General features: G+C 48.1%; 1 long non-coding RNA gene and 1 pseudogene across 2 annotated transcripts; both read right to left on the reverse strand.

Moving 5' to 3' along the window:
* Positions 1 to 4,009: 4,009 nt before the first annotated feature.
* LOC109688995 (large ribosomal subunit protein uL24-like) lies at positions 4,010 to 4,474 on the reverse strand (annotated as a pseudogene).
* An 18,544-nt stretch (positions 4,475 to 23,018) lies between these two features.
* On the reverse strand, positions 23,019 to 52,398 carry LOC141420649 (uncharacterized). Of its 2 annotated transcripts, none has more exons than XR_012445150.1 (3): positions 52,022 to 52,398; positions 41,998 to 42,122; positions 23,019 to 25,146 (listed from the first exon to the last, which is right to left on the reverse strand). It is a non-coding gene; the product is annotated as an uncharacterized lncRNA (long non-coding RNA). The 2 variants fall into 2 exon arrangements; XR_012445149.1 differs by lacking the exon at positions 23,019 to 25,146 and adding an exon at positions 25,405 to 25,529.
* Positions 52,399 to 72,089: the final 19,691 nt, after the last annotated feature.

Below are 72,089 nucleotides of genomic sequence, written 5' to 3' on the forward strand. Positions count from 1 at the left end.
TATTTCCAAGCTGAGTGAGGTCTGAGTCATTACCAAAGCTCTCTCCTTTGCACACTGTGCCAGGAAGAGGGGAAGGAACAGAAGGGACTGGGCTTACTGGGGACAACTCCTGTCCAGAAAGGGGTCTGGATGGATGCAGATCTCAGGTTTATAGCCCGGTGACCCTGAGAGCCATCAGCTCGATGACCTCAATAACCAAGCTGTTTGCTCTGCTATGAGTTCATACTCTCTAAACTGAAAAGTCTCTGTAGAAAGGTCATTTGTTTTACCTAAATGATGACTGATGCTCTGCACTAAAAAGTGGTCAGAGGGGATGAAATGCCCTCTGTGTGTCAGAGGGTATATACACAGCCTGCTAGTCTTTGGCTGTGATTTTGAGTGACAAGAACTGTGGTGTGCCAGGTGAATCTTCTTCCCCTCATTCTGTGAACCCACAAAGTGCTCCACTCCCCACAAATGCCGTTCTCCAGCCAGCCTGGAGCTTACAAGCCAAGCATGGAGACTGAGATGAGGGTTTTCTCAAGGACAGCCCTGGGCAACCTGCTGTCACCACATCAGGCCAGCTCCGGGAGGGGCAGAGGAAGGCAAGTCACAGCGGATGGTAGCGCAAAGGAAAACACATGGGAGATGTGATGCCAACTCCCCGATGGTGAACAACTGGCAGCTTGAGCAATCATGGTCTTTGATTTGACACATCAGAAAATCAGCACAGTGATGAATGAAGAAGTACAAATGGCTGCAGAATATGTCATGATTGCCTTTGCCTGGTTCCATAATATCTGACAGTTTTAGAGTGGCTTTGGAGTATAACCAAATTTTAGGCGATTCATGGTATTTATCTCCCAAACCCTAGAAATACCCTCTAAATAACTGTCTTGGTCAATTTTGTGCTGCTGTAACAGAAGAGCAGAATACCATTAATGGAATACTTGTAGAAAATGAACAGAAATGTATTGGCTCACAGTTCTGGGAAGCTGGAAGTCCACTACTGGGGGTGAGGGGCACCTGGAGAGGGGCTTGTGTGGCTTTTCCCTTGGCAGAAGGCATCACATAGCAGAAGAGGAAAGAGATGGCAAGGGAGCGAGCAACAGGGCCTGAACTCATCCTCTTATAAGAAACCCACTCCAGTGATGATGGGATTAATCCATTCATAAGGGCAGAGACCTCAAGCCTGCTCACCTCTTAGATTAGGTCATATCTCCCAACACTGTTACACTGGGAATTAAGTTTCCAACACACTATAAAGCAAAGGAGAGAGGGAGAAGAGGGTGTGGGTGACAGAAAGGAAGGGAAGGGAGAACTCTACAATCTCACCATGCAGAGAACGCAATGGTTAACAATTTGTGGACGTCACAAAAGCTCCAAGATTGACGCATGAATGTAAATACAAGTAAGTGATGGGATAATGAAAGGCTGTGAAAATAAGTCCTTCACTTAATGAATAAATCAAGACCTTCTTCCCAGATTTTGATCTGATGACTTCAACACACCCAGAAATATAGCTGTCATAGTTGCTAAGGTGATGAGAGCAGAGGTTCCAGAAAGGTCAGGTATTTTTTGATACTTCCCCAAATACACAGCCATCCTAGGAACTCATGTTCAAAAGTATTTATTGTCAGCAATTAAAGTCCTTTATGGTGATTTAAAACAATTGAGTATCCAGGGAAACCTAAGATAAGTAGAACTTTGCAACACACCTTGCTAAGGCAGGCACAGCCCAGCAGCCTCCCCTCTGGGATGTCCTTGAAGTTGTTCTGATTAGGAATTCCAGAGTGGATCCTGTGTCCTGGCAGGAGCTGGCCTGACTAAAGAGATCAGGGCAGGCTGCCCTATGGATTTTGGCAAGGGTGAAGGCCTGGCCCCTTCTCCTTGCTGTGGCTCTGTACCTACAGGGTTAGGGAGAAGAAAGGGGAGATCCATAGGTCTCTGTAATGCAGCGATTTTCATGCTACAGCTGAGACACCATTATTTTGAACTCATCATTTTCACTGCATAGTGTGTCACTGATTCTTTCACTGCCTCTTTCCTTCCTAAATTTGAAAAGCTCCGAGTATATTCTCGTGTCCTGGCCATGAACATCACCGGTGTTTGTGCCCAGCCCGATGTGTGTTTCTGTGTGATGGGTCTGTGTGCTTGTCCCACTCAACAGTCAAAGGGAACCTGGGGAGTCCCAGGGCTTCTCGTCTGTCACCTGTGCACTGGTTGTTTACTAGTCTGCTCACAAAGAGAAGATAACGTCCACAAAGGCTTCAAGAGCAGCCGGCTCCAATCCCAGCTATGGTCTTCCCCACCCCCCCACCCCCCCAGCCCCCCACCCCCCCACCCCCCGCCTCCTAAGCTGTGAGTCCCATTGTTCCCAATACATGCCATACCAGCACGGTGGGCCAGCCCAGTCCTGGTTCCTGTGATGCCAGGTGGACTCTGCTGCCCACAGCTTTTTGAAACAGTGTTCTTTCCCTTGACTGCCTTCTTAGCTCTCATCACCATTATAAGTCCAGCTACTCTGCCATTATCAATCCATTCCAGCTCCCTTTGAAATGGGACACCGGCCCCATTTCCCAAAGGCCCAGTGGATCATGATGCAGCCAGCCCCAGCACTCGGGTCCTGAGCTTGCCAAGAAACTTCTCGCTACAGCCACTTACCCTTCCCAGCCCCCAGCCTCCACCTGCCCCATGGAGCCAAGCCTCACCGTCCTCTGAGAGCCTCCAAGATGTGGATAAAAATAATCACAGCACTCTGAAAGGAGGCAAGGTGTTATGTTACAGCCCAGCAAATCCCATTAAGCAAACGAAATGGTGAGGTTCAGGCTTCTGAGCTAGCAACTGGCAAGAGACAGAGCCCCAGCTTCCTGGCCTTGTGGCCTTTTCTTCTAGATACGGGTTTAAGACTGACCATGCTGATAAAAGTTACTCTTATTTCCATGATTTTCCATGATTCCCATCTCCTTAATAAATAAAGGAGTAGAAAATTGACATGGTTTGGAATACAGAACTGGGACTTGGCCTTTCAGACTCAGGCCACTTTCTATAACTAATGATTCTTCTAGGGACTATTTCAAATCCAATAGGATATTTGGACTTAGACAACATTCTTTCAGGCCAATGAGCTATAAAACCATAACATATATTAACAGGCCTTTCCCCATGGAATACTTTACTCTAGATACCTTTCCAGAAAAATACTTTTTTAGGACCATTTATGTCTGCACACACTCAGGGCTCCGGGTGCAATTCAGGCACTTCCACCTGCAGGGAAGAGTGAACCTCACATGCCCATCCGTGTGCAGTGCTTTCTCGAGTGCTCCTTACGGTGGAAGTGCAGACGTGGCGTGAAAAATGTGACATTTGTACATGAGAATTATCATTAACACAAAAACAACACCATGAATGAAAAGTCCACCAGAACTGCAGAGATGTCCACGTGTGCAGTCAGTGCTCTGTCACTCTTGGAGCCTCAGTCTTCTCCTCTATGAAGTGGGGACCAGCCTCTGCCCCTCAATCACTGGGGGGCAGAGTAGAGAATCGCTTGAAGCTCTCATTCAGGGAAGACAGTCAGGGTTGGTCCCGCTATATTTGGGATGCGTCTTTGCTTTTGTGACTTGTGAACGATAACTGAAACAGGGATCACTGGACTGCTGGCTTGCTGTGTGTTTGCCATTAAGCAATCACATTGCAGAACGAATCAAGGTGAAGGAAAAAGTGTGTGCTGTGCCCTTCTGCTGATTGGGCACTCCCTCAAGGCTCTTGCTTCCAAATCCAAAATAAACCTACCTCTTGCCCCACCCTTCCCTGGCTGTAGGGAAACCCTCAGTGGCTGGTCCAGGCGACAGACGGCACTCATCCATCAAGTGATTAGATTCCATTTCAATAACTCAATTTACCGACTTCTCAAGCACACAGAATGCTTCAGGTAGAACAATTCGGAGCAGATTAGATTCAGTCCACGAGTGGAATAATAAAAACTTTACTCCCAACTGTGCATTTGCACTCAAGCAGTTTTTAGATTACTTCACTCCTGCGTCTCCTCCACTGCTTCGTTCCTATATTTTCCCTTTTCCTTTCCGGCTTGGTGAGACTTGGCTTTCTGTACCAGGATCTCTTTACGGTCTTTGTCCGGTTTTAGCCTGGTGATGATCGCCCCGCTGGGGTGAATGCCCACACACACAGTTTGCCAGCAGCCTTTCCTGCTGTACCATTCAAGGTTGATGGCGTATTTCTTCCCGTAAACTTGGGCTGCTTTGCTAGTCTGTGGACTTTTGTAGTGCCCTCACACAACCTGAACCCTACCACCCTTTCTGATGGGCATGGGTTGGACATTGTACCTCTGTCTCAGCTCTTCGGAAAGAGGGGAGGACAATGCTCTTCCTCCAATGTGAGATGGTGCCTCGAAACGTCTTTTATAGTCCTTGCTTCTTTCAGAAGTCACAAAGGGATTAAACTTTATTTTGGTCACTGCCACTCCAGAGATAGCCATTAAAGGGCCCAACTGTGCATTTTTAAGAAATGTCATATACTTGCCACTCTGGGTTTTATTTCTTAAGATTGAAAATTGCTGAAAATTGACTTGAACATCCCAAAGAAAGCTGCTCTGTCAAGAAATTTCTGACGCAGGCCAGTCCGACAGCGGCTGCCTCTGGGTTTGAGCTTTCATGTGTGAACTGGGTTCGTGTTTTTCTTTTTCTGAACTGTGTGCTTTTGCACAAAGCCTGGAGGCTGAGCTCTGCAGAGCTCTGTCCCGCCCTGCACTGGAGCCAGCATTGTCAGAGGGAGCAGCGTGTCTGGACTCACAGACATGCTTTTGTTTGCAAGCTTGACTGGGTTATTCGAGTCCTGTAAGCCATCCTCATCATGAGCTCTTACTTCCACCTCACTGGCAGGACACACAGGCCCAGTGGAACGTCCTGACTGCAGAGCCCAAAGCACCCATGAAACTAAGCTGGGTCCAGGAGACAGGACAAGGGCAAGAATGGGGAGCGCTGCACCTTTCGATCCAGAGGGGAGGGGAAAGAGATGGAAGTGACACCACTGAGCACCACCCAGTGTTGGCTGGACACAGTGGATGAGTGCAGGCTGCACCCTTGCAATGAGGTAGGGGCCCTGGCAGTGCAAGCCCTGGAAGTCACAGGAGGCATCTCCGTGGGTCTGACACCTGCTGGAACTTGGAACAGAAGGCTGGCGAGAGAACTGGATTGAAGGACAGTTGCTCAGAGTCTGCCTTACCTGCTGTACATTTACCCATGGTTCCTTTCACTTTGTCAGTACCAAAGGGACAGCCTCTGCCTCTATGAACCAGTAAGAAAATCTATGGAGCAATTTCTTACATGGCTAAAATGATAGGAGACTTAATTCTATACATAAAAGTAAAACGACCGCTTTTAAGCTGGTTGGGATTTGCCTTATGCAAATGTAAGCAATATCTACAAAATAAAGACTTCCTGCACAATTATTTCCCTTAGAGGTCCAATTTCCTCCACACAACCACTCTTGCAGTTCAAGAAAGCTTTCCAGACCTCAAGATGTGCCAAGTGTTGACGTCCTCTGAACACAAAGAAAGCCGAGACAAGACAGGGCTCCCCAATCCTGCCAGCAGCCCGGATTCAGTTCTCTGCATATAAGCACCACATGTTCAGCTAAAGAGTGTCCACAGATGAGAAAACCTTATCTTAGCATATTTCTTCCGGAAGAGACATCTTTTCCTTCTGAGTATCAAAATCACCAAGTCAAAACTGTATTTAATAAAGGTGAGGTCAGCACACTGGTCCTCTTTTCTTGAGGCGATTATCACTGGGTAAGGACTTACTCTTGCCATTTTGTATTTGTTCTCCTCTGCTTTGTAAATCTGTGTTTTTCGTTCTCTCTCTCTTGTTTTCCTTTGTGGTTTGGTGACTTTCATTAGTGATAAGCTTTGATTTCTTTCTCCTTCTCATTTGTGTGGCTTTAATTTTTTTTTTTTTTTTTTTTTTTTTTTTGCTTTGTGGTTTCTCTGGGACTAGTTATAAAAACTAATTTAAGCTGCTGACAACTAAATTTTGGTCATACACAAAAAGTGTAAACTTCTAATCCTCCTAATTTATATCTTTTTTATCCTTTTTATATTGTATATTCCTTAACAAATGATTAGAACCATGGTTATTGTTGACTTTTTTTTTTTTTACTGTTACCTTCCTCAGAGAGATTAGAGACTGTTCTGTACTATAACTGTAATAAATAGAATATTCTGGATTTGTTTAAGAATTTACCACTCCTGGTGAGGTTTTTTAATTGCATATGTTTGCACCTGTTCACTTTTGGTTTTAATTCTCTCCTAATCATTTCTCGTATGATCAGTCTACTGGTGATGAGTTCAATCAGCTTTTGCTTATGTGGGAAAGACTGACAGCTTTGAGAGAGTTGTATTCTTGCTTGGAAGGTTTTTTCTTTGAACAGTATGAATTTATTGTCCCATCCCATTTTCTACTGGCCTGCAAAGTTTCTGTTGGGAAGTTGGCTGTTAGTCTCCAGGGATTCTCTTATGTGATCCTCAATGGTTATCTTTGTTGTTTTAAAGTTTCTCTTTGTCTTTGATTTTCTGCAATGTGGTTGAAATGTACCTTAGAGAAGACCTCATTGGTTGATTCTGACTTGGATTCTTTGTACTTCATGGACCTGGATATCCATCTCTCTCCCAAGACTTGGGAAGTTTTCAACTACTATTTTGTTAAATAGGCTTTCTTTGTCTTTCTTCATCTTTTCTCCCTAAGGGACTTCTACAGTGCAAATATTTCTTTGCTTAATGGTGTCTCATAAGCTCCATAGACTTTCTTTACTCCTTTTCATTCTTTTTTTTTTTTCCTTTTTCCTCCGACTGAGTCAATCCCAAAGACCTACATTCAAGTTCGTGAGTTCTTTCTCCTTGATCTAGTCTGTTGTTGAAGCTCTCAGTTGCATATATGTTTTTTCAGGGTTGCCTTTCTGTATTAATTTTATCTTGCTCAGTTTCCTTAGGATTGTTCTTTTGAACTTCTTTTCAGGTAATTCACACACCTCCCTTTCTCTGGGGTCGTAGGTTGTTGTGGTTCTTTGGTGGTGTGATGTTGCCTTGCTCGTTCATGCCTCTCATGTCTCTGCACTGATATCTGCATCAGTGGAGCTTCACCACTTCCAATTTTACATAGTGGTCGTTGTAGGAAGGACTTGTTTTACCTATGGATGTCTGTTGGTTCTGGTTCTGGACGGGAGTGATAGCACAGCCTCTGCAGGTTCCTCAGTGGTAGCCAAGGCCAGCAATGCCTGTGAGTGCCTTAGCCACCCAGGCTGCAGAAGTGTGTGGCTGCATCACTGCATTGAGTATAACCTTCCCATAAGGATGGGGTCCCCACCGGCTCCCCAGGATGAGGGGCTGCTTAGTCCCCACTGCAGCATTCTCCACACTGTGGAAAGAAGATGCCCAAGGCTCCCAGGTGCTCAGGAGCTGCCTAGTCTTCCTCTGATAGCCTGCAACCCCCTCCATCTGGAGCAAGTTGTCATGAAGGCAAGCTGGCCTCTGGGTTGCACTCCTCTTCTTCTCTGCTGGGAACTACATGTTTCTTGGAGACAGGATACTGACAGGGCTCTGGGGAGGCTAAAGTGAGAGTCCCGCAGCCACCCATGTGAGCACAGTTCAGTGATCGTGGACGCTCAGGGGTGGGTGATGTAGTCACTACTGTCCCCAGAGCCAGATGCACTTTGGCAATGGCTCCGGTCTAAAGATGACTATGTTCAGTAGCAGTGTGGGTTGCAGAGGGGCAGAGGCACATTGTGGGTGCTTTCTGGGGAGTGCAGCCATGTGCACTTCAGGAAGCTGTCTAGACTGGGCTCAGGGGCAGTGAGGGCTGTGCAATTGGAATTCTTCAGCAACAGAGATGGTAAGTGTGTGTGGCTTCAATGGAGACTGGGAGAAGGGCTTCTTGTTTCCCAGCTGGTCCTAACTGGAGAGACCTAGCAGCAGTTAGGTCTCTGTTTTCTTCACTATGAGACCATCCCAAATCTGTGTGCCCCAAAGGTAACTGCCTCTTCCAGAACCTTCCTTCAGACATTCTAGTTTTGTTGGAGGGGGTGGCGTTGAGCTCCTCTGGGCAGCCATCTTGCTCTGCCTTAGTAAGCATGAAATAATGTTCTTAGTGCATACATACTGGCTCTGGTTCTTTGATGAACGCCGACTGATACGTTCTTACCTTTAGCTGCACTAGATCCAAATTTTGTAAATTTTTATTTGAGAAAGACAAGGTTTTGGAGGGCCCAGGGATGTCAACTTTAAAATGATAGAATGCCAAGGCTTAGTCATTTAGTCACATTTTAGTGAGCTAGTGCTCTGAGCATTCAGTCAGTGAAAGGGAACACATGGCTGGACAGCTCATCCCAGTTTCAGTGTAAACTTTGAGTTGGAAGAGACGTTAATAACAAGCTAACCTCATTTACAAATACCCCAGGCTTAGAGCACAGAAATGCCACTGGCCAGATCAGAGGAAGATAAACCCTAGTGCTGAAAAGATGCAATGCTTTGTTTAATGTTGCTGTCTTCCTCTGAATTTAACACACTTGGAAACAAGTGATGATAATGTTACCTGGTGATAATGGTCTGGCTTACATGTGTAATATCACTCAGCCCAATCACAAAAGGGAGTGACGAACAGAAAGAGCCTTAAAACTGTCAAAAGACAGCATTTCTGCAGAGAAGCTAAAGAAGAAATTTGAAGAGAAGTTGGGAGTTCATTGAGGGAGCTGTTGAAACAGTTCAAGCTAATGTACCTGTGCCTTATAAACTGTGGAAAAGTCTTCACCCATGGGGTGCCTGCAGGGTGCCCCACACAGAGCTTCCTTGCGGGTCTCACCTCCCGCCCACTTCCTCCTGGGAGGTGCCATGAAGCGAAAAGCTGATGGCCACCTGAACCAACAAACGTGCTCCTGAGATGGACATGAGCTCATTCCTGAACACTCGTGCAGCGTGACATCCAGGTAGTCCATCTTTAATATCTTATTACTCAAATTCCAAAAAGAAATGACATATTTTATACACACATCAGGGACATTGTGAAGAGCTTTGACAATTGCTTTTTTAAAAAAATTTGGTCTAAGCCCAAAACTATAAATTTTTGTCAGTGGCACTATGAGTTTGTTTTGCTTTTCATTGGTGGTGATGGATTAACAGATATTGCTACATGAAAATGGCACTCGTGTCTGAGACATCTGGACAGAGCTCCCAGGGAAGCACACCCTGGGAAGAGGCTCCAGACACAGCTGCTCAGCCACAGTCAGACATCTCCCATTAGCATCCCAACGGCTTCTGAATTCAGAACTCAGGACTTCAGGCAACAGCTCTCTGCTAACTCCAGTTCATGCCTCCCTTCCTCTATGGCAAGGACTTTTCTCTGCCAAATTCTACTTCCAGCTATTTCTTCTCCCTTTTGTGCCTGGGGAGTTCTTAAAAGTAACACTCAAATGTAATAAGCACAGGAAGACCTCATAACACCAAGTGGAGAAGAAATACAAAATAGGACAAATACCAAACAAAAAGGTCTGTTGTCATCTGCTATGGGCTCTCAAGTCCTATTGCGCAAGTGCCTGGTAAAGGTTATTACAGTCACAGTCAGGGTGACTTCAGGGTCTTCGGAAGGGACTCCTGCCCTGACTTACCTCCCTCTTCTTTCAATGTGGCCCCCCAAAGTTCTTTATATGGAACAATTTTACTCAAAGATAAAACTCAAGAACCTCTGGGAAGCACAACACTTAATTTCAAGCACAAACACTTGTTGCAATTGCAGGTTGCTGAGGTGACTCTCTAAGAAAAGCTCAGACTCAGCACTTCCAGGTTTCTGGGAAACCACTGGGTTTCTGGGAATGTGGACCACATGTAACAGTAAGGAAAGGATCGTGGAAAGATGGCAGGTGTGTGGAAGAAAGAGAAGAGGGAAGGGCTGGGGAAATCAGAGCCTAGAGAGACCAGACACAACCTAAGGTGTCTGAGGCCCAGTCTGCTGTGGGCGCTGGGGCCAGAACTTCCATAAGGAAGGGCAGATCTGGGAGTTTCGTCTCAGTGTAGTCTGGGAGTGGTGCCAACTATAAACCTAACTTTCTCAAATTTCCTCAGGAAATGTCTCCACATCTACATTCCAAAGGAGCCAGGAGCAGAACTGGGGAAGGTGGGACTGAGCACTTTCATGTGCTCCATCCTGGCCCCAGAGGAATTTTCCTTCCCTCTGCTGACACTGCTGAGGTCAGTGAGAAGTGGAGGTAAGGCGGGAGCCTGGCGCCTCCTGTGCATGTCTGCAGGTGGCAGAATGAAAACAGTCTGACCTGAGGGCAGAGAGGAGCCACAGGAAGTGCGAGATAGGCAGACATTGCCTTCCACACCCTCAGCCAAACCCTCGGACAGGCACTGCCTCCCACACAGTCTGAGGTCTGGTGGAGTCACTTCTTGCGCGCGCCCCCGCCCCCCCCACCATGGCATCTTTTCCTGTATTTAACCAAGGAGAACAGCATGTCTTCAGACAGTGCTTCAGCATTGTTCCTCATAAAAGGAGTTTCCATAGAAAAGGCATTTGAAGTTATAATCTGTGGTCTCCAAATCCCATGATAACAGGAACAAGTCAGGTAAGAGCCCACTGTTCCCTCCTAGGCAATCTTAACCCTCTGGACCGCACATCCAGGTCCTCAGCACTCTGGGGATGTCTACAATCCCCATTTTTCCTAAAGGAAGGATTACATCTTAGACTGCATGAAGCAGCCTCCATCGTTCCCTAAAAGACAGAGCCCCAGCAGACTAACTAGCAAGCAATCAAGGTCACTCAGACATTCGGAAGAACACGAGGAAGAAGCTCGGCTTCCTTGGCCTGGTGTCATTCTGGTGTGATGGATGGACAGTGTTGGGTTAACTTATCCTATTAACTTAAAAAGTCAAAATTGCTGAAGGTTTTCTGTCTTACTTTTTCCTATTCTTTTGTGTTTTGAATATGTGAGAAATAGATCCAACTAGTGTGTGTGTGTGTATTTAAGATCCATGATGAATTTTAAGCATTAATGGATGAGATTTGAAACTTAGGTTGCAATTTAGTGGCTTGTAAAGCTAACGAAGTGCACCCTTGTGTACAGGCTGTTCTTACTTATCCAACAACGAATAGTGCCACAGATAAGCAGGCAAACCAATAGAATTCAGCTTTGTTATTAGTTTTAAATTGGAAAGACGTAATTTCCCTTAAATACCACTTGTGTGCTGGCAGTGATTAATAAGTACATCTTTATGTTAAGATTTTAAAGTCTAATTCAACCTGAGGGCTTCATGAAAACAGCATTGTTTATAGGAATCACTCCTCACAAATGCAGAGTTCCATGTCAGTGAGGATGTCCCACAGAAATTCCCACCCAGTGTGTGTCAAGTTATTGGGTATTGATGGAAGAGTCTGGCAGGTCAGCTGTTCATATGGCACAGGATCTAAGTTTTGGGTTTGTTCTAGTGTTACACTCAGCAGTTCAAGATTCTGCTTTGCTGGGTTTTTTTCAAGTTAACATGGCCATGAAGTTGATTGTTTTGCTGGGATGATTATGTGGACACAACCCCAGGTCAAGAGACAGAAACTCAGAGAAAATGGGACCTAAATCCTCCCTGTACTGCTAACCCTTTTCATAAGCTCACTTGGGCTCTCGGTGATTCTGAGAGATGAAACAAAAAAAAAAAGTAACAATTTGAGGGAAAGATAGGAATTTGGAAGGAGTCAGCTATTCTCCCAGATGCTATTTGTAGAATCTTCAATTCTTGAATCTTTTGTACCTTCTCTCCCTTAGTTATCATCAGAAGGTAATGACAGGCACCCAAGACCCTCACTCACATGGGAGCCTGTCTTAATGGCTCCCAGCAGGAGCTCAATTCTTCTTCAGAGCACAGTGGGAGACAAGCAGTGATATGGGACCTGGGCCCCATGCTGTTCATCCCACCAGGGGAACCCACCTGGGCTCTAGATCTGTTCCCTTCCAAAAAGCACTTCCTCCAGGGTCCCGGCCTCAGGAAGGTGTCAGCTGGCTTAGACAGATCCCTTTAGTTGGAATTAAGGAGTGAATTGATTTCTTACGCTGAGCAGATGTAGATGCTGTCATTCGTCTGTCCGTGCAGTAACAAGTGTTGTTTTGTGAAGGGGCTGTGAGCTTGGCACAGCAGCGGGAGCCTGTTCATCAAAATGCAGCTCCCTGTCACCCACCACATCTCGGAAAGCAGTTGCTAACCAGCTTCCAGCAGTCTGTGCTTCGTGGAGAGCCTTGAAAAATGAGTTTGCACAGAGATGTAGTAGGACAACTGGATTTATTTCAGATGTTAGACCACGAGGTCTTTCATAGGAGTCACTGAGACTGCATCCACATATGAAGGCAGTGACACCCTTCTGAAATGGGCAGTGACCATCTAAAAGTCAAAGCAAAGGTGGCCGCATGACAGCTGTTCTGACAGCATGGCCAGGATCTGGGTGAGATGCCAACTCTATGTGAAATAATGTCCACTCTGAAATTTCTGCACATGTGTGGATCACTGGTTTTTGGTCATTTTGTCCAGTCTTCTGTGCCCCATCTTTGAGAAATCTTTTAAGTCAAACCAGTAAATGTAGCTTGAGGTGGAAAAGAGACTATGATTTGCCTTCTGCAGGCCTGGAGGTCAGGTTTGATGGGCTGATCTGGACTGAGGAGCTGGCACCAGGAGTCAACTCAGAGCCAGAGCCAACTCTGCCCTGAGGACACAATCTCACAGAGTGACACTCCTGCTTGGGGCTCTCTCTGGCTTGTTTTCCCTGCAGGACTTTGGAGCTCAGTGCAAAACCCTAACACAAGCAGCAACATGGCATCTACCCAGTCGATGGTTTTATCAGACTGCCAGGTGAGCTGAGTCTTTACCATTCTCCCAATGAAATAGGAACTGCACACAGCGCCTCAGCTGCCCGTCCTGTCAGTGAGACCATTTGAATCATTTGATCATTTCCAGAGATGCACACGGGTTGTCACGTAAGTTACGAACTCAGCTAGCTACATCATTTTTGCTTGCTGCAAACAGAACACAGTTCTTACCTGGAAGAACAACCAACAGAAACTGTGATCCTCACACTCGAGTAGTGGTCAGCCTTCTACTCCAAAGGAAAGAATTGGTAGTGTTTGTTGCTAGTGAAAAAATTTCAGTTTTTAAGTAAAAATTAGAATTTGTGGGCCCTTTGATCCACCACTCCAAAGTTGACACTTTTACAATATTTGAAGACTTTCTTTTTTTGGTGGCACTGGGGCTTGAACTCAGGGTCTACACCTTGAGCCACTCCACCAGCCATTTTTGCAAGATAGGATGTCTTGAACTATTTGCCTGGGTTGGCTTCAAACCACGATCCTCCTGATCTCTCCTGAGTAGCTGGAATTGCAGGCATGAGTCACTGGCTCCCAGCTTGGAGACTTGTTGGTGAATAGCATGGCAATATTAGCAGATATGATGTGTGATTGCATACCAAGTGTGGGAACAAACAAGGACCAAATAAATGAGGATGAGCAGAGTTGTTTGTCAGAGGCCCCTGAGGACAGGGGTCAGTGGCCCGTGCCTTGCCTGGCAGATACTGCAGGCAGAGAAGCAGGAAGCTTAGTGAGGAGGAAAAGGGGCTCCAGGATGGCTTGATGGAGGTCCTCAGCTGGGGCTGTTGGAGGAAGGACCTTGGATCAGAAGAACCTCCTGTGGGATGGATGGGGAACGTATTTGTCTTTCTCTGGTTGGCCCTAAATTGCAAGCAGGGATAAAGATTGGAAGCTGTCCATCATTAATACAGACCTGGCCATTTGGGTCAATTGTTACGGGGCTTATCTTTTGACTTCCTGGACCAGTCACTGCACACAACAGCCTACAGTCAGAATTTCAACAACTGGACTGGTAGACGGGTTGGCTTCCTGGACTGTGTCTGTGGATGATGACTTGGTTTCCTAGGCTGGCTGCCAAAGTGTGGGTCAGAGCTTTGTTTCCACATGTGGCCCAGCCATGGTCCATCCTCTCAAGAGTGCCAATGTTTGGGAGATCTGTAGATCTCAGCAAAGCAGCAGTGCATGAGGTTACAAAACCAGGTGTGGGTGAAAAAGCTATCCAATGCACAAGATAGGTATTAACTTCAGTGGGAGAGAGAATATGCAGGTGTGGATGTGTTTTCAGATTCCACATTGCCATTAATCCTAACTGATTGGATCTTAACTGCCAAGAGAACAATATTAATAATAATCAGAAGAGGTTCTTACAATAGTCCAATACACAGTGCCATACACTCGCCATATTCATATATAGTATATATGCATATGTGTGTGTGTGTGTGTGTGATTGAACAGTGTGGTGTTAAGACTTTTCTACCTCCATGGGAATTCCTGTTGCCCATCACTTCTGTAATGACACACAAATTGGAGTTTAGTGAATGGTTGCAAATATAAATATGACTGGGTTTTCCTCCTATACTCTAAAAAGAATAGCCCAACAGATTGATAACAGGAGCAGGTATAAGGATCCAGCTGTCTGCTGCTAAGTCAGACATTAAGGAGGTTTATACAAGTGTAGATTAATGCCAGTCTTCTCACCAATTTCTTTTCTTGGAAAATATACTTAGTTTTAATAAAAATATATTACTGGTTAACGCAGATGGATTAAAAAACATTGCTATTTATAAATTCACTTAAACATTTTAAATTTTTCTTTGTTCCAATTTCTAATATGGTAAATACTGAGAGACCTAATTTAGAAGCAAGAAATCTTTAGGGTCCTTGGTGATTTCTAAGACTATCAAGGGCACTGACACAAAGTTTGAGGCCACTGCTGAACACTGCTCTGGTCAGTGTGAGTTTTATCCTGGGTCAGTGCCAGATGCCATCTCCACACTTGAGACAGACGAGGTGAGCCTGCCTGGTAGGACTGTGGCATGTGGCAGATGAAGAGCTGCGTGGGGGGAGAGATGCTGCCCTGGAGGGACAGGGGACATCTGCAGAGATAGTGGCCAGTGCAGCTCTCTCAGGGAGCAATATGTACTACACCATAGAGCACCTGGTGGAAACAATGGAGCTGGGTAATTGGTCTCCATGTCCTTTCTTGATTTGGTCTCCACTGTCTCCTGCCCTCCATCATATCTGATAATCCGTGACCCTTGGCATCTGGGCACACAGGTGACAGTGTGATGCCCAGAGCACACTGCACACTTCTAGTCTCCTTGCTCAGATGTGTCAAATTGCATACCTCCTGAGCCTTTACCTGGAGTCTTTTTTTTTTCAGTATAGTTTTGAACTCAGGGTCTTCACCTTGAGCAATTCCACCAGTTGTTTTTGTGAAGGGTTTTTTTGAGATAGGGTCTCACCAACTATTTGCCCAGGCTGGCTTTGAACCACAATCCTCTTGATCTCTGTCTCCTGAGTAGCTACCCTAGGATTACAAGTGTGAACCACCAGTGCCCGGTTTACCTGGAGTCTTAACTTATGCATGCTTTACATTGTCCAACAAGCTAATCGGAAACTAAGTGCAGAAGAGTTGGGGACACAGAAATTAGTCTTCCTAGCCATGTCATCACAGAAGGACTTTATGAATCAAGGGTTATAAAGAACTCCTTAGAAATAAAATGTTTGCAATCGCCTATGGCCTCGGACAAAAGCCCAGCAGGGGAGACATTGCTTACCCCAGATTCCTGCAGAGAACCCCCTGGCCTAGTTACTGGAGCACTGTGATTTAAATGAAGATATAATTAGTGCTTCATTGCATTAGAAGCATAGCATTCCACCAGGGCATTAGAGGATTGCAGTAAGAGGTCTTACTGCTCTGCTCAGCTCACTTCAGGGCTTTTAGGATGCAGCCATGGGCTCTGCTCAATACACCAATCCCAAGCATCAGTACGTTAGTTGTTTTTTTTTTTTTTTTAATCATCAAACTAAAAGCTGCCTACTGATGTCTTTGATGAATGCATATAAAAAATGTTTCCTGATCAGCAAGGTCATTGTTAAGTATTTGAGTTAGACTCTGATTGAGGCTGGAGCAGACCTGACCAGGTCACTGAACAGCCTGTGTTCTCCTCTGGCTCTGTGATAAAATTCACGATCAGAGACTGAATTTGATGTTGTTGCTGTTGTCACCACAATTCACGTGCAGCATCTGCACCAACTGTGCTTAGTGCATAATGTCTACCAGAGCCACACTGTGCCCCTCCATCAGCCCTGCCCCCACTAACAGGACCAGGAACATTGTGGTGGAGACAGGGTGCTCCTGACTTGTCTGCCATCTCTGTAAATGTTTGCTTGAAAACTCTTCTGCCGCCCATTGTATTGTCCAACATAGGACACAGGCTGCTGCTTCAATTCATCTTTAAAGTAAGTATGATTAATGAAATAAAAAGTTCATTTCCTAGGTCTTACTACTTCCATGTCCAGTGCTCCTTACTCACAGGCAAATCGTGACTTTGGCATCAAACAGTGTGGTGATTGGACATTTCCACCACCATGGGGATCCTGGTGACCATCACTTCCATAGTGACACACAAATTTCAGTTTAATGAATGGCTGTGAAAATGACAGTATACACTTATGAAAGTAGAGTACTGGGCCAGCTGGTCCTCTTCAAAAGTAGAAAATAATAATAATGAAAGGTCATCTGTAATCCAGCCCCCACATACCTAGTGATTACTTCTTTTAATATGTGTTCATTTCTTCCTGGTCTTTTCCTTTATATTCACTTTCTTTTTTATAAAATGAGATCTCTCTCTGTGGAGAGTGGATTATGAGAAGCCTATGAGAACTGGACCTAAGCACAGCTGTGCCCAATGTTCTGAAGGCTGAGTTCATCACAACCCTAGCCACAGAATAAGGCTAGAGTAAGATGCAGAGCAGTTGCTTTTCCTAAGATGTTTATCTGTAGGCCAAGATTTGGCACAGCCCCAGCCACAGAAGAGAGCTAGAAGGCAAGATGCAGCTCAGCTGCTTTTCCTAAATTGTTTAAGGCAGATTTCTCCTGTTACAATGTCACACCCCTCCCCAAGAACTGCTGCTCCACCTCCTTGTTTACCACTGGCTATAAAAGACTTGCCGAAGGAGGATGAGAGGCTTTTGGATGAAGGGAGCCTTTTGGATGTGGGAGGCTTTGGAAGAGAAAAGGATTGCTGAAGGGAAAAGAATTGCTGAAGGAGAATGCTAAAGGGGAATTGCTAAAGAAGGGTGGATAGAATTGGTTGGCAGCTTGCGAGGACAGTGCAAGTCTGCACCAAGAACTTTATGCATAGGCTTAAGAAAAGCTAAGCTAAATAAAAGCTAAAGAGAACATGGGACAGTGCAAGTCTAAGGAAAGAGACTTTAAAGAGCAGAAAAGAAGACTTTAAAAGCAAGGTTTTAAGGAAAGACTTTAGAAGCAAGGTTTTAAAGAACTGTAAAGGAGTAAGGCCTTACAGAATAAAGATAGAGAAAAGAAGCAGAGTAAATGAAGAGAGTAATAGAGAAAAGAAGCAATGAGACTATTGTGTCTCCACCCAAGTACCCAACACACCTGGCCCCAAATGTCTATCTGTCTGTCTATCCTGTGTCCTTTCTGCTTCTCCTGTCACTGCCCAGTTAGGCCCAACTAGGTTCAGTAATAACAAGGGAGTGAGAAAAAAACTTGCTCCATCTCTCACACAAAATACTGCCTTTTTCAACTTCACACTATTGGACAATATCTGAATTTAGTTCTGGCTCCAAGAGTCAGGACTTTGTTCTAAAGTCCAGCAGGGATGGTAGTGGGCCCTGGGAATGGCACACAGACTTGGAGCCACATGGTGCTGGCTTCAGACCCCTGTCCTGCTGTCTATGGTGTGGCTCCTGGCCAAGTTACTTTGTGTCTCCATGTCTCCTTTATAAATGCAACAATAAGGATTTAAATGCTACAGTGTAGCCAAAGTGGTTGGCATGTTGAAACTCAACAGCTAACATTGTTGGGCTGAGATGAAAAGGAAAATGAGTGTCTTTGATTTGGAGGAGGATTCAATGTCAGGCTGGGTGGAGAGGCTAAAATCTCTTCCCAAACAATGGATGCTTTGATGGGTTCCTGTGGCTCGTGTTCCTTTAGTTGTGCAAGTTGAACCCTGAGTTGTCAATTGAGTTAACACCTGTTTACAATAGCTCATCTGCAAAGTCTACTAAATTATTGTCTGAGTCCAGGAAAAAGGACTGTGTGACGAGCAGAGGGCCTTGCAGGTGGAGGCACAGAACACAAATGTATAAAGACAAGCAAAGAGGGTTTGTCACTGAGTAGCTCTTAAGCTCCTTGGAGCAGGTAGTTGGGGCCTCCCTGAGATGTCAGAATAACTCATGTTCCAGACAGGGAATGAGTTGTCCAAAGGTCTAAGAGCTGTCTTTGTTCAGCTTAACTGATAGAGAAACTCCATGCCTCCCTGGGGTTCTTCCTCCCTCCCCACCAGTACAGTACTTAACTCTCCAGACAGGATTATGGGGGACTCAGCAAAACCAAGCAAGATGCTGAGTTTGGAGCTGTCCCAGCAGCCGTACTTCACCAGGGACCAGGTGAGACACACAGAGCAGGGGTGGCTTCCTCCCTCCCTCATCTTCCCCGAGGCTGAGTTGTGCTCTGTCACCCACAGTGTCCCCTATATATTCTGGGAACCCCACACTTCTTATACTCCTATACCTAAAAGTGGATTGCTGTAATGGGGATGTGGAGGGAAGAAGAAAGGGTTTGACGACGTCACTGTCCTCCAAGATCTGAGCCTGGAAATTTCCTATCTCACCAGAGCAAGAGCTGGTGGATTGAAATCATTTGCCACTTTGCTGGTTCTCCTGCTCCAGCCGGAGTAACTCAGGTGATCTGAAGCCTCGGGGAGTGTGTGTGTGTGTGTGTGTGTGTGTGTGCACACACACAATTTCCTGCATGATCAACCTGATACTAACAGGAGGAAATAGTATTTTATTTATTTCATATGTAAGGCATTGAAAATGCCAAAACATGATGGAAAGAACACACTGGCCTTAAAAACTATTTTTGAAAAGGAGGAGGAGGAAGAGGAGAGAGAGGGAACAGGAGGAGCAGCAGATCAGATGGTTGCAGGGTCTGGTGCCGTGGGCAGTTGGAGGACAGTGTGACTTCAGTGCTGTGGCATTGGCTTGTCAGCACATTCTGCAGGGCAGACACTGACACAGCCCTGGACACAGCAACCTGCACACAGGGAATGCCGTGCTGGGGACAGATAGCCTGGTCCCCTTCTCTGCAGTGAGTTATGTCCCCGTGCCTTCGGCCACAGAAGCAGGGCTAGGGCTGCCACAGGCTGGCCCTCCGGCTGGGTGGAGACCTTTGCTGCTGCTGTAAGCTGCTATCGTAATGAGGTGGGTTGCAGAAAAACTTCTCTTTTATATACTGTGAAGAGCGGTGATTCTTCAGTTAAGATGCACACCCTCTGTGCATCACGATGGTCATGGTGACACTCATGACACTCATGAACTGATGAGTCTTTTCTCACTTTATGGGTAAATATTCCCCAAGTGAGGTTTGTAAATCTCACTCTGCCACTAAGGGCCATTGATATGCTGGTGACTCTTGAGTACTATATTAAATATTAATATAATTGGTAGAAGGAATGGTTTTCTAAAATAAAATTGTGGACATCTTTTTCATTTTATAAAGCACATAGGGAGTATCTTTCTCTGTTCTACACTTTGCTCTCCAGTTCCTTGTCGTCCCTGATCTCAGGCACACACAGGCACCTTTGCACCTGTGAAACACATGTACATGCACAGACATGCACACCCTGCTCTCTCCTGGGCTGTGAGGTGAGGGAGGGTGAGCAAAGGGGCCTTTATGCCATCTGCTGTGCCCACTCGAAGGCTCAGACAGAGGAAGTGGCATTGTGGCTTTCAGTTAACATGACAGCCTGATTTTCCCCAGTGCCCCTTTAGTGCAATCACAGTGGTCCTTATTCAGCTTTGGACAGGTTTGGCCACAAGCTCCTCATCCTCTGTAATTTGTATTCTTGATGCAAGTGTCTGAAGAGATGGGTCTCAGTGAATCAACTGAAAGAGGGAGATAAACCAAGAAATAAGAACACAGCTCTGGAAAGGTCATTCAAATGCTCCAATGCTGAGAGCTGGGGACACCAGGTCATGTGTTGGCCTCGAGGTGCCCGAGGATTGGTTGGGGAAGGTGGACGGGAACTCTTATGGGACTGGAAATGGCAGAATGATTGAAAACCAAGGTCTGCCCTGTGTGGGTGACCTCACCATTTCTGGGTCATCCTGTACTTCTCACTCCAAATAACTTGAAGTAAACCACAGGGCAACTTTTGGACACTGACCAGGTGACCCTTCCCAGACCTCTGGGAAATCTTGCCGTAATTTCCCAGTGAAGTCTCCATTTGAACAGCTGCTGTCCTCACACTCCTCTGTTTTTGTTCTCATATCGTTCTACTGACCCCACTCTCTCCCCTTGCTACACCATGTACTCCTCCTGACATGTCTGTCCTCCTGAAAAATGCAACTGTCCATCCCCTGCAATCCTGGGGGTGTTGAGGCTCACCCCACTCCCCCACTGGGCGCATTACCAGAAGAGATTGGCCACTCGGAACACAAGGCCCTGAGTGCATATCCAAAGCCACGTGGCTTCATTTGTTGGGAAGACATTAACACTAGAATGAACCCAGCCCCCTACCTCTGAGATCATGAGTTATGCATGTCACATGACTCTGGAGCTGGGGTGGGACACACAAAGAGACTCCAGAGGATGAGGTCAATGCAGAGAGCACACTAAGAGATGAAGGCAGACATACAGCCCAGTTGCCCACCTGGATCAGGCCATGCCTACAATCAGTCCCTTTTCTTAGAATTCTCAGTCATATAAATTCATTTTTTGCTTGAGCTAATCTAAATTTTGTTTCCATCATGTGCACAGGAAGAGTTTGAGTCTTTCCTTAATGTTCTCAGACATCACTTGCAGAAGGAATTATTCATAGCAGAGTTTTGCTCAAGGTCTAAGGGCTCATCACATCACATCAGAGCAAAGAGCTAAATTTTATTAGGAGGATTACCTAGCAAGACTTTTGGCTATTTCTGATCCTCTAACCACTTCCTGCCCATCTCCTTCTCATCTTCCCACAAGGGCCACAATTAGACATTCCCACTGTTAGTGTGACTTACACTTTAGTAGAGACAAAGTTAAAAACTGCATTTTCCATCTGTCTCTGCAGCCAGAACTACAAGTAGGATGAAGGTTCTCTGCAAGGCTGGCTGGGTGGGGGCCAGCAGCAGCTGCCACGGGACCCCCCCTCAAAATCAGGATGGCATGTTGGCTGCAGGAGGCGGAGGGGCACAGGTGTAAAGAACCTCCTTTGTTGGTGCAAACTGATGGAGCCAAGTGATTCTGAAGTCAAAAATCCTGGTCACAGCTTCACCCTAGGATCCCGATGGAAAGAGGTGGCTGTCTCCTGGGAAGACCCAGTTCTGGGTGTAGCTTTGGGAACTTTTCTGAAGGCTCCATGTCAGCTGCTTCAGTGCACTTGCCAGCCACTGAGCACCTGGCCATCATCCTTTCTGATTAGAAGCAAAGATTCTATCCTTGGGACCTGAACTTGAGCCTCAACCTGCAAATTTCCACAGCTCATGTGGCTAGCTATGCCTCTTCTCTCCCTTCCTTAGTACCCCCAAATCCTCCACAGCCCCTCACCAAGTTTCTGCTTATTTCTGTGCAGCACGGTTTAACTTCTATTACACTCCAACATGGTCATGGAGTGTGAGAGGCTCTGAGAAAGAACGCCACCGTTAACAGCACGCGCGATGAGATGATGAAAGCATTAGGCTTGCTGATCTTTTCTGACATGAATCATGCCAAACAGAGCTGAGCAGCTGAACTGTGTTGCACATGGCAGGCACATCTGTGTGCGGAGGTTGGTGGTCCCCAGTCCAGGATGTAGGATTTTATCTCAGGACTGGGTTGCACCTGGTCTTGTGAATCCTGAGCACATGGTGATCACACACCCTCCAGTCAGGTCCTACACACAGAGACCTCATGTGTGAGAGAGAGAGAGAGAGAGAGAGAGAGAGAGAGAAGGGGGGGGCTGTTGCAGAAGAAAATGGACCTGTGGGTTATTTGGCAATCTAACTGAGGAAGAACTAATCATGTGTACACATTGGACAGAGTGGCAAATTTCTTACTGATTTGACAGAAAATATTGACATCAAGTTCAATCCATTATGAAAATGTAGACATTAAATGCCAGTTGGGGCCAGGCACCTTTGGCTCTCTTCTCTAATCCTAACTGCTCAGGAAGCAGAGATCAGGAGGATAACAGTTCGAAGCCAGCCCAGACAAATAGTTCATGAGACCCTACCTCAAAAAAACTCAACACCAAAAAGGGCTGGTAGAGTGGCTCAAGGTGTAGGCTCTGAGTTCAAACCCCAATACTATAGAAGAGAGAGGAAGAAGGAGGAGGAGGGGGAGAGGAAAAGAAGAGAGGAGAGAAGAGAAGAAATGAAAAGAGCCAGTTGGGGAAGCAGCTCAGGAAGGGAGTGCAACCAAGTCAAAAGGGCTTAAAAATGAGGACAACTTCCAATGTCTTGAAGTTGTGTAGTTACATATGCAAGCAGCTTGACAGGGATTTTCCCAAACTGAAGGACAATCATAAAAATATGCATGTCATCACAAGTAGGATCTGTGTACAAAACTTTTCTAGACTGGATAATTAAAACTGATTCTGATCACACATGATAGAGGGAAACCCAATTGACCATTTCATTCTCCCTCTAGAAGTGTTTGTCATATGGAGAGTCACTCAAGAATGTGCAGATGAGAATTATAGGGGAAAGTCCCTTGGAGGCAGGTCATGGTTAATTGATGAAAATAGGTCATTTTTCTAGAAGAAGCAATGTGGGAAATACATATTTGTTATAATTGATTGACTTATTCTAAATTAACATCCACATTTGTACTTAAATTTGCATTTGTGATTTTGTGCTAAAATTATTATACAAGCTTTATGCCTCACAAAAAAACAAAAACAAAAACAAAACCAGGGACTGTCTGTGCCCTGTTCCACCAAATGTGTGTGACATGCTAGCAAAGATGGCCAGGTGCATCAAGAGAGCTCCTGGTGTCCAGACAAAGCATCACAAGCTGGGTTCATTTCACCTTGACGTCCTGACAGCTGATGTATGGCCGCTGGAGACAGGGCCTTGGGGAAGTGACACAGGCCATGCAGTGGGCCCCACCATGGGATTATGTCCTTATCAGAAGAGAATCCCAACCATTCTCTGTCTGCTGTGAGAGCACCCAGTAAGCAAGTGACTATCTGTGGCCTAGCAGAGAGCCCTGAACAGGCACGGGAACTCAGAGAACCTGAGTTCCTTGTCCAAGAGCGATGGCACTTTTTTATGGAAGCTTGCTTCCTGAGACACTGGGTAATGACACCGGTCAGGATGGGACTGAAGGTCAAATAAGAAATGTTGCCACCTTTGCTTCTACCACAGGGCCACAGCAATGAAGGACAATCACCTCTTCATTGACTTGTCTGGAACTCACCTCCTCCAGATGGGTTGGGTATGACCTTACCATCAGCTGGGGATGTGGTCTCAATGCCTGGGGAGCCGGGAGATTTCACCTTGTCCACCATCTAGTCCTGGACCACCTGCTTTGCCTGTGGAGAGCACATGACCATAGGAAATAAGACGTGAGGAAATAATGCCACCAGTCCTTGCTGTGGCCCTAGTCTGTACAGCAGCCACCAGGAGCCATCAGAGCTTTGAGTCTCCGTGAGTGGTGGTTGGAGGAGGGGAGCAGTGATTTGAGAAGTGGTAGACCACCATAAGCCGAGTTTTACCACATGGAGGTCTCAAATGAGGTGAAAGACAGAAACCACCAGAACGTGGACTTTCTTCTGGTTGAGGTTCTGTTTTTAGAATTTGGATCATTCTCTTGTCATCACAAAATGGAACTCTTCTGTTATGGTGCTGCTGGTTTTCTAGAAGTACTAGCTGGTAAGTGATTAGTGTGAGTCCTGTAGAGTGCTCTTGATCAACTGGGATCGTGACTGTGGATTAGAATCCTTCAGTCATCCACACCGTGACCAGGAGGAGCAGAGAGGACATTTACTAACTTCCAAAGGCCCCATGGGGGCCCCTTCCATGTCCTCTATCCTGGCAGTCTCCGTCCCTGTCCACGTGGCTGGGTCCCATGGTTCACACTGTGGTAAGATCACCAAAGCAAATGCCAGTCAACAGGTCTGTCTTCCCACACGAGCAAAGTGAGATGCAGCAGCCTAAGTGGCTTTCATCTCTGCCCACTGGAAATGAGAGTGACTTGTGGATTCCTTGCACATGGTGCCTTCTTCTTGCCAGGCATCCAGCTCAGGTCCACTTCAGGCAGCAGATGAGGTGGGTGGCAGGCAGGTCAGGGAAGGTGAAGCATTTGGGGTCCTAAGGCAAGGCTTGAGGTCAGGGTGGGGGCAGCAGTGGTAGGCTGGGGTTGGAGCATCTGAGGGTCCTTCCCTTGATTCCACCTTTCTTGGGCAGCACAAGCCCCAGACTGCCCAGCGGTGAGGCCTCCTCTAGGCAGGAAACTCCCAGTCCCTTGGTTATATTCTGTGAATTTCCTGAAACCTCAGGGCGTTGTGTTAAGCAATGCTGCTGTTCGATTATTTTTTAAGTATCATGACAGAAGACTTTTTTACAAGATGAGTATGCTGAAATTGCTTCCAGGTTTTTCTTTCTCTCTACGAACCACACCTCATCCCCAGAGGAAGTGAGGGTGTTTTCTCAAAGTGAAGACCAAGTATGTCCGTGCTGGCTCAAATACGAGCCAGTTGAGGCTGGTTCGAGGCTTGCCATTTTAGTGTCACCCTGCACTGGCAGTCCAAGTTGAGCTTGTGTTGAGTAAATCTTTGCCTAAGCAAGACATTTAGGAAACTTTGTACTCAACAGTACTTTCCTGAGAACATGGCCCACTGGTCTTTTCTGTGACAGAAACAGTGTCTGAGGGCGGCATGCTCACTTCGCCATGTATCAGTTAGACTCCGGCTAATCAAGCTAGGACAGGCCATTGTTGCACTAATCGCATGGTGTTTGGCCAGCACCCCAAATGTAAACACAGGAATTTCCAGCTTCTGAGACAAAGTCATCTGGCAGTGACTTCCAGGCTCTTGCTTTTCTCTGCAGAGAAAGAAAGAAAGACAAAGCTTTCTTTCTTTTTCATTTCACCAGTGACTAGCAGTGCATGGATTTGGGTTGGAGTCCACATAAACAGGAGAAGATCTGCAATGCGCAATGTCAGGCCGGTTCCTGGAAAAGAGAATTTCCCCTACATATGCCTTACTATTATTATAATTACAATATTATTATTATACATGTGTGTTGTTCCCTTTTGTCACTGTGACAAAAATACACAGAACAAACAACTCAAGAGGAGGAAAGATTTATTTGGGCTCAGGGTTTCAGAAGTTAGTCCTTGGTCAGCTGGATTAGTTGCTGCTGGGCCCATGCAAGGCAGAAGCATCATGGTGGGAAGGACAGGACAGAGCAGAGCTGCTCTCTGTCTAGGAAGCAGAGAGAAACCAAGAGAAGAGGTCAAGACAAGCTATCCCCTTCAAAGACCCACTCCAGTGCAATCAGTCCCCACCTTTCACAGTTCACATTACCTCCCAATGCTTCAGTTAAGTATGAATTGACCAATAGATTAATCCATTGATTAGGCTAGTGCCCTATGACCCAATTATTTCCCCAAAGCTCCACCTGTGAACATTGCATTGTTCAAGTCTTCAATACCTGAGCCTTTTGTGGCAAACAGAACAAACCAAACCATAACAGTGTAGAAAAAGAAAACTGGGTGGTTTGAAACCATTCTCTATCCAGGCAGACATTTCTGTGATCTCCTGTGTCAGTTCTTATCCAGAATTGTTCATGGTATCTAAACCAGAGAGGAGGCCCTGGAACGCGCGCACACACACACACACACACACACACACTGGTTGTAGGATAAAACCCCACTTCCCCTCAGATTTTCATTTAGAATTGTGACAGCAGAGGAGTGTCACCTGGGTCTCCATGCATCTATGGAAAACTTTCCAAACTTTTTAAGGAGCTTTTCAGAATTAGAAAGGAAAAAAGAACTGTGTTGGCCACCCACAGGAGGGCAGCAGTGTTTTAAGTGCTCATTAATTGAAACAGCAAAACAATAAAAACATAACAAAGAATACTCTGAAAACTGTACTTTATCCAACTCCTGCAAATGTGCCTACCTTGAAAGAAAAGTTACACATGGCAGTTGGACATTGCTTGTTTCCTCAGCAAGCTGCAATGTGCACTTGGCCCAGAACCTCCCAGCACCTGAGTCCCAGGACCCTCAGCTCAGGGGAGACCTGTCATGCCCTGGCTGCACGGCTGGTGGAGCGATGGCTGGTTTTTGCCAACACCTGGCATCTCTTCTGTACAACTTAGCTGTGGATTTCATGATCCTTGTCTAAGCTCAGAATATTTATAGACACAGTCTTCATCCTAAGACTCACTTTAGAGAAATAAAAGTTGAAAAAGTGGATAGGAAGAAACTGGAAATGATAGGCGATGGGATAAAAGGTAGTTTGCTTAAAGTCCAGGACCCCTCAGGTCCCTCTGGACGTGGCTCCTTCGCAGAACTTCAGTTCACTGCAAAGCACTTTGATAATCTGACAATTCACCTATCGATAGACCTGAAGTAAAATTACTTAGGCTTGCTGATAATTCCCCAGCCTCACTCTCAGAGATGAACTCTGTGAAGATCTGGACCAAATTGAAGAATGACAAGAACCACCGTGAAGCATGACACGCTTTGGCTCCTCACTTTGTGCCAAGCTGCATCTGCCGATTACCCAAGCCGGGCTTCCTCAGAGACCAACTGCTGACCTCGGATGATTCCAATCAGACAACATCAGGCCAGGCTGCCTCAGCGCCTGACATGTCATTCTTTGTGATGTAAATAAAAACTTTGAACTTTTGACCTCAAAATTGGTATCTTAGCTTCAATTTTCTTTTCTGACTTCAAAAATCCAATGATGTCTGAATATTCCAGCAGTGTAAGCAATGGTCACGGGGTCCACTCCCACACGGCCTCTGGAGCCGATCAGAGACCCGGGGAGAGGAGGGCACTGCCGGGGACCGGGCAAGGGCAGGGAGAGAGTCTCGATGCGGTTTCAGGAGGAGCTGACAAAGCTCCGGAGGTCGACAGTGGTGTCCGTTGCACAGTGATGTAGATGTACGTGAAGCCACGGACCTGTGCGCCTAAAATGGTTGACATGGTGAATTTCATCATGTATCTTGTGACATACTTGTCACAGGGACTTTAGTGCTCCCCTCGGCACCTGCTCCTGTCTCACACGGACAGGCGGCTGTGGGGTCAGCTGGCAGCTGTCCCACTCTGGACAGCAACAGATTCTGTCTTCCCTTTCCTGTTCCCCATGGTCACACCCTCGGGTCAGCTGTTCACAGGGGCTGAGCCAGAACAAGCTGATGTCCAGGGATGTTCGGGGCATCTGACCCAACACAAGGCTCGACCACTGGGTCCACAATCGTGGGGCGCCTGTGTGCACCACGAGGCTTGATGCACACACAGCACACGGACACTGTGCATGTGCACACGCACACACGCACACACACACATGAGCACGCACATGCCTGTGCACCTATACACACACAGGAGACTTTCACGCTCTCCCTCTGGCCCTACACTTGAATCCTGCACCTTGATTCCATTTACTAAAATGAACAGGAACTGGATTTCTTCTTGCTTCGCGTTTTAGATTTAGGTATTAGTTTTAGATCGGTATTGCAGATGAGGGTGACCTGTGGGGCTGCCAGGTGGCCTCTGGCTCCTCTCAGGATGTGATGCAGGTATAAGCAGGTCATCTCCTGAGGGAGGAAGAGAAGGCTCAGACCCCTCCTTGTGACCTGCTGCCGTCTCTCATCCAGGATGCTGAGACCCCCTTAGGCAGCAGGAGTTAGGTGGGACTTCATCTCACTATCATGATTATCATAAGTCATAGATGCCGACTGAGTAAGGAAAACATGAGCGCCTGCTCATTTGAGCACCAGCAGCCATATTGGATGTGGCCAGGTGCAATGGTGGGCTTTATTGTCCATTCCACCAATGAACGCCCAGACGCTCCTATCATACTCGTCCTACAGAGGAGCAGATGATAACCCTTTCATTGGTGTTGGGGACAAGTAACTTTGGGGCAGTTTACTTAGAGAACTGGCTCATGTTATATAACAAAACGAGCGTCTCGTGGATTTACAGATACAGATGTGAGGAAACCTCTTGGTCAACTCTGTTACCAACACAAGGCAAGTCTCAAACCACCACAGAAGTGCCAGAAAGATGTCAGACGACAGCACATTCTTAACATCCCGTCATCCCTGGTGGCTACATCCACCCAAACCAGGGTGGAGTTGACCTGGAACCATGAAGGATGGGGCTCCCTGTGGGGCCCTTGAAGCAGGGCAGAACCCGTTGTCTCTGTAGCCTGTTGTTCAGCTCAGCAACTGACTCCTGGCACGCTGAGAAAAACCACTGCTGTAACCTCTGAATGTAGACACCCCACACTGTCCTCCAAAGCACCTGCCATGCTGGAAAAGCTGGCTTGTCACTTTGAAGATTTTATTCCCCCCATGTCTTGAAGATAAGAGCTCTATATTCATCTAAAGAAAAGGTTCATCTGGAATTTCTTCTATTTTATTACTGGGCTCCCAGAATATTTAAAACAAGACATAAAATATGGACAATACAGATATTATGCCTGTACAATTTTCTTGCAGAAACACACACTTTTTTCTGTGTGTGTAGTACTGGGGCTTGAACTCAGGGTGTATACCTTAAGCCACTCCACCAGCCTTTTGTGTGTGTGTGTGTGTGTGTGTGAGAGAGAGAGATGGATCTTTTTGAGATAGGGTCTCATAAACTATTTGCCTGGGCTGGCTTAGAACCGTGATCCTCCTGCTCTCTGCCTCTTGAGTAGCTGGTATTACAAGTGTGAGCCACTGACGCTCAGCAACACACATGTTTTTTAGATGGAGACACTGGTCCTGTGAGTCGGGGGTCCCTATGAGAAGTATAAAGCCTTCGGTTGAGTTACTAGATGACTTTCCAACATCTCAGTGCCTTTCTCCCCTGGTAGACTCTGGGGAACCTGGATGGTGGGTGGATTTTGTTCTGGGACAAGGAGGATGCAGTTGGAACAGAGTGTGCGGTCAAAGCCCAAGCTCAGGAGGCCCTGCTAAGGAGTGGGACAGGGGCCAAGGCCTGCTGAGGAAGCAGAGGTCACAGATCCTGGCTGCCAGACATGCAGGGTGTGGGCTGGGACTGTCAGCCTGATTAGAGGACAAGGCAGAGTCTCAGGAATGTTGACCCCATGGCAGCCAGACAGGAGAAAAGGGAACAGAGTAGACAGATGGACACAGCTGAGGACAGAAGAGCTAAGCTTCTTCCTCCTCCCTTGGGTTCCAGGTTCACATGAGCACATGCTGGTCTTCAGTCTGACACTTTCAAGGGGACTTCAGCCAATGGCAGAACCCCTTTCACTTGGGTGCTCTCACGGGTCTCTGTCTGTCACATCCAGAAGGTCCCTGACTAAAGAGTCCTGTGAAGGAGGCCTCCTCACATGGCTTTCCTGAGGAGTGCTCAGCCATGCCTGCAGTTCCTCCGGTGGGGCAGTGTGTGTGTAGCCATAGCTGCCAGGATTTGGCCTTTCAGACACAGAAGGGAGGCTGGGTGAGGAAGACGCCTCTGCCCAAGCAAAGGGTCTACAGCTGAAGCCTGTTTTGTAGCTCTCGGCTACCTTCCCCTACTTCCAAATAAAGGGGCTCTCTCTGTTCCCACATATTCTGCAAGGGGCTCCTGAGCATATAGGCTTTGCTCTCCTCTCTCAGAGCAGTGGGCCCTCGAAACCTCTCCCACCATAGCACCCAGATACAAGTGAGACAGCCTCAATGCTGAGGGAAGACAGGCTCACGATTCACCAGCCGTCCATGCTGGGGACAGCCAAGAAACAAGGAGACCAAGGCCAAAGCTGCTCTTCCCTCCATTCCCAGAGACCGGGAGAGTCTCACTTGTCACAGCTGCGCTGAGGGCCCACGCAGAGACTTGGCAATGGCACTTTCCTTTCCTAGCATGAGTGCCATGGCAGCCCTGTCTTTGCCTTGCTTGCACTCTGCAGTTGCTGGTTTCTGACTTGCACACTGAGGAGGAACAGGCATTTTTGTATGAAGTAGAATGTTCTCTGAATCACAGTTACAGAGTGCAGCGAAGTGAGAAGACGGGTGAGTGCCACCAACCCAGTGCCAAACCCAGCCTGCCCTTATGAGAGGCTCCACCTCAGAAAGGAATTGATGCAGATACCAAGAGAGTGGGTTAGATGTGGTGAGAGGAGGTTGTTATAAAGAGAACTGGCTCCCCCTCACACACACACACACACACACGCCTCCTTCCCTTCTGTTTCTCCATCTTGCAGGAAGAAGCATGAGGCTCTTGTCAGCCAGGCAGTGCTGGCTCCATGTTCTCATGCTCCCCAGGCTCCAGAGCCACGAGGAGGTCCCATCAGAGCTGAGTGTCAGTCAGTTAGACCTATGGTAACAAACGCCCTGGCCCAGCAGCTTAGTAACTGCTCTGGAGGCTGGAAATGTGCCATCACCAGGGCAGGGCTGGCTCCTGGTGCCACCTTTCATCCTGGCTCCCAGAAGCCCACTTCCTCGCTGTGTGCTCACATGGTGTCTCTCCTTGTACAGACCCCACTTTTACGACCCCATATAATCTGTGTGCTTCCTCAGAGCCCCATCTCCAAACATAGCCACACAGGGTTTAGGGGGCACAAACATTCAGTCCACAGCAGGTTACAAAGTGCCGCTGGTTACACAGACTCCAGGGCAGCAGCAAGCACAGCCTGACAGTGGGTCTGCTGTGTCCCCAGGGCCAGGAGAGCACAGCAGGCTGGTGCCCTGTGAGGAGGAGACCTCAGCAGGGAGGGACAGAAGGCTCTGACTAGGGACAGCCTCAGTGGTCACAGGGTTTGAGGTGCCATTCTGCCAGCCCAGGCACCTAGAGAAGCCAGAACCAGTGTGAGGAAGGGAGGTCCCAGGGACTCAGCCAGGGCCATGAGAGGAGGTTCTGGAGGAAAATCACACACGTGTGTAGGATGGGGCCACTGTGGACACAGCCAGGGGCTCAGCCAGTGTGGGGCCACAGTGGGGTTAGCTCAGGGAGGACAAGTTTGAAGGCATTTCCTGGAGAAGGGGCCCCACTGAGGGACAAAGCAAGACCCTCCCCCACAATACATGACACCACACCACACCATACAAAATGTACCCCTAGCACACACCGTACCACACCACGCCACACCACACATACACTCGTGTACACACACCACATCACATATACACTTGTGTACAGACACACACACGGGTACATTTACACACATACACAATGCAACACTTAACACACAAATACATACATGTATGTATACAGCATCATGAACCCATGAATACACATGTATACACACGGAAACACATATACAAATGCACATAGATACTCACACAATACGCAAGCACACATATGTGCACAAATGCATGCACATAAACCACAGTATACATGCAGAGAGACAGAAGAACAGAAGAGAGGCAGAGAACCTTTACTGGTCACTTGGTCAGGTGGCCCTGGGCCCTCAGCTGACTGCAGGGTGTGAGGTCCAGCAGAATAACCTGGCACCCACCATCTCCCAGCCGGTGTCTCAGAAGGTGTGGGTCACTGTCTGCATTCTCACTCTTATCCTTCCTGGTGTGACAGTGGCTTGGCCTTCTCTGAACCCCATTTTGTCTGGCTCCCCCTGGTCACTTCTCTTTCTCCTCTGTGGCCATATCTTCTGCCACCAATCTCAGCTACAAGAGCCTTTCTTTCCCTTGTCTTCACTCTCCCTACTATGGTCCTTTGTTGGGTCCCAGAGTTCTCCCGTGCCCTTAGTGACACATAATTCGGGTGGATGAATCTGGGCAGGCAGACGGAGCAGAAGCCATCATCCTAGCGCACATCTCTTCACCCAGGGGGTGCGGGGCAAGCTTTCCACCTGAGCTGTTTTCCATCCAAATTTTCCTTGAACTTGAGGATTACATAAGTGTTTTACCTACAGAGTCAAATGGCTCACTCTCCTTTTCCTGTAACACAGCCCAAGGAAGCAAGAGCCTGGGCCTTCCGACACTGCTCCCCTAACGATCGACTGCCCAGGACACACAGGTGTACACACGCACGAGTGCTCACATGCAGTCGTGCCTCACTCTCAGTAATCCCCAACCTGCTCTCTCATACAGGCAGCCCTCTGTGCTGCCTGCTTCCAGCCTGAAGTCAGAGCCCTGGCCTTAAGGTTTGGCCCCATATGGAGAAGGAGACAGGGGGCACTCACTGACCAGCTCCATGTTCTGTGCTTGTACGTAAGCACCCTGCACTTGGTTCTCCCTCGTCATTCTTAGATTTTGGTCAAAATATTCAGTGCACATACTCTGCCTTCCCAGAAAATGACCCCATCCTAGGAAACAACTTGCTTATAACCAGTTGTTAGAACCAGAAGCCAAAAGCTGCTCTGGCTCCTCTCCCACTCCTGCATGTCCTCTGCCCCAGGACATGCTCTGTTGTGCCTACCACTCGCCCAGGCCTACTGGTATGGGTCACCTGGATGACACCTATGATTCCAACTCATTTGTCCTCACCAGCCCACTCTTTGTAGATGGCAGGGGTCCTGCCACAAACATCTGAACAGAGTGCCCCACTTCCCTGCCTAGCTCATCCAGCATCCTCAGTGATTCTTTTGGTCCCACAAGGAGATATCACTTCTGCCTAAGCACAGGCCTGACCTTGCCTGCACCTCCAGCTGCCCAGCAGCTTCAGCTCACAGTCTGCTGACCATCAGCAGCCCATCTTCTCTGCCCCAATCCCAAACCCCAGTTTTCCAGCTAGCGCCTCTCCCCCAAATCTGCGTTCTTCTTGACTATGAGCTTGGCCAAGCCCCTGGCTGGGTCCCCTCAACAGCTACAGGTGCAGTTTTAAGTAGAGTGTGTCCTTTGTGGTTTTCCTCCTGTTGTCTGGCACTCAAAGGAAAGTGTGGCAGGGAGGATGGAGGACCGAGTGTCCACCTCATTCTACCCATAAAGTCACTGGTAAAGTAGTGTTCCCTGACAGCTCAGTGTCCACCCCATTCCACCCCTAAAACCACTGTGTGTCAAGCTTTTTTCTGAAGATCAGTCAGGGAATGACCACTTCCAAGGCCAGCAGGGAAGAGGTGCTGAATGACCCAGGAAGGGAGTGGAGACCTCAAGATACTCTGGTCTAGGAAGGAAGACTTCAGGATGCTCACAAAGGACAAGGAGCAAAGAGCAAAACGTAGAGAGGGCATTTGGAAAGGATGCCCACACACTGAAGGAGCCTTCAGATGCACACGGCACAAACCAAACATGTTTTCTGTTCTCAGGGGTACGTACACACAGGAGTGGAGCTGCTGCTGAGTCTGTGGTGACTCCAGGTTCTCCCTGTGTTGTGTCTACTTCTGTACATGCTTAAAACCTTGAGAAAATTACTACTCAGAGACCCGGTTGTTCGGTCACCCTGCCAGAAAGCGATGTACTTGCCTTTGAAATAAGACTTACAAACGTTAAAGCAAATTAAAGTGAAGACCAGACATGAAGAATCCTGAGCAAACAAAGCTAGGCAGGCCTCCCAGTGCCCTCGACCTTGCTTGATGTGCAAACATGACTGAAACTTGAGCTATTTCTTGTACACATCCAACAGTCAGAAGCAGCCGACAAGCTTACAGTTATGTAACTAGGGACTTCCCAACGTGGTCCCCCTCGTAAGGCAGCGTGTAACTAACCAGCCAAATGCTGTCTTCGATTTAATTCAGTGCCCATTTTATAAACGCCTTCCTCTTGTGCTCGTGGAGCTCCTGAACCATTCTGGAAGGGAGCTGCCTGATTCCTCATTCTTTGTAACACAAATAAACATTGTGCCTCGCTTTACCTTCTAAACACATAGCACCAAAGCATTATGCCTTCCTTCTTCACGGTCTATAAACTTCAGTAGAGAGAGGTTCAGCAGAGGTCGACCAAGTTCCCAAAAGGAAATAATAGCTAAACACAGTGACATCACTTTTAAGCTAATGGGTCCCCCATGGAGGACTGGAAGTTCCTGTGTGCTTGGCGGCAGGAGAGGCACGGGCATATCCATCCCCAGCCAGGGCTCGGGCTGATGCCCAGCTGTGGGAAAGAAAGAGTGCTGTCCCAGGCTCAAGCCGATGTGGGTTGTAGGTTCCTAGTGGAAACACTGTGACTGGACCAACTCAGGAAATGGGCGAGGAATTTGAAGAGGTGCTGCACAAAGGCACCCAGATAGCCAGAAGCATCTGAAAATCCAAAGCAAAACCACATGACAGCACTACAACCATGTCAGAAGAGCTAAAGTGGAAAAGACGGATGATAGCTTTCATTGTCCCACTGAAACACCTGAGGCAGCTGACCAATGAGGACAAAGGTTGACTCAGCTTGCAACCTTGGAGGTCCAAAGACTGAGACTGGGCAGCTGCGCTGGAGGACCGAGATGCCAGTTAGAGTAAGTGGTCAGTCCTTGAACAAGAGAAGAAAGGGCGTGGCTGGGTCCCATAATCTTTGAGGACATGCCCCTCGGTGACCTTAGGATCTCCACTAGCCCCACAGCATCTCCTAACTGCACCGCATTGGTGAGAAGGCCTCTCACCTAGGAACATCCAAACCATGGGACCATGATTTGGTGTTGTGTTGTGAGATGAAGAGGAAGTGGGGAAGTGCAAATTAAAACCACGGAGAGATGCGACTACACAACTAAAAGCTAAACTAAAGACAGACTGTGCCAAGCACTGATAAGCATGTGCAGGAGCCAGACGCTGAGTGCTAATGGCTGGCGAATGGGTCCAGCCACTCTGAAAACCTACAGCATAACACGCACTGCAGCTAAACTTTCACTCACCCAACCGTCAGTTTCACCGCTAGACACAAACTTTACAGAAATGCACACATGTTCACAAAAGGTGTGCACTAAAAGCTCACAGTGCCGTATTAATAAGTTTTCCAAACTGGACAACACCCAGTGTCCACCAATAGAACAATCCAGAAATAAACAATGACATAGTCACATCCTTAAACCCAACACACCACGAAACAAAGTAACAACTACTCACAGCCAAGTGCATCACACAAAGGGTTGAAGAAGAGACAACCGTCTGACTTGGAGCAATGCCTTGCATATATGGCTTACAGGAGGATGCCCTCCAAAGGCGGACCTAACTAGACGTGTCCTAACTAGGAGCGATGAGGTGGAAGAGGACAATACGGAAGAGCTTTTGGCTTGGGATGGGATTTGAATTTAATGGATTCAGAGAAGTAGGAGATTTTGAAAATGGGGCCTGACCTGAAACCAGGGCCACTTGAAGAAAAGCTCTTCTTCCACCTGAACAAGTCCTGACCTGCTGTCAGTCTGACCACAGGCTGAGCGGTGAGGCAGGAACAGAGGGGGATGGAGTGGAAGTCTTATGGCAACACGGTCTCTGGCAAGTGCGTGATTTTATTCACTTTTCTCTAATTCCTCTGATTTACACCCAGAGGGAGAGGGAGAGGCTTGTTCTGGCTGCAGTCCCACAGCGTGAGACGCAGTGAGCACTGCCTGAGGATCCCTCCCTGGGTGATCACAGGCTGGGCGTCTGCTCAGTTGACAAGGTTGTGTCTGTGCAGGTTTTCCTCACTGTCTGAGAAAATCCAGACACAATGTGATACTTGTGAAGTCCTGTCCTCAAGTGGCACAAGCATGCTTCCTTGGACTGCCTTGTTTTATGGCAGGGACACCCCATGACACAAGTGCGGTGCCTTCTGTCCAAAGACCTCACATCTCCCCCGTAGGGCACAGAGTCCCAGAAAAGACACACACCATTTCTCGGAGGCAGTCAACTCCACCTGGCAGTGTAAGAGCCTGACTTGTTTTCACAGTGCTGAAGGTGTGGATGAAATGACAAGTGACCATCAGGGGCTCCCGCCTCTAACCACCCTGTGGGAAATCCTCATTTCCTATGCCTGTGCCTTTCCCAACAACCCACGGAGTTGTCAGATCCCTAAACCACACCCATGAACTTTGTGGAACTTGTCAAAATTGTGTGCCCTTTCAGTTCTGTCTGGCTGAGGTGCATCTGCCCGTCCTCCAGGAAACTCTGAGTGCTGGGAGGCCAGCCCAGGGAGGCCCTGGGTTCTGGATGCATCTCCCGGTCTCTCCGTGATAGTGGCACTTGGGGCTGATTATATACATGTTCGGTGCTGTACCATAACTGTAGTCGTAGCCTCATTTCATCTTCGGAGGAATAAGCATCACATTATCCCTACTGTACAGGTGAGAAAACCAAGGCACAGGGTGAGGGGGAGCTAAGAGGCTGCCCAGACTGCATTTTTGTACATGGCGGAGCCTCTGCTCAAACAAGGCAGCCTGACATGAGTCTGCACTCCCTGTCGTGTGGCATGAGTGTCCTTCACAAATGATAATGACCCCTGCCACGGAGGGGTGCTCAGACACCCCACTCAGCCTGTACTGCCAGCACCTCACCCACCAGAGGTCTGTACAAAACCTTGTACAGATCTTGGCCTGGCAGCTCCAGGCCACCTGGGCAGTTTAGGAGCACAGTGAGTGACATCATCCCTCTGTCGATGGCCCAAGACAAAGCAAGAGGATTTAGCAAACCAGAAACTACCAGGTAATTCAGAGTGCTGTGTGTAATTGCCAAATGTTTAAGGACATAACCAGATTACAACAAATGCGATATCTGAACGTCACCTAGTACCACACTAATATGCTCCATTTTATGTTTTATGTATCAAAGTAAATTTAACTTTAAAATACTTTAACATAATATAAACTATAAAGCTTATGCAAGTATGGTTATAGCTTTTCTAAAGATTATTCCTCAGTTTTTCTATCCCGGGATGTTACTTTCTAAGAACTTTGAAAAAAGGCAGGAAGGGGCGTCCCCAGCATCAGTGTCCTGTTAGCATTCACCCCTACGGTGTGTCTTCATTTCCTGCCTGGTTCTAGGTCCCGTGCTCGGTTAAGCGGTGGTTGTTTCTCTCTTTTGAAGAAACCTTATTGATAGACTTTGTGAACAGCAGTCACATTTGGGATACTTCTCCTTCAGGCAGCATGGGACAAGGCACCTCAGACCCTCCCCAAACCAGAACTGACAAGGAGCTTGCAAGAGAGCAAGCAGTCAGGTTTGCAAGCAGGAGCAGTTCTAGAGCCGTGCCCACCCGTGTTGCTCTTGCTCAGAAAACCCTGCTTCTGAGCACCCCAACACCACCCTTCTCCCCTGTGCCACTGTCCTCAGGGACCCTGAAGATTGGCCACAGGAGTGATGACCTGAACCACAGGCTCTAGGACAACAGCAGTCAGTTCTAGACACATCTTGGGAGCACAGATGGTCCCATTGTATCGTCAGGAAGGAGAAGGAAGAGGGGAGTGGAGGGAGTAAAGGGGAGAGCAGTGCACATGGTCCAGATTTGTGGAGGGCAAGGAGACAAGCATAACACAACCCAGGCATAGTGGTGCATTCTGGAAGCTGAGGCAGGAGGATCTCGAGTTTCAGGCCAGCCTGGGCTACACAGGAAACCTTGTCTGAAAAACAAAACAAAACCAGAATACTGCAGGTGGCATATTGGGAAGTTAAGCACCCCATTATCTGTTGTGAAGTCTGCCAGCTCTGGAGGCTCAGGGAGGAGGAGAGGAAGGTGCTTGGACCAGCTGGAGCCCTACGTCAAGCAAGGTGAAGGGCAAGGGGACTGGGAGAGGTCTTGATTTGTCTAAACTGGCATTTCAGAGTGTAGAAAATGCAGCCAGGTGTGCCCACAGGCTACAGAGTTTGGGTTGGAAGACGACGAGAATTTATAGGTTGGGTGGGCCCAATGTTGGCACCTGGCTGAGTTCCCTGGGTTGGAGCCATGTGAGGGTGTGTGCTGGCTCTGTGGTCAGGTGAGAGGACTCTACCTGTCTTCCACACCCTCTTCCACCCCACTCGGTCCCGTCTCCTCGAGAGTGGGCTATGCTGATGTCATCGCCATGCCTCCTAGGGGACAGACCTCTGCATGAGTATCTTGAGCACATGGGGAGGCCACCCCTGTCCCTGTCCCTGCCCCTGCCCCTGCCTCCCGCTGCCCTGCAGCCCAGACCCACCCACCTTGCACAGTCCCCATTTGCTCCCACTTCTCCAGTGCTTGGCCCTCAGGTGGGAACCTGGACTCCCAGGTTAAGGAGTGAGGCCTGCTCAAGGCTCTGTGGAGCTCTGTGCTCCCCACCCCGCCTCCAGGGTGTCCCTCCCAGGGGCATGGAGCAGACACAGTGAGCAGTCTCTAAACTCCTGTTTCCTTATGCATCCCCGGGGAAGGAACCCCCTGGGAGAGAGACTCAGCTCTCAGTCAGAATTTGTCCCTGAGGCCTCAGACAAGTATTTGCCACATTGCTCTATGACGCAGCGGTCACAGATGAGATGATGCATCTTCAAGTTCATTTTAAGTTCAGAGACATTTTCAATAGGACAAAACATTTCTCCAAGTCAGTTTGTGCTCACTGCTGCCCATGACTTGCTTGGTGAAGAGGCAGATTTGGGCTACTGGTTTTTATAGAGAAGTTTAGCTCCTAGGACGGCTTTCAATCTCAAACTAAGAAAAACGTCTTAGCCAGATGAAGAGTTGGTGTGGGTTATTTTCAGCCTGGAATCCAGAGTTTTGTTCCACAAAACAGTGTAAAACTGTGAGCAAGTCCCCAAGGGAGACACACAGCTGGCCTGCAGTTTTCACCTCAAGGAGCAACTCCTTTTGTACATAAAGTAGCACGGACTTAGGAAGGAGAATGCAGGGTCTGTGATATGTGTCCTCTCTTGAGAACTCGAGAAGCAGGACTGTGCAGAGCACTGATGGGTCTGTGGAGTCAGGGGCCAGAACCCGGAGGGAGAGTCCATGGAGCCAGAAGAGGCCAGGGTAGAGCAGAAAGGCCCAGAGCTTGGGACTCGGGGAAAGCTGATAGAAAAATGGACAAGAGGGGAGGGGTACTGTGGAATCCCAGCCAGGACAAAGGACCACCATAGTACCCTGCAGGTGCTGTGCTGTAGGCAGACGGGCAGGGTGAGACAGCAGACACCCTAGCAGGCCTGCAGCCAGAGGCCTGGCTCCCCTGCATGCTCAGGGTGGGAAGGGGGTTACTTCTTGCCTCTGCAGTTCCTGGTGGCTCCAGTGGGTCCTGGCTCCACACTCCCTCTGCCTCCTTCTTACTGGGATGCCAGCCACGAAGATCCAGGTTCAGCTTCCCAAAAATCCCTAATCACTCCCATTTCAGACTGTGTAAGATGATGCTCACTTTCCTGGAGGTCCTAAAAGTGACATATCTCTGGGGTCATTTTTGCGGCTGCGGCAGTGATGAAATAACTGATTTCTGCACCCTCCCCTGGAGCCCCTCAGGAAGATGAGCAGTAAAAACTAGAACACGTGGCCACGCAGGGGAGTTCCAGACTGCTGCTCTCGGTCAGCTCTGAGCTACATTACCTCACAGCTCACAGGCCACCCAGCACAGCGAGGCTGCATGCTCACCTGCACACATCTGAGCAGCCTTTCTGCTGAGACGTGGGAAATGCCAGGGCAGTAACACAGTCACCTGGATGGCCCGCCCCAGCCAGCCACTGTGTTTAACCTACAGTGCAGACTATCCTGGCAGTTGCTGGGATTGAAAGCCTTGTGAAACAGATGCTTCTGGTCAATTTTTTTAAACTCTAAGAACCCAGCTCAGTGCAAACATACTTCCTGTACCCGGGCTCCAGCCCTCCTCAGCCCTTCCAGGATACCACCCCCCCCTGCCAGGGCCTCCATCTGTCCTGTGTCCCAGGTTGGCTGCTCTGTACCGGCAGGCTCTTGGGGGATTATGGATTTTTCTTTTTAATGTGTAACTCATTAGGTGCCTGTGTGGTGCCCTAGGACCCAAGGAGCACCTTATGGCAGGAGTGTGGAAGGTCGCTCCTGCCCTGGTACCTTGATGGGGTCATGGAGAGTGGCTCTTGAATTATTAGCTAGACCCCCAGAGGCACCAGATTAATTGCCCTGGAAATTAAATTTCTGCACTTTTTTTCCCAGTAGAAAGCGAGTTTCATTGTTCCTGGTAATCTTCTACCTTGACCTCAGAGTGGGAACCGAAAATTAGTCACCCTTCACTGCAAGACACTACTAAGACGCTGGACCCCAGCCTGACCCCAGCCAGGAACTGGCCTCAGCCTTTCCCAAGGCACCCACCTGGGACTCCACATGGGGACAGCAAAGCATAGTTTTGCTGGTGACTGAGGAACCTGTCCCCAGCCAGCCCAGCTTCGTGAGTCAACATTTCTGAGTCTCTGAGCTCAGGCTCACACCACAGGCCTCCGTTCACCACCTGGCCCATGCAGCCATCCAGCTGGGGGCCCTTGGTTCACTTGTTGGTAATCCATAGAGCTGCCAGCTCTTCCTTCCCAAAGCACTCATGTGCAGAAAGCAGGGTGGGCTGGAGCTTCCCTCTCCTCGTGCCCCTTCCTCTCCCGGCCCCAGTGGTGTTTGTTATGCTTCTATAGAAGCATGTTAATTACTCACGGGGATGACACACCCTAGAGCGCGGGATATTAGGACAGAGCTGTGCAGGCAGAAAGGAGAACAGAACACAGACAGATCCTCCCCACTGCTCCCCTTCTCACTGCAGATCCCAGTGCCCATCCAGACCTGACAGCGACCTGCAGGGTCTGAGTCCAGTTCTGTGAAGGGGAGCACACACTCGTCATCATCAGGCACCTCGATGTGCCAATACTCACTGCAGCTCTGTTAAAAATGGTTAGGCTCAAACAGGTTTCACCTCCAGCCCAAGGTCACACAGAAGGTGAGCTGTGAGCTGATATCCAAACAAAGCTCATCTGACTTCAGACCCCACTCCTGGATCACACCCACCTGTGTGCATGTATGAGTTCCTGTAGGTGTGCATGTGTTCCTGCGTTGTCATGACTGCATGTGTTTCTGTGTGTTTGCACCTGAACATGTGTGCATGCATGTGTTCCAATATGTTTAGGTGTTCATATGTTCTTGTGTATGCACCTGTACATGGTCCTGTGTGTCTGCATGTGTGTACATCTGTTTGTTGTGTTCATGTGTTCATGTGTGCACATGTTCCTGTATGTGTCGGTGTGTACACATATGTGTCCTGCATGTGCATGTGTGTGTTCCTGTGTGCATGAATGTCTATGTGCATGTAGTATGCATAGGAAAGTAAATTCTACATTTGTTAGTCACTTTCCATTGCAATGGCAAAGTAATCTGAGAAAAACGGATTTATTTTGACTCGTAGTTTCAGAGGTTTCAGTCCATGGCCAGCTAGATCCATTGCTTTAGGCCTGAAGTGGAGCCAAATATCATGGTGGTGGAAGCCTTTGGTGGGTGAGACTACTCACTTCATGATAGGCATGAAGCAAAGAGAGAGGGAGGGACTGGGGACCAGATATAGCCCCAAAGCAAATCCTCATGGACCCACTCTTTTTAACTGGGTCCCACCCCCTAAGTTTCTGTCTCCTCCTGACAACCCATCAAATTATGAACCAATCAATAAACTAATCCATTGATGAGGTCAGAGCCCTGAGGATCTGGTCACTTCCCAAAGCCTGTCAGCTGGTGACCAAGCCTTTGGCACATAGCCTTTGGGGAGTGCCTCATATCCAAACCCTCCCCCTAAGATGGAAGGCAACGCTCTATCTTACCTTCCTACCTTAAGGAAGGGAAGTAAGCATATTGGGGAACTGAGAAATCAAGCTTTACCTCGCTTTATCTTAATGCTTTTCAGCTTCACCAAAGTAGAAGAAATAAAGCTGAATGTGCTTTAGATTTTGATAGTTTATGTAGCTATGGAAATAAAAAGAAAGAGGAGAAAAGCAGAGTGCCCCATACCATTGTCATTTCCTCAGTCATGGTGAGCCTCCACCAGGCCAGGTTGGTGCACACAGGCTTCAAGTCATTCGTTTTCTTAACCTCACATCTACCAGCCAAGGCAGAGCAGCCAACCCCGATCTGTCCTGAAAAGAAGAGTAGTAAAACCTGTATTGTGACACTTGATAATTTAAATATATTAGACTTTGTTTTATATTAAAGTTTATGACTATTTTCAAAATATGTTGGAAAATACTAAAAGCTGAGAGAAAAATAATGATTACCTACGGAGGCATCACTCAGATATCATTACCAAGAGTAACAACTCAGCATCAGCTGGGTGTACGTGTGTGTACCCACCACGTTCAGGCGCTCAGACACACACACTAGGGCTCTACGCATGTGCCTCTCACCTACTTGTCCTGAAAATGTCATCAAATCGAGATGACTTTCAGTAGCCACATAACCACTGTCCACCACATTTCCCGGGTGCCGCAGTAAATAGGATCTAATCTGCTGTAGTCAGACCTCTGGGTAGTTCCCAGTACTGTGGACAACAGTGAAATGGTGACCCTGGTTCTCTGTAAGAGTCACTACACTTGCATTTGACCATTTGTTAGTGTAATGAAATACATGAGCCGGGCCAGCCTCATAAAGAAAAGGAGTTTCTTTAGCTCTCAGTTCTGAAGGTTCACGTGCGTGGTGCCGGCACCAGCTTAGCTCTGCTGAGGAACTCACAGCATCGTGGAAGGGCAAGACCAGGAGAGGTCACATTGTAGACGGGAAGCCAGAGAGCAGTTCAAGGTCAGACTCAGGCTTTCATAACAGCTGACTTTGGGAGAGCTCAGTGGTCCCAGAGCATCACTCTAATCCCCTCCTAAGACTTGCCACCAGGCCCAATATCACCACACCAGAGACCCAGCCTGCAGCAGATGAATCTGGGGGACAAACCACATTCAAGTCACAGCAACAATAAAAATTACATTTTAAAGGCGCTTTGAAGTTTCTTGCAATTGCATTATTGTGGGGAAGATTACCCTGAAAACTCTACTTGCACCAAATGCCTGGGCTCCTGCGGATTCTCCAGGGTGGCTCTGCCTAGGAGGGGAAAATCTGCACTCAGGATTCTCAGTGTCTGTTAGTTATTTCCTTGTTTTTCTCTGAGCTGCAAGAAGGCAGGAGTCATATTGAGCTTTTCAGAACTCTATGTCTGGTGTCTATCGTAAAACACCCAAGTGTTACGGTTTGGATGTGAAGTGTCCCCACAAAAGGCTCGTGCTTTACAGGCTTGACCCCGGCTGGTGGAACAATCCCTGACAGGTGACTGGATCAAAGGTGTCCAAACATATCAGTGGATTCAGCTGCCTCTGTGTTCATAATTTCATGGCCTTGTTGGGAGGTGATGAAAATTTAGGAGGTGGGCCGGGGTGGAGGAAGTAGGCCATGAGGATGTGACCTCGGGGGCTTTAGTTTGTCCCAGACCTTTCCTCCGTCTCTGTCTTCCTCCTGCTCACCATGAAGTGAGCAACTTTGTTCCTCTCCAGCTTTCTGCCATGTTGCTCTGCTCACCACAGCCCAGAAACAGTGCATCCTGCAGACCATGGACTGCAACCTCTGAAACCGTGAGCCACAATAAGCCTTTCCTCTTTAAGTTGTTTCTGTTAGGTATTTGTCATCAAAGTCTGACTGACATGTTAAGTAACAAATATTTGTTTAATTCGCCTACGTGTTCATGAAGTATACAGGAGAGCATAACAGATCCTAGGCGAAATGCTACCATAGCAGTTACAACCAGAAGCAACCGGCATCCCTGTTCTTTATGGGAGACAGAACATGCCTGCGTGTGTGCGTGTGCATGGTACATGAGCACACGCACACGTGTGCACTGCCTGCACACACTGCTCGCATGCATGTGTACGCATCTGTGTGCACACCTGTGGATGTGCACACGTGTATGCAAGTGCAATCGTGTGTGCACACACACTGCTCACGTGTGTGCACACGTGTTGAGGGTATGAGGAGGGAGGGAAGGGAGAGAGAGAAGTAGAGCAGTAAAAAATGAGGACAGAGGGGCAGACGGACATGGGTCACACCTGGCCATCCAGGCCTTGGTGAGAATAAGAACTCAACTTGAGCAACAGGAAGCCATCAGAAGGCTGAGTTAAAATGTAGAAGACTGCTAAGCTGCCATGCTGAGCAGGCTACATGAAGTATGTTAGCTCCTTTGCTGTGTAACAAATTGCCCCAACGTTTAGAGACTCACAATGACAGTGTACACCTGCTGTGACTGAATGTTTGCCCCTGGCCCCAGTGGGACAGTGTCAGGAGATGGGGCCTTGGTGAGGTGTCTGAGTTTGGATGAGGTCATGCGGGTGGGGTCCCAGGGTGGATTAATGTCCTCATGAGAAGAGGAAGAGGCCAGAGCTCTCTCTCTCCACCCTGTGATGACACAGGGAGAAGGTGGTGGCTGTTGCCCCAGGCCTCCCCAGGTTCCAGCTGGCTCTGGGAAAAAAATAAACACTTGTTCTCTCAGCTGCCCTGCTCATGGGACTTTGTTATAGCAACCTGACCTGACCTAAGATACAGCTTCACCTCCAAACATCTGCTTCCCAGCCCCTCTTTAAAATGGGGCTGCCCCAGAGGGAGCACAGCTAAATGTGTTGGTGGGAAGCCACCAACACAAAAGGAGTCAGAGAATGGAAGTGTCGGGCAGTGCACCCTACCCTGGAGCGGTTCTGACAAGACATCAGGGTGTCCCATCCTTTGTTATCAGGACTCAAGGTCAACTGTCAACTCCCTGGAGCCCGGAGTTCACCTGTCTCCTGCAAATGCACAAAACAATGTGCTCGTTTAAAATGTCTATGTTGAACTATGAGCAACTTATCTTTGACAAAGGAGCTAAAAATATACGATGGAGAAATAGCAGCCTCTTCAACAAAAACTGCTGGGAAAACTGGTTAGCAGTCTGCAAAAAACTGAAACTAGATCCATGTATATCACCCTATACCAAGATTAACTCAAAATGGATCAAGGATCTTAATATCAGACCCCAAACTCTAAAGTTGATACAGGAAAGAGTAGGAAATACTCTGGAGTTAGTAGGTATAGGTAAGAACTTTCTCAATGAAACCCCAGCAGCACAGCAACTAAGAGATAGCATAGATAAATGGGACCTCATAAAACTAAAAAGCTTCCGTTCATCAAAAGAAATGGTCTCTAAACTGAAGAGAACACCCACAGAGTGGGAGAAAATATTTGCCAATTATACATCAGACAAAGGACTGATAACCAGAATATACAGGGAACTTAAAAAACTAAATTCTCCCAAAACTAATGAACCAATAAAGAAATGGGCGTGTGAACTAAACAGAACTTTCTCAAAAGAAGAAATTCAAATGGCCAGAAAACACATGAAAAAATGCTCACCATCTCTAGCAATAAAGGAAATGCAAATTAAAACCACACTAAGATTCCACCTCACCCCTGTTAGAATAGCCATCATCAGCAACACCACCAACAACAGGTGTTGGCGAGGATGCGGGGAAAAAGGAACCCTCTTACACTGCTGGTGGGAATGTAGACTAGTACAACCACTCTGGAAAAAAATTTGGAGGCTACTTAAAAAGCTGGACATCGATCTACCATTTGATCCAGCAATACCACTCTTGGGGATATACCCAAAAGACTGTTACTCCAGAGGCACCTGCACATCCATGTTTATTGCGGCACTATTCACAATAGCCAAGTTATGGAAACAGCCAAGATGCCCCAGCACTGACGAATGGATTAAGAAAATGTGGTATCTATACACAACGGAATTTTATGCAGCCATGAAGAAGAACGAAATGTTATCATTCGCTGGTAAATGGATGGAATTGGAGAACATCATTCTGAGTGAGGTTAGCCTGGCTCAAAAGACCAAAAATCGTATGTTCTCCCTCATATGCGGACATTAGATCAAGGGCAAACACAACAAGGGGATTGGACTTTGAGCACATGATAAAAGCGAGAGCACACAAGGGAGGGGTGAGGATAGGTAAGACACCTAAAAAACTAGCTAGCATTTGTTGCCCTTAATGCAGAGAAACTAAAGCAGATACCTTAAAGCAACTGAGGCCAATAGGAAAAGGGGACCAGGAACTAGAGAAAAGGTGAGATCAAAAAGAATTAACCTAGAAGGTAACACCCACGCACAGGAAATCAATGTGAGTCAATGCCCTGTATAGCTATCCTTATCTCAACCAGCAAAACCCCTTGTTCCTTCCTATTATTTATTATACTCTCTCTACAACAAAATTAGAGATAAGGGCAAAATAGTTTCTGCTGGGTATTGAGGGGGGGAGCGGGAGGGGGTGGAGTGGGTGGTAAGGGAGGGGGTGGGGGCAGGGGGGAGAAATGAACCAAGCTTTGTATGCACATATGAATAATAAAAGAAAAATGAAAAAAAAAATAAAGGATTCACCAGCCCAAAAAAAATAAATAAATAAAATTTCTATGTTGAGCTTTCTCACACCCTGGAGGATGTGTGAGGCGTGTTACCATGGTGGCTTTTCTGGTATATCGTCTGGTTTATAGCAGCCCCAAAAGATTGAAGGACTGTCCCTGTCCTTGGAGGAGCTTGCAATGTTTTGTGAATTTCAGGAGTCCAGAGGCAGGGCAGGGCATGAAATGTTGGCTTAACCTGCTTGTGCCAGCCAGGTCACTCCTGCCTGCCCCTCCCAACACTGGGTTCCATGGAGTCATCCACTGCACCTCTGTCTGGAGCTGTCCCTTGGGCTCAGGGAACACAGTGTCCAGGTACTGTGGTCGTGTCTCAGGAGTGCGCTCTGGGATCGGAGGGGCAGTTGGGGAGGACATCGAGGGTAATCCAGGACATGAAGACCACTGTAGGCCATCTCCAGACCCAGGGCTCCCCCCAAGCACTGACATGTGCTGATTGCTGGTCTATCTCTGCTTGTCTTTCATGTCCCCACACCCAGGTGTCACACCACACAACAACTCATTCTGTGGGTTCTCTTTTCTCTGAGCTCTTCACACAGCTTGTCCTTTCACCTCAGACAGCTCCGACACGGCCCTAAGAGCCAAGGACATGGAAGCTTGGAGGTGCCACAGAGCCCGCACACACAGACCAGCCAGATGTGGAGCTGGAGCTCCACAAATAACATCGCAGCTCCTTTTGTAAACTGCCGGAATATATACATGACATAACATTTACCATCTTGGCGACGTATAGGTGGACAGTGCAAGGCAATCAGCACATTCATGCTGCTAAGCAGCCATCGACAAGTCCATGCACACAGGGGTCCCCTGCAGACCACAGGACCCTAGGCTGTCAACACTGACAGTCCCAGTGGGAGACCCTGCCAAAGAAGTCAAGGGAGAGGCACCAAGGTGACAGCCGGGGAAGCACAGAACACACATGCCACCAGCGGGATGCACCTCTGGTTTCATGGGAGGATGGTGCTCCAGGGCTTCTGTGTTTGACTCCTCACCTGCCTCTTGTGGCTCAGTTTCCCCGTCTGAAAAATGAACAGGACAATGGCGGTAATTCCCTGTCGGTAGGACTGTGTGGGGTTATCTGAAGAGTGCACAGTTGTTCATCCACAGTAACCATTGTCATTGTCACTACATGGCACAGCCACCGCTTTTCACATAGCCCTTCTGAGAAAACACGGGGAAGAAACACGTGAACTCAACCCGATTCTACTTGGGATTAGTGTGAAGCAGGCACTGAGGTACCTCTAGCACCCCAGAAATGAGTTATGGAAAGAGGCCAAGATCCCAGCACGGGCCAGTCACCTTACACACATGCAGGTTCCAGCAATGTGGCAGGATGCAGCATTCTGACGTGCACTGAAATTGATTAAGACCCTCATGAGTTTAGGATTCCTGAGTTTGCAGGTGAGGAAGGAACTGCAGCAGGAGCCCCTTCTCCTCCCTCTGCTCCCCTCCTCACAGGATGCCACTGAGCTTCCTGGGTCTGCTGGCCTTGGACTGGCTGGGGCATGGCCTGTGTGAGACCTCAGACACAACAGTGAGGCCACAAGTTACTCATCCCAACCTCAGAAGCACAAAGAAGTCATCAATCCATTTGCTGTATCAGGTCCTAACTCCCTTCCAGAACCTCCAGCCTCAGGTTCTCGGTGAAAACCACTGTTGGTCCCATGGCTCACCTCAGTCCAGTGGGATCATTTCACCTACTCAGTCTTGCTGGGTTTTGTCCCTACCTTGACCTGGCTACAGCAGCTCTGAGTAGTGGGAAGGGCCTTCCCAAGAAGAGGGACTGTGTGGATCTGCAAAGTCTCCCATCCCCACAAGCCTCTGCTCTCCATGGCCATGTCCTGCCCGCATGCGTGCTCGCCTGCCAGGTGTATCTGGAGACCATGCAGTCCATTCTGTCTTCTCCATTCCGTTCCTGCCCTCATGCCCACCTTTTTCAGCCCTGTGTTCTTACAGTAACTTCTTCAGCATGGCACCCCCGTTTCGTCATCCTCCCCCACAAGGCGCTCAACCTCGTGGGAGAAACCCCAGGACCTGGTGCTTTGCCCAGTTCTGAGTGTTGCTCTAATCCTATCTTGCTAGAACCAAACTCATTCTAAATTCCCAAATCTTACTAATCCAGAACTTCTAAGCATTTGGGCATCAGCTAGCCTAAGGCAAAGATGGGACGGTTGTACTTAACCACATAGGTGAGGTTAATCAGAGGAAGTGAACTGTGCTCTGCTCAGTCTGGGAAGTTTTCCCCAGAAGGGGTGTTTGTTCTTTGTGTGACGGTACAATGGTGTGCTTGATGCTTTTCTAACAACCTGAAGACTCGCCTTGTGATCTTGTAAGTTGATATCTCGCCCTCTGCCTGACATTTCTTTGGGATGGCTCCTTAGGAAGTCACAGCCAGCCTTCAATTCTTCATGCTGGGCTATTTAAGTTGGCACTGGCAGCCTCACCTGTCACACCTGCAGGTGATCTAAAGCCATAGATCTTCTGGAAAGAATGAGTCACTTACTGAAATCTGTGTGATAACACATCTTGCCTAAGCGGAAAGAAAACCGCTGAGAAGCAAAGTTCACAAGTGTATTAGGTAAGCCCGAGGTTGTCACCTGTCCTATAAGTTACTGGAAAGCCCTGGAGCAACATCGAAAAAAGTACCTCTGTGAAAATCAGGCTACTCCTTCCCAATATGGGCCCAACACAATGGCTCCCACAAAGAAGGGTGGTGAGGACAAGGGCCGTTTTGTCATCAACTATGTGGCAACCCAAGAATTCACCATCAACATTCACAAGCCATCCACGGAGTAGACTTCAAGAACCATGCCCTCGGCACTCAGAGAGATCTGGAAGTCCGCCATGAAGGAGATGGGGGCTCCAGATGTGTATATCCATCAATGCCGGGCTCAATGGAGCTGTCTGAGCTGAAGGAACAAGGAACATCCCATATGGTATACATGCGAGGTTGTCCAGAAACCATGGCCAGGATGAAGCTTTACCAAAGGCGCTGTGTCCCCGTTACTACATTCAAAATTGACAGATAATGGGTGAGAACCAATTGCTGATTGTCAAATAAAATCATAAAGCTACAAAAAAATGGGCATTAGAGTTTATGTAAAAAAATCTTGCTTCAAAGAATTAGTAATAAAGTTTTCAAAAGAATGTTCCTTACAAATGCCGGTGTTTTAATCTATCAGCAATTTAGTTGCTGTGGCAGGACGAGGAGATGAAGGAAACAGAAGACACGGATTTGGATCTCACTGTGCCTTTGAGCAAGTGTTGGGCACTGGCCTCCCAGCTTCTGTCCATGGGGTGATGGTACTGTCCCCCGGGGAGACGTGAGGCCTCAGGAGACAGCAGCTACCATGTCCTGTCCCAAGCTCAGTGTCCAGAAGGGACCAAATCAGTGTCTCCTCTTTAAGGTTTTAGCAGACAGAAGCCAAGGACTTTGGGAAGAGCAACTGTGGGACGTGTTTGTTGGGCTGGACTGGCGGGAACCGACAGAACCTTCTAAGAACCTGTAAGAGTCAGACTGTGCTCCGCATATAAATAACTAAGTAATGGTGGCCATACATGTGAACATAGAACTCTGCGGATTAGGGGCCCCTGCCCCAGCCCACCCACACCACACACCACCGCAGCGGGGGTCAGAGGAAGGGACAAGAGGTCACCTGGCTACCCCATGTGCAGATAAGGTTTACCAAAAGGAATTCTGCTCAGGGCTGGGGAAACACCACGTGGCAGAGAGAGACTAGAAGTGACCTGTGCCTGGTCAGAGGAGGGAGGATGGGATGTTGTCAGGAAAGAGCCCAACTCTCTAAGAAGCTGGGGCATCCATGGCAAATGCTGTCATGACCCACTCGTTCAGCCACAGGACTCCTCTGAGCCAGGTGCTGCCCTTGACCTGCTTATCTAGACAGCCACTCAGATGGGCCCCAGGTAACACAGTACACACTCCTCTCCTGAGTGATTTATAAGGAAGTAGTTTACTTTGATGATAAATGACCCCAAGGAAAAGTGCCAGGAGCTGTGGAGGGTCTAACTGGAGATTCTGACACTCGGGGAAATAAGGACTCAAAGTGTCCCAGAGTTTGCCATTCCCTACGGGATGCCTGGGGACTGTGTAGGAGCGCTCGCCTCACAAGGGCGTCGGCAGGAGAGCAGAGTCATCATCAACCTCACAAACCTACAACCCGGTGTTACAGGTGGACCAGGTAGCTGCAGTGAAGGGCACAAGGTAGGGTGGACATGGTAGGGCTCCAGCGCACAGGCAGTGAGAAACCAGAGCGAATGGTGGCTTTGCTAAGTCCCTGGAAGAGAAGCGAGAGAACAAGCCAGTTGTCGGGGGCTGCATCTGGAAGAAAGAGGTTTGGGAACTCTTCAAAGCTGGGGAGGTCACAGTAGGGGACAAAGAGAGTGTGGAGGTGGAGGAGGCTTCTGCCCCATGACCTGTGAACCCGTCTGCCCCAGGCATGGCACCCTGCTTGTGTGTCTCTCCAGCACCCAGAGCCAGCCAATAATGGGAGGGGTTGGGTGGGCGTCAACGTGCTCACGCTGCAGTGCTGCCAGCCTAGTCTAGACCGCCTGCTGCCCTGCTGCAGTAGGGAGGTCCTCCCCTGTGTCAGAGCCTCCATCTTGAACATCTTGCCCACCAGAGCTGAGAGAAAGAAGTTTCTGTTCTTCGTAAACCTCCTGATCTCCGTGTTATGGCAGCCTGATCCCCAGTCCCAACTCAGAATCACTCTCGTCCTGTCTTTCCCTCTTCAGGATGCCCAGGGCTTCTGCAGGGAGCCAGTGACCACACGTTGCTATAATGTAAGGAGACCTCTGGCCTCCTGCACACCACACCAGTCATATCCGTTCCTGCTGTGGCTAGCCCCACCAGCAACACTTTCTCTGGCCCCCAGCCTTCCTGGCTCCCCCTGCCGGCACCTCACATTCCACTTCACGGAGAAGAACCAAGGCATCAGTGTGGCCATCTTCACCACCCGCCCTGCTCTGTGAGCACAGTGGATGGAACTCAGGACACATTTGAACTTGGGCTAACCTCATAATTTGGCAAATTGCTTTGTCCTTCCCTTCAGATAACAGCATCCCCATGTAAGGATTAGAAGAAATGCATGCTCAGCCCCAACGCTGGACCCTCTTCTTCTCCACAAACTCCCTGGATAACACCTCACAAGGCAAATAACACCAGTCGCCACACCCACATCATACCCCGTCCTTCCCTCCCTGGCTGCCCCGCGGGCTCCTCAGCCTGGCGTGTCTCTTCTTGCCCTCACTCAGCTGCAGGATCGCACTCTGTTGACAGCAGTCCTCCCCACCTCTGCTTCTTGGCCCAGCACCTCCAGACCTATTGGGCTTCCATAGTGTCATTCTCTCATCTCTCACCTGGAGCACCCCCTGCCTTCTTTCCAGTCCCACTCCTGCCAGGGCTATTTGCTGAGTACAAGTCCAATTGTGACTTCCTTATTGGAAAACACTCAGGAGGCTCCCATTTTCCAGCTGAAGGATACCTGCGCTCCCTGACAGACCATTCAAGGCCATCTATGATCCCCACCTTGAGACAGGATGTGCCTCTCTGTGATCTCTTCCCTGTGTACCTCCTCAGCAGGGTCCAGCTCCAACGCCCCTCTGGGAAGTCACCAGTCCCCAGCAGATCCCACGGCAGCATCGGCAGTCATTGGACTCACCACCCTGGTGCACATTCACGGTTTGTCTGCTTCCTCTCTTGGTCAGCACTGACCTGTCCCCATGGCAGACACTCAGTAGGTTTCTAACAGCTTAAATCTTCTGTGATTCCCTACTTGGTAGCATTTGCCAGGACGTTAATTTGAGATTTAGATAGGCAATACGTACAAAGCATCTAACTTTCCAGACCAACCATTCCCAAATAAATTGTCTCTGCTCTGATCCTACTTAGGCTATCAGAGTCTTCCCAACCTCCACAAATCGGGAATGCAGCAGGGGTGGTGGGCATGGCTCTGGGCCACACCTGCAGTGTCTAGAAACAAGCAAGTCACACCCTTCCCCGCCTGGAGACAGGCCACTCCTGCTCATCTCACCTCACAGAGGTTTTAAGTGCTAATCTGCCTTGGTGGCTTAGCTTGAGGAAATGGTTTGAGCTTGTTAAGAGAAAAGAGTAGTGTTGGGGTGTTGGCATTTTTCATGCTGCCTATAATTAAAGATCTTGTCGGGTAAGGCAGTGCTCCCTGTGCGGGGGAAAGCCATGTTTACAGGCTTAGGCACTTAAAAACAAATTTCCGGGCGGCTGATCATCTGAACACAGCTAACAAAGGCTCCTTAAGAGATCCAGGGGACGAGCACACTGTCATTAGTGCACGACACTCCTGCAGGGCTGCCTGCCGATGGTACATCCCCACTCTTGGCTCTTAATGCAGGCAGAACAGAACAAGATCCTCTAGTGCTCAACTGACCCTCAGCTCAGTCAAAGCTCCACTGGGGGCTGGGGCCCAACCAAGGTGGAATTCCTAAATTCCCAGTTGGGCAACTCATAATCTGTATTTAAGCTATGGGTAGGAAAGAGATAGAGTTTGGGTTTTGTTCCAAATGGAAAAGAAATCCATAGAATGATTTTAGTAAAGAGGCGACTTCCCACTGAAGAACATGCACACCGCCTCTGGGGAGCTGTAGCTGCAGATTTGCACCACAGGGATGATGGTGTTGGGGACACTACATGGAGCCCTCAGAGATGCCCTCCATCCCACAACTGCAGGGCCCACAGGACACTTGCTGGGCTAGGAGACACCAAAGATGGCTGCCGTCTTTCCTTCAGGTTGTATGTCCTGATGTCTCATGGTCTCCCCCAAGGGGCAACCTAGCAAAAAAACCAAATTTATTCTTATATTCCTCTCTCTCTGTCTCTCTTGTTCCTTAAACAATCTATAACATCATAACTATTTTGTTTTCTTGAGCAACAGTTCATGCTCTCCCATTCCAGCAGGGGATAGAGGTTAATCTGTGGCTTCAGATCTACAGATGAGTCTGAAGTCTTGGAAGCCCTTGTTCTCTGTCTGCACCAGGATCTGGTGAGGCTGGCCCAGCTCACAGCCACACAAGCGCCCCCATGAACCCCCATCAGAAATATGCCATGTTGTGCCAGGCAAACACCAAGCACACAATAAATGTTTTTGTTCTTAGCATGTATTGCGTGCCAACTGCCAAGAAAACACAGAAGCCTGGCAGTGCACTGCAGCCTCAGCTCCTCAGTGCCACCTTCTAGGCCCTGGCCTCACAGGCAGCTGAGCATCAACCTGGCAACGAGCACCCCATGCTTGTTGGGTTTGGTGGTTATGTCCTATAAAAAGCATTTCCCTGGGTAAGCATAGAAGTCATTTGTAACTCATGGTGTGGCCAGGGTGTAGGTCAGAGGAGATATTTAGGATGTTTGGCATATTATTGTTGATAGTTCTGTTTGCAATTTTCAGAGTGCTCCTCAAATATTTACCAGTGAGCCCTTCTCCACCATTTTTATGCATTGCCCTCACTTTGTTGGAACACCTGGAGTGCTTGCTCACTGCCAAAAGTTGTATACATACTCTTCTCAAAAATTGAGCTATATCTCCATGAGTCAAATTGAGGGCCTAAGATGTTTGTGTGGCAGAAGATTCCGCCCCTATCTACACATTGAGTTACCTGACCTTCCCAGGGGAGATTATTTAAAGCAATAATAAGGTTAGGAAGAGACAAATTTTGTTCCGTAACAGTCAGCCTCAATCCATTCCAGAGATGTATCTGGAACCACTTAGGCTCAGTGGCTGTCCTCAAAGAAGGACAGCACATGCAGCAGTTTGTAAGAGAACTGGCAGATTCTGTTAATCAGATTAAGGCATTGTCCCTTATTCCATCCACTTCCTGCCTCTGCTCCCACGGGCAGAAGAGGCCTTAAGAGTAGTAGAAAAGACTGCTCACAAGGGGAATCACACAAATGAAAAGGATATCAAGATCTTTTCTCCAGTGCTCGAATTTGCAGGGGAAACGGCTGCCAAGCAAACCATGATCATTGAGCCCACTGCATTGAAAGTCATAAGAAAGTGAGGCCACTGAAGAGGCAGACTATGTAAATACAAAGGAATGCAAACAGAGCTTTTTCCAAATGCTCCATTCTGCTGGGGTTACAGCCATGGACCTACACTGAGGAGCACAGTAAGAATTCCTCTAAGACTCCAGAATACAACAGGGGTCCCCAACACTACTTATCTGAAGAGTGTATGGAAAAGTAGCTTTAGCTCTCCTTTGGGATCACCAGAGTATGTCGGTTCAGGAGACTTGGTCTCTGCAGGTGTTTTATTTCCGAGGTTCCATTGCTTTACTCGAGAGTGATGAATCCAGGAGTCTATGTCAACGACTTTGAGTGCAATGAGAGTAGACAAAAGAACAGGGTATAAGTCCCCACAAGGGCTCCATAGACAGTCCTGTGACAGGCAGAGCCTTAACAGGAACTAAATCACCTGGGGTGATTGGGGTTCCTAAACTTTTGGGGTGTCCTCCCACCAGGTGTTGAAGAGTCTGTTGGAAACTGGCCAGCCTGGTGATTTCTTTTATCAGTTCAGCTGTTTGCCTTGCTGCTATTAGATCAATGGTGAGGAAGGGCCAGCTGTACAGCTTTTCAAATTGGCTCAGTCCTAAGTCCCCAGGGGTATTCTTTACTCTCAGCAAGGAGGTGGGGAGAAGAGAAGACCATGACATGTGGACTTCCTGAGTTAACTTTCTCAGATGGCATTTAAGAATATTATTAGCCTTCTCTACTTTCCCTGAGGACTGTAGTCTCCAGGCACAGTGTAAATGGTATTGTATGCCCAGTGCCTTAAATACTCCCTGTGTTACTGCAGCCTTGAAGGCAAGTCCATTATTTGACTGGAGGGTGTGTCGTAGTCCAAACCTAGGTATAATCTCATGAATTAAAGCCTTGACCACTCCCTGGGCCTTTTCAGTCCTATGTGGAACAGCTCCAATCCATCCTGTATGTGTCAACCATATCAGGAGGTTTGTAATCCCCAGGCCTTGGGCATATGGCTGAAATCAATCTGTCAGTCCTCTCCGGGGTAAGTTCCCTGGTATTGGTTCCCAGGAAGGGCCAGCCTCTGGGGGTTAGGATTGTTTCTCTGGCATATTTCACAGCTCTGGGTTATCTATTTAAGAGTGTCTAGCAGGTTTGTTCCCTCAAATAACGTTTGGGCCATTTGATGGGTCTCGTCTGCTCTCAAATGGAAGGTTTGATGTAAGCTCTTAATGACCTTCCCTTGGTCTACAGCAGTAGCAGCAGATGGCGTTCAGCGTTCTGTAACCAACCAGAATGCTGCATTGTAAATCCCTTTGATAAAGCGCCAGCAAGTTCTGTGGGAGAATACTGGGATTTAGACTCTGGCAGGGGCCTTTGCACACTAAGGGGGTCTGGAGGTCTGAGTCTGTAGCTGTAGTTTGAGCTGGTCTTTTGGCTTCCTTATCTGCCTTTTGATTTCCCTCAGAAACCTCATCTGTGCCCTTCTGATGCCTCTGGCAGTGTATAACTGCCATGGCTTTTGGAAGGAAGGAGTTGCTGGATTTCCTTGTGAGAGTTAGTGGAGGACACCGTGGCAGTTAGGAACTGCCTGTCTTTCCAAATAGCTGCATGAGCATGCTGGACCAGAAAAGCACATCTGGAATCTGTGTACAGATGTTAACCCCCTTTCCCTTACTTATCTCCAGGGCCCATGTTAGAGCGCTCAGTTCTGACAACCGGGCACTTGTCCCAAGTGGTAGAGGTTTGCTATCTTTAACTTTCTCCCTGGTTGCTACAGTGTAACCTGCTCTCTGGATTCCTGCCTTCATGAAAGAAGTCCCATCTGTGAACAAAGTCTCCTCTGCCCTGGGAGTGGGCTGTCTGATATGTCCTCTCTGGCTGAGTCTATTTGAGATACTATTTCCTCACACTTATGTTCCATTTTCTATCCTTCTTGCAGGAGGAAGGTACTGGGCTTAGGGCTGTACACTTTCTGATTTTTACCACAGGCCCTTTGAGTAAGAGAACCTGGTATTTAAGAAGGCAGCTATCCAACAGCCACAGGCTGCCCTTAGAGATTAACAACCTGCCACGTGAGGAGGAGAGAATACAGTAAGTTCCCTTCCTAAAGTAAGCTGAGTAGCCTCTGGAATGAGGATGGCTGTTGCTGCTAGGCCTCTAAGTCAGGCCAGCCATCCTTGGGCTCAACATCTAGTTCCCGGCACAGGTACCCCACAGGTTGTTGGATGAGGCACAGAGGCTGTGTTAGCACCCCCAGTGTCAAGTCCCCCTTTTCACGGACAAACAGATGGAACTTCTGTCTGGTGGGGAGTCCCAGAGCCAGTGCCTTGGAGCAGTTTTGAGTTAGTCAAAGGCTGGCTGGAGCTCTGGGCCCCAGGAAACAAAGGAGATTTTTGCTTTCTGGGTCTCTCCCACTGCCCCATAAAGGGGCTTGGCCAGCTCCCCATGCCCAGGTATCCATAGGTGGCAGAATCCAGAAATACCCAAAAACCCTCTCAACTGTGTAGGGTATTCCAGGATAGGTTGTATTCTGCCCATACTCAAATAGAGGGTCCCTTTACTAAGAGAAAGCCTTAGGCATTTAACACTTTCCAAACAGAGCTGGGCTTTGCTTCCAGAGACCTTGTATCCCTTTTGGCTAGAAAATTAAGAAGCTTGACAGTTTCCTCCTCGCAGTACTGCCTGGAGGGAGAGCAGAGCAAGATGTCATCTACATACTGAATAACTGTGCTCTTTGGGACCTTGAACTGTCCCAGGTCCTTGGCTAAAGCTTGTCCAAACAAATGGGGACTGTCCCTGAATCCCTGGGGCAGTACTGTCCAAGTTAATTGTCCCAGCTGAGTCTCAGGGTCCTCAAAGGCAAACAGGTATTGGGAATCTGAATTACAGGAATGTAAAAGAAAGCATCCTTTAGTACTGTGAACCAGCCAGTATCTGGCAGGATCTGCAATAATAGGGTGTAAGGGTTAGGAACTGCAGGATGGATGGGAATGCCTGCATCATTAACCATCCTCAAGTTTTGTACTAATGTCCAGTGCTTGCTTGGTTTTTTAACTCCAAGGATTGGAGTATTACAGGAACTGCTGCAGGGCACTAGGGGTTTTTGATGCTTTAACCTCCTTATTATTTTAGATAAGCTTTCCCTTGTCCCCTGATGAAGGGGATATTGTCTCTGATGAGGATCTGCTGCCCCAGGTTTAAGATGTATTTGTACTGGGGCAGCTCACTGTGCACTGCCAACCTGTCCTCCATCTGCCCAGACATTCGAGTCAGTCTCAGTCTCCACCAGAGGCATTAACAGGTTCGGGCTGTGTCCTATCAGGACATGAGTTTTCATTCGAGCTAAGATGTCTGTATCTAAGAGAGGAGTAGGAGCCCTAGGCATTATCAGAAAGGAATGAGTGAATAGGATGCCATCCCACTCACAGCCAAGGGGCAAGCCAGAGACTCCATGGACTGTAGCTTTTCAGGTGACAGTGGTCTGGAGTAGGAAAGGAGTGAATATGCAGCACCAGTGTCCAATAGGAAATCAGTCATGTTTTCCACTCACTTCAGTAACTACCCAAGATTCCCATTTGGTGATCTCAGACTGGACGAGAGGGACCTCATGAGGTGGGGACCTCAGGCCCTGTCAGTCCTGCCCCTGGACCATTATGGAGGAGCCCCTCCTTTGGAACCCTCATCCCTTGGGACAGTCTGTCCTCCAGTGGTCCCCTCTGCAAATTGGGCAGGCCTCTCGGTGCATTCTTTGAGGAATGTCAGGCTTATTCCACCAGAAGTAAATGGAATCTTGCTCTCCCCTTTGTTTAAAACCATTTTCTCTCAGGGCTGCCACAAGCGTCTCTGCCTTTCCTCTCTGTTTAAGCTTCTGAGCCTGCAATTCCTCCTCCTCCTCCTCCCTAGAGTAGAACACCTTAGTAGTCAATTTTAAGAGATTATCCAAAGTGTCCTCAGGGCCTCTAGGGGACTTCTGAAGTTTCTTACATTTGTCTGGGGCAGATTGGGTTATGAACTTGTCTTTCAGAATCAATTGTCCCTCATATGCATCAGGATTAAGGTCAGTGTGTTTAATGAGGACCTCCCTCAATCTTTCAAGAAACTCAGAAGAGGTCTCTTCTACCTCCCGTTTGACCAGTGCCACTTGACTGTAATTGAGAGGCTTAATATGGGTTCTTCTCAAGCTTTCAAGGGCACAGTGGAGGAAGTGATGGGCTCACCATAAGCCCTTCCTGGCATATAAGACCACCCAAGGTCTGTTTTAGGGAGTGCCTGATCACCAGTGGGGTGATCGCCTTCCCCTGAGGTGCTCCCTTCTTCTTCAGTTATCACTGAGTACTCAGCAGCAGCCATGCCAGGTCTCCTCCTGGCTTGTGTTTGACTTTGGGATCTAGTGTCCTCCTGAGGGGGCCCTGGGAGTTGGAACTTAAGTAACCTATTTCCATAATCGATAGCCACTCCCAATATATCTTCCCATTCAGTATTCGTGAGGGTGTGTGCTAGAATTTGCATGACATCACATAAGGTTAGGTCAAAACCTGACCAACCTTCAATAAAGGCTCTATATACTTATCAGGTTCGTCAGAAAACTTGCCAAGGTCCTCTTTGATCTGATTTATGTCTTCAAGGGAGAGGACATGATATACTCAGACAGTTTCCCTTGATATCTACGGGATGTTCCTGAAGTGGCAAAATTGTGGGGGTTCTACCTTTCTGGTTAGTGTAAGAAGAAATTACCTCTTGTAGGAGGGAAGATATATTGAGGGAACTTGGGGTAGGGGTACCTGTGGAACTTGAGGGTATATTGAAGGATACTGTGGAGGTTCCAGCAGGGACTTGGTCCTGTTGTGGAACTCCTCTCATCTGCTGGGGCAGCGGATTTCTTTGGAGAGCCTGGAGAGGCTGGCCTTGCCAGGGGGTCCACAGCTGTTTCTTTTGGAGAGCTCTTGGAGCCTGTTGAGGTCTTTAGGTTGCCAGAGGGCTTGCCTCTGCCTCTTCTTTCTCATATTTTTCCTTGAAGTCTTTCCTAGGAGCCAGAGTTTGTAAAGCAACTAGTAATGCAGTATTTACATAACACTTTCTACGAAGTTCTGGTTTTTCCCTCAGCACAAAAAACAACTGAACGTATGAGACCTCACACCACTTGCCTTCCCTTCTACAGAATGAATCTAGTCGTGAAATAGTAGCATAATTAATTCTTCCCTTTGAGGGCCAAGCCTCTCCATTCCCCAGCTGGTATTGGGGCCAGGCTTCCATGCAGCAGAAAACCAAGATCTTTTTTCTTAAGCTTTGCATAAAAACAACTTTCCAGTTCTTAAGAATGCAGCCCAGAGGGGTGCATGAAAGAAGGCATCACAGAAGAGGGGTATGCTCCCACTTCTGTGGAAATGAGATTTTCTCAGGCAGGCATCCCTGTGAATGTTACCCTTTCCCAGGGGGTGGAGAGGGATTTCTCCCTCCCCCTGGCCACTCTGTGTAGGTGGGATAAGTGGATGGAGTGTGTCTATTTGAACTGCCCACCCCCTACCTGTTTGACCCAAGACCCAGTCCCTTCAGTGTGAATCCCTTTCCTGTCTTTGGCCTTAGCTGCAAGGTCCTTGCCCATGGGTCACTATGTCCCTTTAATATCTCCCATTGATCCTTCTTGAGTATTTCCCCTAACTCAAAGGCTAGAACATCAACCTGAAGGAAGAGAAGTCCTGCTCCTGATTGTTCCTGGTGGGACATGCTCCTGAAGGCTCCAATACAGCTGTGTCTGCCTGAAAGGTCAAACCGTGGGTCTGGGAGAAATATTCCTTCTCTTGGATTATGGTATTTAAACTATAGGGAATGGGTGGATTTTTCATTCTCGTCAGGGCCAGCAAATGAGCCCCTTGCACTAATAGGCAATACTGAAAATACCTAACAACAGCTGGGGTCTGTCCCAGGTGGCAAAGAACCCCCCTTGGATTAAATGTCCCAGAAACTGAGTCGGAAGCCTTTAAGGTTCCTCCAGAGGCTTGTGCCACTGGGAAATATAACCATCTCTAGGGGTCCAATCCATTTATTTCCAAGCAACGCATAGAGGTCCTGGATTAATTCCCATCATCCTGCAGGAAAATTTCTTGCAATCCCTACATTAAAGAAAAGTGCCCCATAACTTTTGCTGATTATAAAATCCCTTTTCTATCTCCCTGCACCAAGGGCAAGAGGATGGAGAATGCTTCAAAAGCCTAAGGAGGAGGGGGTGGGCAATTTCCCTTTGCAATGACACATAGAGAGACCAGGAGAAGAAGGAGGGTTGTGAGGAATCCATAGGGAGAGTGTGAGAGAGCTAGGGAGTGAGCGGGAGGGGGAGGGAGAGAGAGAGAGTTTCAACACCTGAGGGATTATTAGCCACCACTGCTTCCCAGGCCGATCCTACCAGAGGCAGTACTGGAATCCTGGAAGCGAGGGGTGGCCTCCACTCTCAGGCCATGGGAACTATGTGGCCGAAGTGCAAAGATCTGATTTAGTATGACTCAGGAACAGCCAGAGGGCTTCCAATACTTGGCCACCACTGGGGTTCAGGGCAGGCCAGGAAGTTGCAACCTCAGCTTTGGGGTCACACCAGGGAGTTGCTCCAGCCAGAGTACCCTTTCAGTTTGAGAGGAAACTTGCCTTTTTTACCAGCCTTTCTCAGATCTTGCCTTAAGAAGTCAGATCTGAAAGGAAACTGTAGTGAAATCAAGCCAACATCCCCTCACCATAGCCAGGGGGATTGAACCGACACACTCCAGCAAAGCTTCCCATTCAGCATCTTTAGACCAGCAGCTCCTGCTATTCCCATGAACCCGCTGGCAGGTGCCTGGTTTTTGATATTCAATAGAGGTCTTTGTCTAAGCCCCAGGAGGGCCAGAAACAAAAGGTACAAGAAACAATAGAGTCCTGGTTCTGGGCAACTTACCTTTTGCTGAAATATCCCAGACGAGCCCCCATTAAGGACACCAGACTGAATTGTTGTTCCCTGATTTTGTGTCCTGGCACAGTCAATGATTGAAGGTACTAGACAAGCAGTTAAAGCAAGCTCATGCCACAGGCCAGGAGTTAAGAGTAGAGCAAGCACAAAGTTTATTGAAAGGACAGGAAAGCACCCTGACAGGTGGGACTTAGTGAAGGAGCTAAACCATACGATTACTAAAGGTCATGGGATTAGATAGAGGCCAACCTAGGCACCCTCCCCATTCTACCGTCAACTGTAATTGACTGCCTCATTGACTTTTGGTCAAGCCCACCATCTAGTTACCATCCTCCCATCCTTATCAGACTGGACATTCCAAGAGGCTCCATCTTGTTTATAAGCCTTATTGCCTACATTTTATGACTACCACTCGTTCAGGTGAGACCCCTTTTTGTTTATCTTGGGAAACATTGCTATGCTACTCTCCCTTTAGGGGTCTCTATCTCATCCCTTTAGATATCTGCTCTTAGGAATGTTTTATATTGTTTCCCTTATCTAGAAAGGGAGTCAGGTGTCGGGATACCACCAGCATTGTTCTTTTGACTGAGTATTGCCTTGGCTATTCGTGGCCTCTCATGTTTCCATATAAATTTAACGGTAGATTTTTCAATCTCTTTAATGAATGTCATTGGAATTTTGATGGGAATTGCATTAAACATGTAGATTACTTTTGGGGGTATCGACATTTTTACTATGTTGATTCTCCCAATCCACAAGCATGGGAGATCTCTCCACTTTCTATAGTCTTCCTCAATCTCTTTCTTCAGAAGTGTATAGTTTTCCTTGTAGTGGTTTTTCACATCTTTTGTTAGGTTTACACCTAGGTATTTGATTTTTTTTGAGGCTATTATAAATGGAATTGTTTTCATATATTCTTTCTCAGTTTGTTCATTATTAGTGTATAGAAATGCTAATGATTTTTCTATGTTGATTTTATATCCTGCTACCTTGCTGTAGCTATTGATGATGTCTAGAAGCTTCTGAGTAGAGTTTTTTGGGTCTTTAAGGTACAGAATCATGTCTGCAAATAGGGCTATTTTGACAGTTTCTTTACCTATTTGTATTCCTTTTATTCCTTCTTCTTGCCTAATTGCTCTGGCTAGGAATTCCAGTACTATGTTGAATAGGAGTGGAGATAGGGGCCATCCTTGTCTGGCTCCTGATTTTAGAGGGAATGGTTTTAATTTTTCTCCGTTAAGTATAATGCTGGCTGTAGGTTTGTCATATATAGCTTTTATAATGTTGAGGTACTTTCCTTCTGAAATTAATGTGAGTCAACTCCCTGTATAGCTATCCTTATCTCAACTAACAAAAGCCCTTATTCCTTCCTATTATTGCTTATACTCTCTCTTCAAGAAAATTAGAGATAAGGGCAAAACAGTTTCCTCTGGGTATCGAGGGGCTTGGGGGGAGAGGGACAGGGTGGAGTGGGTGGTAAGGGAGGAGGTGGGGGCAAGGGGCAGAAATGACCCAAGCATTGTATGCACATATGAATAACAAAAAAAAAAAGAAAAAAGAAAAAAGAAGAGCTACTAGTATTAGCGAAGATCAACTGGTGTGATATATTAAGCTTGTTAGAGGATGACTGAATTTGGGATGGGAGGTGGTGGGAGAAGACAATGAAAAAGATAGTACAGGGCAATAAAAAAAAATAGAAAGGGAAACTACTGCCGTGCCCCAGCACCTGTGTGCTAAGCTGGTTTCTCAGTTTCCCTAAATGTTTTGCTTTTAAGTATGCCTCCTATCTCCTTTATCAAAAACAAAGCTACTTCTTCTATCTGTCCCTTCCCATCCCTGGGGTTATTCTGGTATTTGTTCCTGGGGACTTTACTGCCACTTTATTTCCCCTCACACGTGTTCTCTTACATTAGCCAAGGAACAGGCGCCAACAGGAAGCTCAGGATACAGAGAGACAGAGGGGAGCCGAGGAACTGAGGCAGGATGCATAGATGAGGAAAGGGAAAAATTATATTTTAATCAAGATTTAGAGAGCCACACTCTGACCTTGGAACAAGCAGAGCCAGAGGAACTGGCCCCTCCCATCTCCTTCCAGATGCTAAGTTACAAAAACTGGAAGACAAAAAGGAGCTACCTGCTTCTGCTTTCCTCTTTGTGTGTTAAGAAGCTGCAAGGATCCTTGGAGAGGTGGAGAATAATCATGTCTAAGAAAGGGAAGTACTGAAGCATCTTGTCTCTGATTTGGGATGGGATTTGGGAAGTGACCACTCCCTTTCAGCCATCTCAGCCACCTGGACCCATTACCTTTGCTCCCATTTCCTGCATGGGGAACTGGAAATGTTTTTCTCTTTTCCTCCCACTCTTCTTGTCTATACTTCATCCAGTTAAACTAAAATAAATCCTTGCTAAAACTTTCACCTTGTGAGACACCTTGAGATGTTTTTCAATGCTTGTGGTTCACAAGGACCTCTGATTTTGTGTGGAAACTGGGAAGATATGAGCGCCCCCTCACCCATCCTCCCGTGACAGAACCGTGCACCCAGCGAGGGAAAAGGATGGGGAGAGGAGAAGGTCTGTCTTCCCTGAAGGGGACAGAGTGGTGTTATTCTTTCAGGCTACTCCTCTTTTATAAACTTGTGGTAATAGACATTTGGAAACCCAACTTTAATGTGTGTTATCCAAGCAAGTGGTTCCCATTGGAAGGGCCTTGGGATTTTCCTAAACTGGCAGCACGAACTCTTTTGGTTTTTCAGAGTTTCTTGAGTTACATCATCACCCTTTCAACTCCTTATCCTCCCACTTAGGAAAATTTCTGAAATTTTCCCCATGGAACGAATGACCTCATCAGTGATAGGTAGCTGTTAGACATCAGTGGTGGGCATAAGAGAAGACAGGGAAATCCTATGATTTTAATAAATATTTAAAGGACCAGGTTCTGACATTGGAACAAGGAGAGCCAGAGCAGCTGGCCCCTCCTATCTTTTAGATGCTAAACTTACAGGAACAGGGAGACAAAGAGGAACAAACCGCTTCTGCCTTCCTCTTTGAGATGTTAACAAGCTGCCAGGATCCTTGGATGGGTAGAGAGAAAAGCACATTCTAAAGCACATCTATTGTCTCTGTGACTTTGGGTGGGTTGTGGGTGTGACTAGGTGTGACTTGGGAGGTGACCCTCCCTGATTTTTCAGCCATCTCAGTCACCCAGACCCACTATCTTTGACTACGTATTTCCCCCAGCTCTCCAATATAAAGGTAGGAGTTGGGGACCACCATTTTGAGTCCTTGCTCCCGTTTCCTGTATGAGGAACAGGAAATGCTTCTCTCTTTTTCTCCCCATGTTCCTCTCCTAATAAACTTTACTGTTACTTTTACTAAATCTTTGCATCTTGCTTTAATTCTTCTCATGCAGAACACAAGGACCGAGGTAATTTTTAGGACCATTTTTTCTGGTACAATCACTGGCCTAATCCTCTTATCATCACCCTGTGACTGACAAATGGCAGCCTAGGGAGATAATGCAGTGCTTCTTCTCAGCTGCTCTGAGCCCATGGGGACTTTTCCAATAGCCTTGGGCCCAGCTGCTTCCCCTGCGGTGTGTTCCCACTGACTAGGGGTGTCTCCTGGTGAGTAGGGGACAACCCAGTAAAATAGACCCCCAAATTCCAGAGTCTTATGTCTATCTGAGTGCTACCTGACTCTTCAAATAGTTCTTACATTTTCAGGACTTTATTATTCTTCCTCCTTTACCCAAAACTCTTCCTGCTTCTCACAGCAGGTGTGCCCACACACCTACCTACTCAACCAGCTCGGGTGGGGTGACTTTGCTGGTCCCCATGCACTTACTTGGGTTCAAATGCTTCGACCAAAGCCTGGGAACGCACCTACACTGAGCAGCCCCACAGGTATGGGGTGGAGGATGTCTTCTCAAGGTCAGTCCAAGCACTACAAGGTCCTGCATGGCAGGAAGCAGGCTCTCACAAGAGCTATTGGACATATTTTTAAAATTTGTACACACAACACAACATTTCATAAACCTTGACAACCAGTAATGTAAAATAACCAGTGATGTGGTCAACCAACAATGTCTCCGACCTTCTTTGTAGTTTACTTGAGAATCTTAATCCCTGTACACATGTACACAGTTCTACGTAGTTATCCCTTTGCTCATAAAATCTAATGATACATAGATTTTTCCAGGAAGATTTCTTCCGAAGATTTCAATTCAAAGAAGAAAACAACAAGGTAAGATTGCAAGGAATTTAATAGATAACAAAAAGCTGGTGTTCTTGCCCAAAAAAATTATATGAAATAATTTATCGCCTAATACATTGTTTGTTTTGCACAGAACAACATTAGAAAATATCTTGTCCCTTTTACAGTCCCACTTGTCTTGTCCTAAGTAGGAATGCGAGGTGACATCAGCCACACACCCAGAAGATGAGCAGCCTCACCTCCCTCTTTCTGCCATCCCTACAGGGAACCATTGACTAATTGGTTCGGCGCACACAGGCCACGTGGAGCAAGATGTGCTGCACGCCAGCTAATTAGGGAACTGTTTGGTTTGATTGAACATCAATGTTAATAGAAGACACAAAAACATACCCCAGGGAATTAAATTCCTCCCTGGCAGGTCAAGGAACATGAGGGAGGGCGAGCAGAGGCAACTTGTTTGTGCTGTGTCCTGGCACAGTAACAACTCCTCCGAGCTGACTGAGGGAACACCGACGCCTTTCTCTAATGATGCACAGACATCGTGATGAGGATCAACATTCCGGGAAGAGGTCTGTGACCAGAATGCTCTGCCCTCTGCTGCAGATGTTAAGTGGAAATCCCACAGGATGCTGCAGGCAGCCGGGAACCCTGGCTAGTGATCCTCCAGCCACTTCATCCTCTCTGACCCAGAGCCTGGTAAGCAAGCAAACTTCAGGATCTATCTAGCCACACAGCTGGGGTAGAAAACTGAATTCTGAATCTCTCTCCACACCGCAGGAAGGAAACTGCATTCTTCACTGAAGGGGGCTGTCACGAGCCACATGAAGCCGGGACATGCAGAACCAAACCTAGGTGGCCAGTCAGTGATTTGCATATTCCCTCAAATGAGCAAAAATGATGGGCAGAGAACTTGGTGTTGAGCCTTAGGGCAGCCCTAATGACCCCACACCAGAAATTTCTTCTGCTCATTCTAACAGTTGTCACTCAAACAGAAACACAGAGAAAAAAAAACTCCCAAGAAGAAACATCTTCAACCACCTTTTGGAAACTTTGGAACCTTGGTCCATGCCTGAGAAGTTGCAACCCATGGCAGCTGTCCCCACTGGTCCAGCTCCCTGAGAAGTGTGTAGCAGTCTATGTGCCCTGCGGCCCCCTCAGGGAGGCTGAGAAGGGTCACGTCAGTGCCACTCTGAGCCCTCTGTTTCCACACCTCATACCCAGATCTTCCCCTGCAGGGATGTTGTTCTTAGGCATTGCAATTTGTTCAGCTCGTGACTGAGCCTCAGTGTCTGGGGGCCACTCAACCTGCTGAAGTTGATTTGTGGAGTTTAATTCGGCCCAATCTACATCCATCCTAGAGTTGGACTCTCAAAACCATCGGCTCCTTTACTCAGGTAAAGGAAGGATGCAGAAATGTAGCCCCTTATGAATGGACAGCAATTACCCTGCTGGAATTTCAGCAGTGGTGCAAGATGCTTCTTTTGTCAACGGTCACCTTAAGATAGAAGTAGTCTACCAAAACGGCAAATGCACCTCTCTGTCACTCTTGCTCCTCTCCCAGGATGAGGGGCAGGCCTTCAGCATGCCTCTCCTGGGGAAGTGCTGGAAGGAGGGTTTGTCAGGGGCCCCACTGGGGTGCGGGAGAGGTCTACCTGCATCTCATCCCCTTCCTCGTAGACACCTTGGGAACAAGGAGGGTAGTCCTCCAGGGCTAATCTAGCCAGCCTGTGTCTTGTTTCAGATGACATTCTCAGAATAATGACTGATGACACACTCTGGCCCCTGGGAACTGGACCTTACAGAGAGGGAAAATGCACAAAGTTTGGACATGGACTTAGAACTCTGGGGAGAGAACCAGTGTTAGGAGATCTGCCTGGCATCCAAAGGATATTGTGAGGCACGAAAGGAGGCCGTGATTTCCCCTTCGTGGACCATGGCATCTGAGCAGCTGGAAGCTGATACAGTCACCACTGGCCAAGTTGCGGAAGTTTCGTTCCTCCCTTTCCATGAATGTCAGGGAATGGGGCAGCACCCCAAAGACATGTTCTCCAAAGGCAAGAGCCTGGTGCGAGGCGCAGTCCTGTCCTCACCGGACTGAGAATCTTCCAGAATGTCAGGCTCTGGAGTAAGATTCTTCCGAGTTACCAGGACAGTGTTCGGAACAGAACCAGAGATGGAGCAAGCATTCCAAGTGCCGAAATGTCCCAAAGGAGATGACAAGGCCTCTGCTGGGTGCTGTCATAGAGGAGCGGCTCCCAGGATGAGAGGATCACCAGGCGGAGTCAGAGAAGGACCCGGCTGTCGGCTGCCTCACTTTTCCTGGAGACAGGATGATTGCATGACCAACCCAAAGAGACCCGTCCACACCCCTGGCTCAGGGCAGAATCTAAACACCAGGGCGTGGGGAATGCAGGCCCAGGGAAGGAGGCATCTCCTCCCACTTAAAGTGTCTGGGGACATTTGGACCAATAGTAAACTATTTTAAGGAACATAACCCTCTTGGCAAAGACTGTTAAGCTGGATAATTCATTACGAGTGAGCACTTGAAAGCTGATTTCTGGGAGTCCATCTCTCCTGGTGCAGGGCACTTGTTCTGCCCAAGCAAGGGGTGGACCAGAGACAACTGGATGCCTCTTTAGCGTCCTTTGGTGACAAGAACCCCTTCCTGCTGTCACTTGTCAATGTTCATTATAATGTTACATACTCAGAGACTCTCCCAAGTCTCTGAATTATAACACACACCCCTGTCCTCCCAGGAGCTGTCCAGTTATCAGGATATGGTGATCAGATTTGGAAATGAAGCGCCAGGGCGCTTTAAATAATTCAGCAGAAAAACACTAACATATAACACACAGCAGGGTACAGTCTGCCACTTTTGGTCCACAAAAGGTGAAGGGGAACATGGCAGAGGATAAAATTGAACCTGCAGTGTCGATGACCCAGCTCCAGGAGGCACAGAGGGCTGAGATCCTTTGGCTGCCATGGAGCTCGGACCCCTTGGGCAGGGGCCTGGCGCTGCCAGTCAGATGAGGAGGTGAAGAGGGAGACAACATGGAGACGTGAGAGTTCCTGTTCTCACCAGAGCATCTCATCCGAGGGCTGCTGCCTTGCTGGTTCTGACCCCAGCTCAGGGTGTGCGGAGATTCAGGTGAATCCAGGCTTCAAAATCTAAATATCTCTGTATCCATCACGGATCTGCCCCTCACCGTCCATGTGATCAAAGGCAAATTAATCCAGCTTTCTGAACCTCGGTTCCCCTGTCTACAAAGTCAGGATGGAGTGACATTGCAGGCGTGGTTAGGACTTAGGTAAGGTGGATAAATAAATAAGCAGGAGGTAGGAAGCATGGCGCTGACAGAACAGGACATCTGGCTCACCATTCTTGTCACAGAGCTGTGGGTCCCTAGCCCTGCCTCATGAGCAGGACTCTGGGTCCCCTGCCTCTGATCCTGAGGACTAGAGAAGCCATCTTCATCCCTGGGCAGGTAAGAGACCTACGGCATGTGGAGGTGAAGAGCACCCTCAGGTTCATCTGGCCTGAGCCACCCTGGCTGGCGAGTGTACCCACACCTGACCTCTCCTCCACAAAGCCCTCTTGTTGTTCACGTTCTGCCATGCATCTCCACTCTTGGTTTTTTAACTAGAATGAAAGGAAATGAATTTCATGACTGAGGGAACAGCCCATCAACCAATTCTCAGCAGGCTTTTGATTGTTGGTTTATTCTTAACTAATTACTGCTATGGGGACAGATTTATGTGAAGGAGCCAACATGAGGGACAACAGAACCCAGGAAAAATGATCAAAATTTAAAACCACAGTATGACTCTTGCAAAGGTACCTCAGTTTACACACACACACCTCATCTCATTTGATCTTGGGGCTCATCAACGGAGCTCCAGAATGTATTGTCCGTCACAAAGGGCTGGAGCACAGCTTGTATGACTCACTTGTAAGAAATATCCCAGGTAGGCCACTTGTAACAAATCCCAGATTGCCAAGGGCAGGGGGAGGGCTGGCTGGAGGTACACTAAGGGGTTGCCTCACACTTCATGTGCACTGTCGGTGGGCAGGTAGTAGGCACGTACACTGAGGTTGTTAGACCTCTGTAACCTGTTCTAAACCATGGCATCTTTTGTCTGCAGGACTTTCTGGGACCACACTGGCATTTACTGAGCACGTTCCATTTATAAGACATGGTGCCCTGTGTCACATCCATGGCTCCATCCTCACAGTCATCCCATACACAGGCACTGACCCCAACCCCAGGTGAGGATCTGCTGGGATCAGGGGATTTCTCCTGAACCACTGAACTCAGGAGTGGCAGACTTCACACTTACCCAGCTTCCCGCCACCATCTCTATCTCACCACAAACTCCACTCCTGTCCCCTCCTCTGCTGCCCTTTCCTTCACACTGTGAGAAAAACTCAAGTGAACTCTGGTAAGCTTTTTGTTTAACACTTTCCCAGGTGGCCTTGGCCTTGCTGCTAAGATAGAATGTAAAAAATTTCTCAAACCCCTTGGGGAAGATTTTCCGTATTTGCTCTGTTTTAATACATGGGCCTTAAAAAAAAAAAAAACCAGGCAGCCCCATTTTAAAAGTTACATACACTCGGGGAATTTTCTCTTGCTTATGAAAATATCGGATGAGAACACGCTAGACAAATGTGACATGAAGGTCTGATTACCAGTCACCTCACTCTGATTCAAGAGAACACCTCGGAGCTACTCAGTAGCCTGGGAGCCCAGCTCTGTCCTTGGGGCAGCATTTGTTCACCTCAGTCCACCTCAGGCCACATCTTCCCCTGCTGATGTGGGAGAATATGGAGAGACTATGTGGTCCCAGGGCCTGGTCTGCCAGCTTCTCCTCTTGGGGTCACCCCAGCCCAGCTCATCCTCCTGAGCCCCATGCTCTGTCTTTGCTGATCCCTGCTAAATTCCCTGCTGCAGTCACCGGCGTCTCTGATGCTCGCAGACCGTTGCCTCTTCACGTGAAGGTCCAGCAGCCATCTCTACCACTGCGTCCAGGCAAGCCTCCAACCTCTGACCTCACCACCATCCTCGGCTTCTCAGGTCAAGGTTCTGGCTCTGACCTGGCCACTGCCACACGACCCCATCACCAGCCCCTGGTGACTCTGTCCCTGATGCACCAGACATTCCACCATCCCTCTCACCTGCCATCAGGAGGAGCCTTGACACACAGCTTGTCTCATCCCGAGCCTGGGCCACCCTCCTCCCTGGTGGAGTTTGGAGGAAGGACAGAGTCCTACCTGACTGCCCATGCTCCACCTTGTCCCCCACCTCTGCCGCATTGATGTATGGCCCTTCTGCTGGGCCTTTGCCCTCAGTCCCTCAGCTGACACCCCAGCCCTTGGCCCGGCTCCCCCAAGCATGGGTCACCTGCTACCTCACTGTCCAAAAGGCCTTTCCTGTGTGCCCTGTTCCGCAGATCCTTTGAGTTTGGCCTCCGTTTCTTTCCTGGTCACTACCACCTGACACATTCTGCACTCAATCTTCCCACCCAGAATACAAGTTCTGTGAAAGCAAAGACTTGCTTTTCTTCACAACGGTGCTGCAGCACAGTGGCTCCTGGCAGCTCTCAGGTGACTGTCAACTTACTGCAGACTGAGCAGTGTGCCTTGACCCGGGAGGGCTGGGCCAGCCATGTTTCCCTTCTAGCTCTCCACACATGCAGCTGTGTCTCCAGCTCTGGACAGGAGCAGGTCCTGTGCATTTCCTGTCACCTTCAGGCGGTTAATGCAGGCTGGTTCCAGGTGGCAAAAGGTCTAATCCACTCTGAGTTGTCAGTGTGGACTCTACAGAACTTGACAGGTATCTGTCTTCCAGGAGGGAGGAACTGGCTATCAGCCTCCCTCCTCCAGACACACCAGGGCTCCCGGAATGCATTTTCCTGGCCTGCAGAATGGACCCTCCTTCCTTTCCCACACAGGCCACTAAGGAAGAGTTGCCTTTGAGAAGGAGGACTCCTTCAAAGTCACCCCTCAGTACACCTCAGGCATCTCTAATAGCGGGAACAGGGAAAGCTAAAATTCAGGTCACTGTGATGGCGTCAGGAAGTCTTGCTCAAATAGCATCTAGCACTGACCCTGGAATACAAGGCCTTCATCGACCATCATTCCAGCTAACCCCAGTTGACAGAAAAAGCCACCTCTTCAGCCTTCTCCTGGGACTTTCCATGGAGACATGAGGACCAGAGTCCAACACACTGGCCATGGGAGTATGGACCTCTTGGAAGCACCACCCTAACTCTTCTCCTGGGGACCGTCCTTGTCCCACCTGTGCTCCATATTAGAAATAAGAAAGACTCATGGATAAGACCTCCATGGCTGGAACGTGTGCGGTCACAGGTACTCCACAGAGTGATGCAGACACTGTCCTCGAAGGACAGAGGCCACTGGGAGCAGCCCTGCTGGGACATCACTGACGGCTCCTGAGTCAC

Source organism: Castor canadensis, chromosome 1, assembly GCF_047511655.1.
Source record: "Castor canadensis chromosome 1, mCasCan1.hap1v2, whole genome shotgun sequence".
NCBI classification, from domain to species: domain Eukaryota; kingdom Metazoa; phylum Chordata; class Mammalia; order Rodentia; family Castoridae; genus Castor; species Castor canadensis.